This window comes from Symsagittifera roscoffensis, chromosome 1 (genome assembly GCF_963678635.1).
Source record: "Symsagittifera roscoffensis chromosome 1, txSymRosc1.1, whole genome shotgun sequence".
In the NCBI taxonomy this organism is placed as follows: Eukaryota; Metazoa; Xenacoelomorpha; order Acoela; family Convolutidae; genus Symsagittifera; species Symsagittifera roscoffensis.
This window is the reverse complement of record NC_087062.1, coordinates 11,361,122-11,433,210: the sequence shown is the minus strand read 5'-3', so window position 1 is coordinate 11,433,210 and position 72,089 is coordinate 11,361,122. Positions and strand designations below refer to the sequence as shown.

Genomic DNA, 72,089 nt, shown 5'->3' with positions numbered 1-72,089 from the left:
GACTTTTAAAGCTAAACGTGATTTTTTGTATTGCAACAGACGCAAAAATTATGCTGAATTATCAGCACCGACAGATTTTTATTTTTATCTCATCTTGGATTTTATTTGGGGTGTTTTTGACTTGGTCTCAACTCAAAAGAGGCCCAACTCTTATCAACAATACAATTCGATTTCCAGAAGAATTCAATTTTGCCCCCAAAAAGTCCCCCTGCAGTGGCAACTGGGATGCTACTAAAAATGTGTGGGTTATTGAGACTCAGGAAAAAGACAAGATAGCCCCACTAATACAATGTACATTAGAGAGCTTCGCGGAAAAAATGCCCCAATCTTGTATCAGGTTGGTGAAATCCACAATTTTTCGGAAGCTTGAAAAAATTCATTCAGCTGTTGGGTTAGTAAATTAGGTCAGAGTAAGATACACCATGATCCTTCCACGTTGCTTGAGCGTAAGTCAATATTTCCAAAAACATTTATTAGCCAAAAAATGTCATCTAGGCTTTCATAGGGGATAAAAGGGCTATTCTTCGCAAAGAAAATGAGGAGTTTGTATGTGCTTGTATAGGGGTTATTAATTTTTCTGGAGCGGGTAAAAAAATTTCTAGTTCAAGTTCAGTTTGAGTCTATTTCCCTCGTGAATCAACTGTCTCGAAAAAACTCACTGGGGAGCATTAATTGAAGGAATTTCAAACGATAGTTAATAATTGCAACATCAGTCAAAATATAGATTTTTAGGTTACTGTACCTCAACAGCGGGACTAATTTGGAGAAAATAAGAAGCGATTCATCTCAAATTATGACCAAAAAAATTCCGAATATCGATTTTGTTCAGATGAGCCCCGAAGATCTTTTCAAAGGCACTCCAGTGTCCAACTTGATTCCCAAAATCCAATCAGCGCGTTTTAAATACGTTCATTTAAGTGATATTGCAAGATTAGTTGTTATTTACAAATTCGGAGGCATCTATTCAGATTGGGACGTTATTTTGAGACGAAAAGTTGACTTCGGGCCAAAGTTCATCACCCAAGGGGCGGGATCTCCTATGATTATTAACTCAGTCTTTGCGAACACAAAACATGACGCAGTGCTATACGAAACAATGGAAGCGCTGAGGGAAACCTACGAACCGAAAGGTTATACCGTTATGTACGAATATGAAACAGTAGCGAAGCACAATTGCAAAGCGCATTGCGGATTGAATCAGGAGTTTTTTCAGAACAAAACCAGCTTCATGTGCTGTGATCTACGCATAGTAGGCAAGTTTTTACCAATTTCTTTTTAGCTAGAACATGATTTTGTCGACTTTTTTTAGGTCTACCAAACTGATTTTCTGAGCTCTCCCAAATCACGATAAAAACCCTCTTTTGACCAAATTTTTTGACCCGCATGCTCCTTTTTTCAAAAACGCCAAAAAAGGGTTTTTAGGCACTTTTTGGATTTTTTTTTACAATTAATTGCGTTTTAACGGCGCGCACTGCCTATAAAAAACTTTTAGGATCGGTCAGCCAAAAATGGATGTCATAAAATAGTACCAAAAGGGGACCCTCTGGGTTGTCAGGGAATCGAACCAGCTACTGCTGTTCTTTCTGAAGTGACGAACACATGTTTTAGCCAGTGGTGAAGGTCAATGCGGAAGAAATTGGTCAATTGAACAGCTGAAAAAGCGGAATTGCACTTTTTACCATTACGGGCGCTCCTACAGATGTATGCTGAAAACCAAAATCGAGCACAGCATTGACTTGCATACATCGCAAGATGACGTTGCAACAGTAGCCAGAGAAAACTGTCCCTTTGTAGTGAAGAACTTCCAATTTTTCAACATTACATGCAATGAAACGTAGCTAGCATGCAAATAATGCAGAGAAGGAAAACTCTCTTTCATATTCAAAATATTAACACTATTTAGACTTTGAAAATTTCTTGACAGAAAATCTCTAAATATTTTTTAATTTTAGAAAACTGAACGAATAGACATATGATTCAAACTCTCCTAAGAACTAAAAAGTTAACCCATTTTCATCATTGGTTGTTCCTAATAAGAAGTGGTTAGGATCATTGTATACATCAAATGGGTTCGACGATGTATAATATTATAGACCTTTCGCTCACAGTGCAATCCATAAGAATGTTACTACTTATAACTGAGCAAGTTTTTTGAATTTTTTTTCAATTACTTCAATAAATTTTTTTCAATAACTAATCAAGCTGTAGAGATTACAGTAGTAAAATAAAGTCATTACTTAAAGTCTTTGGTTCTGCTCGCCACACCAACCAACAAAAAAGCAATTGGAAAATAAATCAACCAAAAAAATTTTAACCAAAAGGTTTTAAGGTTTTCACCAAAAATAATCTCAGTCTTAACAAAAAATTATTGACCAAAACTGAATTTCTTAGGGCAGCCCACAATTGACGTTTTATATGACGTTTCCTAGATTCCTAAACACTACACACTGAGGCAAAGCAAAGCTTCGTAACAGTTGCTATACAGTTAAATCACTGCATTACAAAATATTGAAAAAAGAATACAAAAGGGAAGTTTTTTTTTCAATCAGCAGAAAAAAATGCAAAAAACTTTTTCTATAAAATTTTCTAACTTTTGTCGCGGACAATGTTCATAAACAGTCTTAACAAGCCTTGAGAATCAATGCTTGAGTGGCAACTAAAGCGAAAAAATTTGGGTCGACACTCGTTATGCCGACCTAAATCTCCTGAAACAAGCAAAAGCATTGAAAACAATTCATCCTTGAAACTGCGCAACTTAAATTAACTTGCGACACAATTAAAACCTTTTATTACAAGATACTGACCAAGAGGCGAAGCTTCCCTTTGCAAAGTTTGGTGAGAGAACACGCAAAAAAAGCAGCTCCGTAAACTGCAATAAGAAAAAGTAGAAATAAGCCTCCAGTAAGCGAAAAACTCGGCTACGTTTGAGAATCAAACCTCTGATCTAAAGATAAAGTGTCTCACACCATAACCACTCAGTCACAGAACCTTAAAAGATTATAGTCCAACACTAGTCACAAACGAAACAGAGAACAGATGCTATTCAATTTCCAATGGTACAATGAAATTTGAAAATAAGTGAACACTTTTAATGAATACTTTTTTTTCGCATGTTAGGTTAGAAAAAAAAAGGTTTTTAACAAAACACTAAGCTGACGCTAGTGTAAATGAAAAAAAATATTAAGTATTCTTTTTCAAAAAAAAATAAAATGAAAAAATGACTTGAAAAAAGTCCAAAGAACTATCTACAAAAGTTTCATACCTTTGTCTCGGACGACGTTGATAAACAGCTTTAACAAGCATTAAAAATAACTAACCACAGCTGCAACTAAGGTGAAAAAAGTTTAATCGAACCTTGCTAAGATGAAAACGAAACTGTAGACAAACATGTTCTTTAAGTTGTTTCTTTACGACCAATCCCTCCTGAAAGGCGAAAGCCTTAAAAACACTTCGCCCTTAAAACTCCGCAATATAAATTGAAAAATGATACAATTAAAACATTGTATTGAAAGGTACTGAATAGAAAAAGGAAGGGAGTTTTTTTTCAAAGAAAGGCTGAAAAAAAAACCTGAAAAAAGTCCAAAACACTATCTAAAAAAATTTCAAACATTTGTCTCGGACGATGCTCATAAACAACCTTAACAAGCAATGAGAAACAATGACCGAGAGGCAGCTAGTGCGCAAAAACTCGAGTAGATCCTCGCTAGGCCAAAAACGAAGTTGCAGGCACATAAAAAACTTTTAAATGGCAAATCCTCCCGGAACAGGCAACAACATAAAATCAACTCACCTTTAAAACTGGGAAATAGAAAACGACTAGAAATAAAATCGAAACTTTGCATTAAGCAGTGGCGAAGCGGAGCCTCGCATCATTTGCGGTACATCACAAAAATAAGAAACAGATATCGACGTTTTTTTGAAGTTAAAAAAAAAGGTCTACCAAAATTTAAATTTTCCCATGTCCTCTTGGAAATTGACTCTAGACAAACAAGCCAGATGTTTGAGTATTGAATTAGCAACCGAAAAAAAGCTTATGAAGAGGAAACAAAGGTGTGATCATTGCACCGACACAAGTTGAGCTAGTTGAGCTGAAAACAAAATCTTTGAAAATGTAAGTCCCACCTGAAACTGAAATGAACAACACTTGAAGTTGAAACTACAATTACAATAAAATTTGCTTCCAGCAAAAACACATCCGTGATGTGGCTACTAAGTCGACAAATTTTGAGCAAACACTAGCTAAGCCTAAAAAAATGATATGAAAATTTTTAACGTTTAAAGTCCCCGCGTGAAACTACAATGAACGAGACTTCCACTTGCAACTTCAACGAAAGTTACTCACAGCTCAGAACATCATTTTTTTAAAAGAAATTTGAAGTCCCCTTGAAACTACAAAAAACAACACTTACACTAGCAAGTACAATGAAAGTTTTTTACAGCACAAGAAAACTCCGCGATGTGGCAATAAAGTCGTCAGAACTTAAGAAGACAAATGACACTTCAATTTTACTGGAAAAAAATTGAATAAATACTGAAAAAAACAGAGTCTAACCGGAACTCAAACCCTGACCTTAGAGTACAGAGGAGACAGCGTTTCCTCTAGGCAAAGTGCAAACAGATATGAAAGTTCTTAAGCTTCAGTAAACAAGCAAGTAGAAAAATCGAGTAAAATTTGTTTAAAAAAATGTTGTTTAAGGGGGAAAAAATTCAGTTCCCGATTAGAAGACACCTGCTCTCGCAATTGGCTCGCTCTAAATTAGCAGCAAAAATTATCAAAGCCGGCCATCCTTGTGCAGACAAAACTTTAAAAAAAAACTATATAAAGATATTATTTTTGGTTCAACTTAAGTCCCTCCTGAAGCTACAAGGAACAATACTTGCGCTTATAATTTCAATTAATTGCTCACAGAACCAGAAAAAAAAACTGGATAGTCAATTGAGCCGATTATATTTGAGCAGACACAAGTGGAGCCCAAAAAATACGATTTTTAAAAATTTCGAGTTCCCATGAAACTACCTTGAGGAGCACTTGCATTTGCAACCACAAAGAAAATTGCTTTCAGCACAAGCGAATCTTGTTATGTGGCAACTAAACCAACCAAACTTGAGCAGAAAAACGAAAGAGTGGCAATTCAAACTTAACCAAAATAATTTTGTCAATGGAAAAATTTGAAAAAAAATTGTCATAAAAAATTTCGGAGCAATAAATTTTTTTAGCATTTCTTACTTCAACCGACATGGTTTATTCAAGTTAAAAATAATCAGTTTCTGCCGTAAGCCGATGAAAAGTAATTTCACTAAACTGACATACATAAATCGAAGTCATTTAAGCCGAATAAGTTTTCCAAGCGTTAAAAAAAAGAAAAATTCCAAGAGTAGCAAAGTTCTAAACTCCAGGATTAAAAAAACAATAGATGTGTAACAGTCAGACTGTTCAATTCTTCCCGGAATTTTATACACTGAGAAGGTCCGAGCGTGACTCAAACCCTAGAACATAGGGTGAAAAGGAGTGCATTACCTCCAGACTAAGTGGGAAAGGACCTGGAAATTGCAACGTATCGACAATAAAGCAAGATCGATTTCTTACGATTGTGTGAAAAAAACGTTGTTTACGGGAAAAAATTCTAGTTCCTGACTACAAGCCACTTGCCTTCGCAAGTGTAGCAAGATATTGGATAGAAAAAAAGGCTGAAAAAGTAATCTGCGAAAAGTCCAAAACACTAGCTACAAAAATATCATATCTTTGTCACGCACGATATTCATAAACAGCCAGAACAAGCATTGAGAAACACTGACCCATCGGCAGTTAAATTAAATTGCATTTGAAAAAAAAACTGAAAATCAACAGACTGTAAGTAGGACAAAGTCCAAAAAAAAATCGACATTTTTCAATGTTTGTATTTGAAAAAACTCAATTACAACCCCACATTAGGTAAGCAGAAGTTTTATTCAAATTTTCATATTATTGAGCATGTCAGCTTTTAAGCAACTCAAAATGTCGACAAACGAGGTACGAAAAGTTGTTCTCTATTAGAAGTCACTTGCTCTCGCAAGTGAAAAAACTTATTTGATGTTTTTTTTCTAGCGCTAAGCCAAGTTTTTTTTACTTGGCTTAGCAGAATGAGAATTTAAAATAGAGAATGAGTGGAAAAACGACAAAATCAAAATAAGTCAACATTTTTTCAATCTTTAATTTTGAAAAACTCAATTACAACCCCACATTAGCTAAGCAGAAGTTTTATTCAAGTTTTCAAATTATTGAGCATGTCAGCTTTTCAGCATGTCAAAATGTCGACAGAAAGTGTAAGGAAAAGTTGTTCCCTTTTACAAGTCACTTGCTCTTGCTAAAGTAATGAAAAAAAATCACAAAAACAGCTAGAACGTCGTAGCTTCAAAAGATATATTTCGAGCTATCACAAGTTTCTATTCATTATTTGCTTATTACTAGAAGAAAAATCAAAGAAAAAAATGAATGAAATTGGGAAGTTTCAAATACTCAAAAAATTACCTGTGGCTCTGCAAGTAACACGGAACATAAGTGTTGCTGTGCAAGCGGCACAAAAATTTCCAACCACAATTTTTTTGAAAATTGTTATAGTGCTTGGTCGTTCGGCTACGAGCTGACCCGAACTAAAGCCTAGAAAACAAACACATTCGATAGTAAGTTAGTCAAAAAACCAGAAAAAATTTGAAATCAAGTATTTTTATTTTCGATTTTTTTCTGAATATTTTCGTTTTTAAGAAGACGCCAAGAAAGATTCACTAACTAATATTCCTGGAATAATACTAACTTTTGTCTTATTTTCGTATTATGAGCCTGTACGATCGCTTCAGTTGTTTTATCAAAAATTTTAAACCGTTTTTTTTGAGATAGGGAGATTTCTTGGAATTCCAAATAACGACTGAACTGGCTTTGATATGATTTGTCATTCGACTCCTTCCGAAGATTATTTGTTGTACTTGATTTTGCGTGGAAGTAAAAGAAGTATAAAAACTAAAACTTAATCGAAAACAAAGTTCCTCCCCACTTTCAGTGGTTCGAAAAAACTCTTCAGCAATTTGAAAAATAAAAAATTATACAATTTACAACATAGCCAACTGACAGTTAGAAAAGAAGAATGAACGCAAGGAAACAGAAAAAAATGACTTATTTTTGAAAAACTTCAACTTTCGAAATTTCTTGAAAAAGTATATACCCTTAAAACTTTTGAATTTCACGGACAATTTATGATTGGTGCTTTTTGATACACTTATTCCAATAATGTTTATATTTTGCTGTGAATTTTGATAATTAAGTTCGTTCTTCGAAATTAGAGGTCGATGACATTTACCAAAAAATTTTATTTCTGCTGTTCGAAACTGAAGTTGCTTTCCTTTTAACAAACGACATGAAGTGAAGCTCAGATGCAACTGAAAGTAATACCGCGAAAAATTAAAATTGAGCGTAAACACATTTTAATCTCTTTCATGAAAAAAAAACAAAAAAAGTCACCAAGACCTATGAAAGATTACTCGAAACGTTCATTACTCTTAAAAATATCTCTGGAGATTTTTGCATCCTATTATTCCAAACAAAATTCAATTCAAATTGAACAAGAATACCTGGTTGCTGTGCACGTAGCACCGAGTGTTCCGACATATTCTTAAAAAACTACTATAGTTTGTTTCAAATTATAGTAGTTTTTTTCTGCGTGGTGTGATAAAAGAATCTGAACCAAAAACTAGAGCTTGAGCATATTCGACAGTCATACTAAAACAAAAAAATGGAAAACGACTAAAAATAAAATCAAAACTTTCCATTAAGCAGTGGCGAAGCGGAGCCTCGCATCATTTGCGGTACATCACAAAAATAAGAAACAGATATCGACGTTTTTGTGAAGTTAAAAAAATAGGTCTACCAAAATTTAGATTTTCCCATGTCCTCTTGGAAATTAACTCTAGACAAACAAGCCAGATGTTTGAGTATTGAATTAGCAACCGAAAAAAGCTTATGAAGAGGAAACAAAGGTGATAATCATTGCACCGACACAAGTTGAGCTGAAAACAAAATCTTTGAAGTTTTAAGTCCCACCTGAAACTACAATGAACAACACTTGAACTTGAAACTACAACTACAGTGAAATTTGCTTCCAGCAAAAACACATCCGTGATGTGGCAACTAAGTCGACAAATTTTGGGCAGACACTAGCTAAGCCGAAAAAAATGATATGAAAATTTTTTCACGTTTAAAGTCCCCGCGTGAAACTACAATGAACGAGATTTCCACTTGCAACTTCAACGAAAGTTACTCACAGCTCAGAACATCATTTTTTTAAAAAAGAAACTTGAAGTCCCCTTGAAACTACAATAAACAACACTTACACTAGCAAGTACAATGAAAGTTTTTTACAGCACAAGGAAACTCCGCGATGTGGCAATAAAGTCGTCAGAACTTGAGAAGACAAATGACACTTCAATTTTTACTGGAAAAAATTTGAATAAACCCTGAAAAAAAACAGAGTCTAACCGGAACTCAAACCCTGAACTTAGAGTACAAAGGAGACAGCGTTACCACTAGGCCAAGTGCAAACAGATATGAAAGTTCTTAAGCTTCAATAAACAAGCAAGTCGAAAAATCGAGTAAAAATTGTAAAAAAAAATGTTGTTTACGGGGAAAAAATTCAGTTCCCGATTAGAGGACACCTGCTCTCGCAACTGGCTCGCTCTAAATTAGCAGCAAGAATTAACAATGCCGACCATCCTTTGTGCAGACAAAACTTTTTAAAAAACTATAGAAGGATATTATTTTTTGGTTCAACTTTAGTCCCTCCTGAAGCTACAAGGAACAATACTTGAGCTTATAATTTCAATTAATTGCTCACAGAACCAGAAAAAAAAACCTGGATAGACAACTGAGCCGATTATCTTTGAGCAGACATAAGTGGAGCCCAAAAAAAACGCTTTTCAAAAAATTCAAGTTCCCATGAAACTAACTTGATGAGCACTTGCATTTGCAACCACAAAGAAAATTGCTTTCAGCACATGCAAATCTTGTTTTGTGGCAACTAAGCCAACCAAACTTGAGCAGAAAAACGAAAGAGTGGCAATTCAAACTTAACCAATATAATTTTGTCAAGGGAAAAATTTGAAAAAAAAAAATTGGCATAAAAAATTTCGGAGCAATAAATTTTTGTAGCATTTCTTACTTCAACCGACATGGTTTATTCAAGTTAAAACAATCAGTTTCTGCCGTAAGCCGATGAAAAATAATTTCACTAAACTGACATACATAAATCGAAGTCATTTAAGCTGAATAAGTTTTCCAAGCGTTAAAAAAAAGAAAAATTCGAAGAGTAGCAAAGTTCTAAGCTCCAGGATTAAAAAAAAACAAGAGATGTGTAACAGTCAGACTGTTCAATTCTTCCCGGAATTTTATACGCTGAGAAAGTCTGAGCGTGACTCAAACCCTAGAACACAGGGTGAAAAGGAGTGCATTACCTCCAGACTAAGTGGGAAAGGACCTGGAAATTGCAACGTATCGACAATAAAGCAAGATCGATTTCTTACGATTGTGTGAAAAAAACTTTGTTTACGGGAAAAAATTCTAGTGCCTGACTACAAGCCACTTGCCTTCGGAAGTGTAGCAAGATATTGGATAGAAAAAAAGGCTGAAAAAATAATCTGCGAAAAGTCCAAAACACTAGCTACAAAAATTTCATACCTTTGTCACGCACGATATTCATAAACAGCCAGAACAAGCATTGAGAAACACTGACCCAGCGGCAGTTAAATTAAATTGCATTTGAAAAAAAAACTGAAAATCAACAGACTGTAAGTAGGACAAAGTCCAAAAAAAATCGACATTTTTCAATGTTTGTATTTGAAAAAACTCAATTACAACCCCACATTAGGTAAGCAGAATTTTTATTCAAATTTTCATATTATTGAGCATGTCAGCTTTTAAGCAACTCAAAATGTTTAAGCAACCTATATAAATTCATAAACAGCCAGAACAAGCATTGAGAAACACTGACCCAGCGGCAGTTAAATTAAATTGCATTTGAAAAAAAAAACTGAAAATCAACAGACTGTAAGTAGGACAAAGTCCAAAAAAAATCGACATTTTTTAATATTTGTATTTGAAAAAACTCAATTACAACCCCACATTAGGTAAGCAGAAGTTTTATTCAAATTTTCATATTATTGAGCATGTCAGCTTTTAAGCAACTCAAAATGTCGACAAACGAGGTACGAAAAGTTGTTCTCTATTAGAAGTCACTTGCTCTCGCTTGTGAAAAAACTTATTTGATGTTTTTTTTCTAGCGCTAAGCCAAGTTTTTTTACTTGGCTTAGCAGAATGAGAATTTAAAATAGAGAATGAGTGGAAAAACGACAAAATCAAAATAAGTCAACATTTTTTCAATCTTTAATTTTGAAAAACTCAATTACAACCCCACATTAGCTAAGCAGAAGTTTTATTCAAGTTTTCAAATTATTGAGCATGTCAGCTTTTCAGCATGTCAAAATGTCGACAGAAAGCGTAAGGAAAAGTTGTTCCCTTTTACAAGTCACTTGCTCTTGCAAGTGAAAAAACTTATTACAAGTTATCTTCTAGAGCTAAGCCAAGTAATCTTTACTTCGAAACTATCAGAATGAGAGCCTAAAATCGAAAATGACAGTGGAAAAACGAAAAAACAATTTTAAAACGCAAAATTAGGCAAAATATCATACAATCAAATCTAGAGATGCACAAAAACTTGCCATACGAAAAAATATATGCTTTAATAAAGAAAAAAAATCACAAAAAAAGCTAAAACGTCGTAGCTTCAAAAAATATATTTTGAGCTATCACAAGTTTCCATTCATTATTTGCTTATTACTAGAAGAAAAATCAAAGAAAAAAATGAATGAAATTGGGAAGTTTCAAATACTCACAAATTACCTGTTGCTCTGCAAGTAACACGGAACATAACTGTTGCTGTGCAAGCGGCACAAAAATTGCCAACCACATTTTTTTTTGAAAATTGTTATAGTGCTTGGTCGTTCGGCTACGAGCTGACCCAAACTAAAGCCTAGAAAACTAACACATTTGATAGTAAGTTAATCAAAAAACAAGAAAAGATTTGAAACCAAGTATTTTTATTTTCGAATTTTTTTTTTGGATATTTTGGTTTCTAAGAAGACGCCAAGAAAGATTCAACAACTAATATTAGTAGTATAGATATACGACACTGGGATCGGGGGGGGGGGGGGGGGGGGGGGGTGATCCCTACAGGGATCATTGGGTATAGATTATACCTAATGATCCCTATGTAAAAATTTATACCTAATGATCCCTATGTTAAATACTTATACCTAATGATCCCTATGTAAAATATTTATACCTAATGATCCCTATGTAAAATATTTATTCCTAATGATCCCTATGTAAAATATTTATACCTAATGATCCCTATGTAAAATATTTATACCTAATGATCCCTATGTTTAATTTTTATACCTAATGATCCCTATGTATAATTTTTATACTTAATGATCCTTATGTGTAAGTTGTGTTGGTTAAAACAAAATCGTACTGGCGATATATTATTTCTTTCCGCCACCTATAGCTCGGCAAGCTATGTTGTATTCCAATTGAACTAAAACTTTTCATTGTGTTTTGCTGTTGAAGGTCTTTGCGAATTGGTTCTTTCAATGTTTCTACAAACGCTTTGGTCTTGGTGAAAAGAGATATGAACTGAAATGGTTGAATTATACACACAATCTTCTGAAGTAAGTGTCGGTTAAACGCACCAAAAGCAGTTTGGGGTCAATTCCAATATGAAAACTCTCAAAACCACTCCAGATAAAATAGTAACACAAAACCAAAAGTGGATTTAAAGTAGCCCGCCATTACCTAACAGTGAACAAACGTGGAAAGTAAGTATAATACAGTACACTAATTTACAACATTAAATTTTGTATTCAACTTGAATCAAACACACAACATTAGAGTTTTTTGTTTGTTTTACGTCTTTTTGATTGCGGTGCTGAATCTTCAACTGCTTCGCGGTCGAGGTAACATTCATCATCCGACGACGAAGAAGAAGTAACTGCATTTGGATCAACCAAATCATCGCTTTCGATATCACTCTCAACAATTTCTGTGACACGAACTCTACCTGGATCTGGAGCTTCATAGCTGGTGATACTATTCAACAGGTCTCTCAACGAACGGCTCGGTTGAGTATCTAACACAAGAAAGCTATCTTCTGACACATAATTCGTATCCTGCGTAAAGATTTCTTCTTGGTTCGAGCTCTCGTGATCCCAGTCGACTATCTCATCTTCTTCCTCGAAAAATTTCAGCCAATCGTCTAAATCTTGATCTTTGTGGTGACTGGTGCTATTAGTTTCACTCACGTTCCTTTCGCTATCATCATCATCATCATCCTGATTGCTATCGGGAAAGATAGAAGCATTTACTGTTCTATAGTGACCGTATGGCAATGTAGAGATACCATCGCTGAGGATGTATCGCTTATCATCATAGGCTGATAATGCGATTTTGTTTGCTCGAACAGTGTTCAGAATATGCCTCTCGGAGATGATGCGAGTATTTTCGGCTCGTACAAGGTTTCCAGACGCGAGAGTTTTGATGTATTTTTCAAGAGTTAGCAACCGTTGAGTCACCTTAGTGATTCCTTTTGCTGAGTGCTTCCGTGTATCTATTAAAAAAATGATGCTCACTAATCATTATATATCTAAATGTTTTGTAAACTAATACTTGAAATTGAAGAAAAAAAAAGTATGAACGCATCCTTTTCAGAAGATCCACACCCCCCCCTCTCATTTAAAAAAAGGTGATAACCATTTAACCTATACCTCCCCCCTTACCCCCACCCACAGAAGCACCAAAAAACCTAAGTCATCTCAAAAATTTCACTCAGTAAAAAATTTTTTCACAAAAAATTTTTTTCATAAAATTTTTTTTTCCAAAATTTTTTTTTTCAAAAATTTTTTTCAAAAATTTTTTTTCAAAAAAATTTTTTTTCAATTTTTTTTCCAAATTTTTTTTTTGATGACAAAATTTTTTTTTCATAAATTTTTTTTTTTTCCAAAATTTTTTTCAAAAATTTTTTTTTTCCAAATTTTTTTTTGATGACAAAAAAATTTTTTTACAAAACTTTTTTTATCACATTTTTTTTTACCAAATTTTTTTTGACAAAATTTTTTTTAATTTTTTTTCCAACAAAAACTTTTGACAATTTTTTTTTTAAAATTTTTTCAAAAAATTTTTTCGAAATTTTTTAATTTTTGAAAATAAAAAGCGCTGTTTGAACAATTTTGAGCCGGTATTATTGAAGGAAATGTACTTACTTTGCGATAGTATTGAATAAAGCTTTGGCTTCAATGCAACGAATTCTGTAATTATATCACCCGGGAATTCGTCTTTAAACTTTAAAACTGTAAGTTTGTTTTCTGCATTGTAGAGGAAGTGGTCCGATGGGTAATTGGAGAAGTCAAAGTTGTCCAAAATTTCACGTTTCTCGTACAGTTTCTCATAAAAATTCGAGTTTTTTTCCGTTTTTATTTCGTACATTAGGCTGTCAGTGTCTGAGTACAAGAGGTGACAGTTGAAGTTGGGCTTCATAACCTCGTAGTGAAATTTGTACATCTCAAACTTTGCTAGCTCTAGTATACACGCTCCTACAATTGTGGGTACATCCCATCTGATTTTCGTTGGTGCTAATGTCAATGCAACCATGTCTTCGCCAAAAATTTTGTAGGTTTCAAATTCAAACTTACTTATATTTCGCATTGTTTCTTCAGCATCTCGTAAAATCTTGATTTTCATTCTTTTTCTTTTTGACTCACACATTTTTCCATAAATTGAATTGATCAATAGTTTGTACAGGGCTTCTTCAAACTTGTTTTTTGCCGCTTTTCGTTTGTTTGTATTTAGAGTTATGTACGGTTCGAGCCACAATTCTTGTTTGAACTTTACGATGCGATACAGTTTTGTAACGATAAGACCAAGCTTCACGTAGAGTTTCAGGAGTTTATAATGAATTATATAATGAGTTTTATCATGTAAAGTTTGTAGAAGTTTTTTCACTTTACCTATTGTGGGTCCACAGTTTTCATTGTTTTTCATTTGTTCTGAGATATTTGTTTGGTATCTGCTCAACCAATCTTTTTGAACAACTTCCTTAGTGGGTGCCAGTGGATAGTCACGGTGACTTTCATGCAACATTTGAGGGTATTTTAAATCAATTTCAACAATATAACCGTAGTCTGAATCGTCAGGGGTTGCTAAAATTTCTTCTATTGACATGGAATTCTCATCTTCGTTTTCTTGATTATTTCTTTCATTTCTAACTCCGATTGTCTCGAAATGACGTGCAGGCAGTTTGTGAGTTTGCATTACTCCACCGTATAAGTTGTTGGCATCAACCATGAAGCCATAGGTAGTATCTTCGCTCGATTTAAATGTTTCGTTCATTTGCCGGTTGTTTGCAGTGAACTGTCGTTTTTCAAAGATTGATGCAGTACCACCTCGCATCATTTTTTCAACCATGTCTAAATGATCTCGATCCGTTAGCAATTCAACATCAGCTTTACATACCCGCTTGAAAGCGTCACCAGCTAAATTGGAAGCGGTGAAATGATGAGCACAATCAAGGCTGTATGTTTCATAGCTGATAGAGCGGAATTCCTCAAAGACACAGGCTAGGAGCAATGTGTCACATGACAAATATAAGTCATGATAGTCGCGCAGGTTCTGACAATTAAATTGATTGAAAACTTCTTTTGCTTCAACCAAGTTATCAGCACTAATAGCAATTTTATCTCCGTCTAAACTATTCACCCACTTTTCGAGAGGCGGTAACTCTTTTTCGTCAAACTTTTTACGGTCGGTCATGTAATTATAAGGATAGAATCCTTTTCTACGTATGAGAGTTCTACAAGTTTGGCTTACGTTTTGAAAGTGGTTTTCCAGAATTGTAAATTTGTTGTCAGGCAAGTTGTCAACTAACTTTTGTAGTGATGAGTTTAGAAACTTGAAAGAATCTATAAAACGAAGATACTCATAAATGTTTTGTGTTGTTTGATCTTTTCGTGTAATGGTTTTAACCACTACTCCGATAATTAGTGAAATATATTTCTCATCGGTGGATGGAATGACTTGTATTGTACTACGCGAGTCACATTCGTTCAACGCTAGACATATATGATGCATGTCATAATTCTGCAAATTGTGTCCCACGACTGGAATGTAATTTATGTTTCTTCGCGCTAAATTACATTTGTCGTGGGTCCATCCTAGAAATTTTCCCGAAGAGTGACAGTGATCCAGGCACATTTCTTCGCTTTCACTGAAGTTTTCTTGACAAATCCAACAGGTTAAAGTTTCTTCTTTACGCAGTTGGCTGCGATCTCCCAAATAATGTGGTACTTTCCGTTTATAGATGTAAACGTCTCGGGCTAATAGATGTAACTCTTTGATAAAGTTTTCTAAACAATTTTCAGAGCTGTCAAGACTAAAGAAAAAAGGTTCTGAGGACTCATGGTCAATAGCAACCATTGAATACCCGGAGGGTTCATGTTTTTCTAGAACGCGAGATGAGGAAATTTGTGGGTTGTTCATACATGTTGTAACGGGATTCAGGAACGATTCGAAATCAAAATAAACAACAATAGGTGCATACCAGAGAGCTTGAAAGTTTTTAAATTTATACTTGTGGCAGCCATTTTCAGCTGTTGGCATTATCACTACAGCTGGTTCATGATCTTTACATAATCGCTCATGCGTTTTATGATCAATTTCATTGTAATGAATTTGAAAACAGTTACGACACAACTGCAGGAAACTTCGGAATTTTTGCTTTCGAACTTCACAAACAAATCGGAGCAGGTCTTTTATCAAAACAAAGTGGTGCATTCCGGGTTCATATAACAAAAGCAGATCCATGATAAAATTATCTGAACTTTCAAACTTTGAGACAATCATTGGAATGAGATCTCCTTTTTGATATTGAAACACGTTTACTTGAACGTTATTAAGTCGCTCGAATTGAGGAATCATGTTCAAGCTCATAGGCATAACGAAATCATCAGAAGCCTGATGCGTTCCGGGCTTTGTATAGGTGTGTGGATCTGTCTGTTCAAGTTTAGGATCAACTAACCTACCGACAATTAGATCAGGCTTATATCTAAGATGATAGGCGGCAGTGTAGCATAACAAAAAGCAATTGTGGTCGTTGTGATTACGAATATTAATTAATTGTTGCGAATTTGCTATTTTTGCAGGGAGAGGTATAAACGAAGAGCCTCTGATTGGTAACATTTTTCCGATTTTAATGTAAAGCTCATTTACACGCTGCAGAACCCAGCCGCTACCATGGGCTGAAAAATTCTGGAACACAGCTTCCATTTTTCCAAGCATTTCGAGAAATAATTCATCAGACAAACCGTTTGCATATAAGGGAGTCATCATAGAATTAGCGAAAATTTCAACGCGTTCGTCTTCAGGTTGTTGCACGCTTTGGTCCGAAACAACAGTAGCATGCTTGATTAAAGTAAGTTTAGCCGAAAATTGTACTTTGCAGGGTCCATTACAGGTTCTATCTAATATCAAACTTTGAATCTCATTTTTTTTCAAGGTCATAAATTCGATAAGATCATGTTCAATATTTTGGTTGGGAATAATAAAAGTCATTAACGTATTTTTCATGGCTGATTCATGAACTTCAATTGAAGCGGGAAAGTTATCAATATCGCTTGCTTGTGTGATTGAGCTAGAGGGGTTGCTGAGTGATGTTAGTTGTTGATCCAAAACAGGTAACCCATGCTCTGATTGCATGTGATCCTTGAAATCTTTAAGTTCACAAAAACCAAGCCGACAATACCGACATAAATTGTTAAATTTTTGATGATCTGATTCAATATGCTGCTGTAATTTTGATAGCAGTAAAGTGCTAAAATTACAATGGTAGCAAGTAAAAACGGGTAATTCTTTTTCAACAGCGTGAAAGTTTCGTTCATGACGAGATCTATTAGTTTTTATTGTAAAAACTTTGGGACAATAGTTACACTTGAAACCCATTTCGCTCTGGAACTGTTTTAAAGCGAAGCAGGAAAGGGAATGAATCCCAACCAAACACCAAAAGGTTTAAATTACTGCGCTTCGATTCCTTTTTCCCCTTCTCGGTTTGAATTTGAATAGCTTTTCCCGCTTAACTTTGAATTTGAACTCTTTTCCCGCCGAAATTTGAATTACATTTGAATTTCCCGCCATAACTGTCAAACTCAAATTCGATTGGGATAAACAGATTAATTGTTGTTTGAATTGTTAAAATTACTACAAACGATAAAAATTAATCGAAGCAAACCAAGTTTGAGCTAAATTTTTATCCAAAATGATTTTAGAGCCAAGAGATAAAAGTTTTATTTTTATATTTTATTAATTCAAATTATAAGTTGATAAAATTTTCGAAATTGCGAATAAAAGTTGAGCATGTCACAACACATGATAAATCCTAAATATCCCAATTATCATAGGGACAGAATACTCTATAAAAATGTCAAAATTTGAATCAAAAACAGTTGAAATGATGAATAAGTAAAACAAAAACTGAAAAACTGTCAGTTTTTCAACTTTCCAGGCGCATTGTTATCAATGATGTCAATCACGGAGCGGTTGCACGGTTCATGTCATCATGAATTTGTCTCAATTGTCTTTCGATATGAAAAAAAACTCAGAAAAAATACTTTTCTGTAAAGAAAAATGAGTTTGTTGTTTTAGGGGGGGATTAAGGGGATTAGCGTTTTTCTCGAAGACTATTGAAAAAACATCTACTCCCACATCTGAAAAAAAATCTCTGAAAAAAAATCTCATTAGTCGTGCCCCTCATTGCACTTTCAAAACAACACTACTTGCTCATAATAAAAAATTGCGTCTTCTGGTTGAAAATCGCATTTTTTCGGAAAAATGAAAAAACGATGAGTCATCAATTAAAAAATTTGATTTTTTTTATTTTTCTCAAATATTTAGCATGATGATGAATACTTGTATTTTTTTTTATAAAGATCATTTTTGGAGACAACAGTATCAATGATCATATGGTAACTCCAATTTGAAGAAAAAGAAAAATTATTGCGTTTTTTTTTCCTTTTTGTAATTAAAAAATCAAATTTTTAACTGAAAAACATTAAAAAAATATTTATTTTTAACAAAAAGTTGGTTTTAAACATCTTTTATACTATTTCTTATTATATTCAATTTGTATGATAATTAAATGAATAAACAAATGACAATAAAGGTTTACATCCAAAATTATTTTTTTACAGTTTTTTGACGTTAATTATCTTTTTTTATCAAAAAAACGAAATGGATATTTTTTTATCTTGTTTTCAAAAAATTAGCATAAATATGGATGCTTTTCAATTTTTTTCTCAAGATCAATCATGTAAATAAGAACATCAATGTTAATATGTTAACTCCTATTTGTGAAAAAAATGAAAATTTTACGGACTTTTTTTGTTTTTAATTGAAAAAAAAAAAAGTCAATTAATTGAAAAAGAACTGATTTTTTTAACTTCAAATTTTAAAGGCTTTTATACTAAATTTTTAATCAGAACACAATTGTGTGATAAATAATGAACAAACACAAGATATAAACTCAAACTCAATTTTAAAGTTAATTTATTATACACAATAAAAACAAACAAAATCAATAAAACTCAACCTCAGTTTCAAAGTTATATAAGGTCTAAATACTCTTGCGCTTTCTCTAGTGTTGTTAGCTTCCGTTTTTTCTTTGGTGCAAGGCATAGAGAAGGAGTCAAATTTTCCATATGATTACTCACTGTCGCTTCGGGGGTGCGCGTTGGAGTTGAAGAATCTGGTTCATCAAGCCATGGTGACACTGTAGGAGAAGGATCAGCTTTCGGGGTAACTAATGATGGTGATTCAATCTGTTCCATTCCCCATAAACGATCAAAAAATTCAATTTCTTCAAAGTATTCTAACTGGTTTTCACACATCGGAGTAACATCACAATCGTATTTATACAAAAAATTTTTTACTGGTTTTGATAAAGTTGAAATATCAACCTGAAGAGCAAGAGGCTCGTCAGGATCCGTATATTTACCAGAATTTGTAAGGTAACTCAAATACTTTATATTCAGTTCTTCGTCTTTCTTTGAATTTTTTAAGGAAAGTTTACTGAATAAATGTAAAGAATTTTTGGGAATCATAACGTGATGAGTACAAGTCCACTCATCAGAATTGAAACTTTTTTCTTCGTTAATTATTGCTACAAAATTACCGTGAACGGTTTCATAAAAAACGGTTCTTTCGTGATTGGAATATCCGGCAATAATATAACAAGGCATTTTTGAAGAAAAGTTGGAAGAAAAGGACAAACGTAACGCGGAGAGAAATGAAACTGAAATGAATTGTGAAAACGCCTCAAGAGATTAAAATAGGGATTGGTTCTTCTAAAATTAGAAATTTCAAGACCTCCTATGTAGTTTTTGATCAGTTTAATAAAGGAGGGCGTGTAAAATATTTATGTTACCTTGCGTGGTATTCTATGTTTATCTAAATTGCATTCAAACAAATAGCTTGTATCGAAAATAACGTTTAAACATTGTGACCTTTAACACCCATTAAAATTCTTATCAGTTGTACATGCACAAAATACTTATCCATTTGAACTGAATTGCAATCCAATATCTTTGCGATATAAAGTACATGTGTATATAAATTAAAATAGATACAACGCTTTCTTTTGCAGACATATACATTCAATCGAAACCATTCATTTCTTTCTATTCAGTTTTGAATCAAGTTACTTTGAAAATTTACTCGTTACAATGAATAAAACCAAAACAAGCACCACAGCAAATGCAGATAAAGATTTTGGCGATTGCTATTTTGATATTTCGGAAAACAGTAAAAGATTAGTGCGTGCTACATTGAAAACATATGACCAAACTGGAACTTATGTATTCCTGAAAGTTTTCAAAAAAGCAACTGAAGGCGCTGAATTTGAATGTGTACAAAGACTTTCCTTAAGCAGCGAAGAATTTTCAAAATTACTAAAGTCGGGAAAGTCAATCCGAGCGCAAACAAGTGAAATTTCTGATACTGTTGAAAACAAAGACAAACCACAGTCTAACTGTAAACGAGCCAGGAAATCTCAACTTTCCTCAAACACAAACGATTTCAAGCACGACTCGAATTAATTTTCTTTTACAAAATGGCAGAAGCTATGTTCGAAGTTGTGTTACCTAATTATTTCAAAAAATTTCAACCAAATTTCAAATTTGTTATCACTGAAAAAATTCCTAATTTATCTACTTTTAAAAATTATGCTTTTGGAAGCCACTTCAAATCTGAATATTGCCCTTTTTCAGTCGAGAAGGAAAAAAAAACTCATTACCATATATTGATTCAAGTAGATTCAGAGGAACAATTAAACCAATTTTTTCCTTCCCAAAAATGTTTCAGTGTTCCTTGTATTTTCACTTGCTTCAAATACTTAGTTTCTCCTGCTAAAGATGTCAAAGGAAACGGTGAGTTATTTGACAAGCTTAAACTAGCTCTCACTTATTCAGCACAACCTGTTGCAGCCAATCCCGATTTGTTAGATTTCACTGCAATCAAAAAACGTTTACCCAATTTATTGCTTTCTGCAACATCATCTAACAAACAAACTTCACCAAATCAAAACGTTTGCAAGAATTCTCCGGCCGTTGGGGGACAGAAACGAATTGATAATACAGTTACGCATGCTGCATCGTCGACGTCAAACAAATCCGTAAGAGTTTCGACTTCAGTTTCAAAGAAACATACAGAAAGCAGACATGTTCAAACAGAAGAGATGAATACAGAAACTTTGAAAAGATTTGAAAGTTTAATTAATGGACCCCATTCTGCCGCATTTTGTAAAATAATGGATATTTTGACAAGTGGATATGGAAAACTTGATGTAGATACTGATGTGCTATTTGTGAAATTTATCGTTGAAGAGAAAGTTGAATTTTAATTGATACTTTTCATTATTCCTTTTTATTATATTGAGTTCAGTAAACATGATTTCAACTTTCGATTTAAAACTCATTCATGAAATTTTTATAGACTTAAAATCACAATATCCAGACAAATCAGTCAGATTTCAGTATTTTTTAGCCACTTGTTTGTATTTGGATGCTGATATTAATTTGGATTTTGTTTTGAAAAACAGACCATATGGTGGTTTAATTGGAATAGACAATTCGTCGCTCGACAAACACTTGAAACATTTCAAATTTCTTAGAATACATGCTATTTTGCATGACGCAGCAGGATATTTGCAAGAAAAAAATCATATCGGTCCTGGGTACACATATGTTTTGCCTTGTCCAATAAAAAACTGTTACCTGGGTCACGTGACAGGTATTGCGTTTTGCTTATTCCTTAAAACATTCAAACCAAAGTTATTTCGTTTGTTGGAATGTTGAGTGAAAGTCATGTTAACCCAAAGAAAGAAAACTAAAAATCTGTTTTTCAACCATCTCATTATTTTAGATATTGAAGGATTTAAATGTGGCAGGAAACCTTTGATCATAAAGGAACTTTCCGTTTGCTCTGCTAATACAATTGATACAATTCATTTTCTGCCACCAGTTCAATTCAACAATTTATCAAAAGAAGAGAAAAAAGCTTATAATTGGGTATCTAAATTTCTACACGGGCTCCGTTGGGACGAAGGTGAATACCCTTACTCATATTTGGATCAAATTTTTGACAGCATTCGTTTGAGGAACCCAAATTCCCATTTTTTTTGCTAAAGGTACACAAAAATCTGTTTTATTAGCTGAATACTTGAAATTACCCGTGACCAATTTGGAAGATATTGGCTGCCCAAAGATTGAACAGTTATTGGGTCAAGAAAAACATATTTGCAAACGACATTCTCATTTACTTCTCTCGCATCAATTATTAAAGCATTGTACCCGTAGAAAATCTAAAGTTTTTTTCGATTGGTTACAAAATGAACTGTCCAATGATGCAAACAACCTTATCTTCAAATTTGGTGGTTTACGCTTCAATGACTAATCAGAGTCCTGAAAACAGTTTAACACCAAGAATTAAAGTTACTCTTACGCGGACAGGCATATTAGATTGTCGAGGAAATTCTCTCCTGCAAAAACTCGAACAAATTACACTGAACGATATCGAAATCGATAATTTACGGAAATTTTTTACAGTTCTTGACTACTTTCACCTGTACAATGTCCAGACTCCAGGAACTTCGCCAGTCAATTCCGTTGTTCAATCTCAACCTGGAAGGGCTCCAAGCTCAGCTGGGAGAGAGAAGACAAATCCATTTGCATGACCATCAGCTTCCAGCTGAACTGAAAGAATTAGTCAAAACTGATAACGTTGAGGAAATACATTTAGTTCAAGCCACTATCAGAGTTGCTGCTCATTTTGTTGTAAAGTTCAAATCTAATTGTAACCATGACAAATTCACAAAATATGAGTTTTTCTTCATTGAACGAGGAGTTGATTTGCCTGTTGAACCGAAATGACGAATCACATATATATGCCAAGTTTTGTGAATCATAATAAATATACTTTTTGCTTGTTTTCATTTTCTTTTGATCTTGTGTGATTACTAGTTGCTAACATGTCGTGTTTGAAAATTCAAAATTTCAAAAAAATATTTTTGCCAAAAGAAAACACACAAAATGTGAGTTTAACAGGTGAGAATTTACCAAAAGAGTTATTAGACGAAATCAGTACCGGAAACGTAGAAAAAATTGTTCGGATACTTCTGACAGACAAAAACATAGCAAGATATATAATAAAATACAAACCAAACGGCAATAGATCAGAGAGAAAAAAAGGCGATTGGTATGCAGTTGTAACTATCAACCTTGATACAAATAAGCAAAAAAAGTCTTCCAGTAAACATGGAAATTGAAGAAACCACCACTGTCGAGAACAATGATTGCGACTTTGTAGACATTGGTGGTGCCGAACAGTCTTTATCTCACGAAAACAGATCTTGGAAATTTTGTAATTCTGTTTCTCTTCCGTCTGCAGAAGTTGTCTTTTTCACACAAGTCTGTTTCATTTTCATTTTGTTCTCTTTATCGATTTCAAAACTGTCTTTTTACAACCTTAGTTGTGATGAGACTGCCATTTGGCTTTCAATACTATCCAGTACAGTTGGTTACATGTTACCCAATCCCAAGTTATAATAATGAATAAAATCATTTCAACAAAAGATCGTCTGTTTATGTCCGTTTCAGGTCCCTCGGGATCTGGCAAAACTGATTTAATTTTTCAAATGCTTCTCAAAGGTACATTCTATCCATCGTATAACAAGATATTTTATTTTTATCTTCACGATCAACCCAAATACCGTTCCTTTGTTTCTCACAACAAATTTGATATTGAATTTATAAAATTGTCCAGCTTTGAAATTGTTAATAACTTACGGGATTGTATGATTGTCTTTGATGATACCTGTGAAGAAATTTTTAATGAAAAAGATTTTGTTAAATTAGCTACAGCAGGTCGACATAAAAATGTTCATGTTATTTATGTCAAGCACAATTTATTTCAGCAAAGTAAGCAATCACGTACAATAGATTTGAATACAACTCACTTAATTTTGTTCAAATCACCACGAGACATTCAACAAATTGATTATTTAGGCAGACAGTTGAATAATGCAAAATTCCTCCGTCATGCGTATCAGTTAGCAACGAAAGAAGATTTCGGTCATCTGTTGATAGACTTGGATCCCAAAACTTCAGAATGTCTTCGTTATTCGTCAAACATAGTTCCACCATCACCAACCATTTTCTATTTGCCATCCTCAAAAGCAGTTATCACATCTCTCGAAAATGAAAGAGAAAGAATTATGTATATTGAAGCAAATGCTCAATAGTCGCCATTGTAGATCAATTTTGACAGGAGCTGATTCAAACTTTATTAGATGTCTTTGCGATTGTTTTGTAAATGTTTTTCTGGGACATGTTCCAGCTAACAAGAGTTTCATCGAGAGTAAGAAAATACCATTTGGAAAAATTGTTGACCCTAAGTTTAGTATCCGAGAAAAACGAAAAGTTTTGGCAAACAATATTTCACTGGTTAAATCAATCGGAGAATCGTGTTACATTTACCTGAAAAACTAGAACCTTAAGCATGTATGCTGAAGAATTCATCCTCATTCCTCGAAAAACATATGCTCCAGATGAAAAACTGCACCACAATCTCAAATCCTTCATAATCCATTAATTAACGACAAATCATCTCAACTCAATTACATACAACGATTTCGAGAACGAAATATCAGCCGTGACTCTCCACCACCATTAAACCCAACATCTCCTATTCCTTTATCCCCTAGTAATGTAGTACCAAATCTTCGAAAAAGAAATTTATCTGCACTTACTAATTTCAGTGGTGATGGTGATGATGAAACAGAAGAAAATATTGAATCATACAATTCTCAGCAGCAGACAAGTTCAAAGAGATTAGAAAAAAAGGATGAAAAAAGTTATGGAAAAACCGCTGAAGTGTTTCGAAAGGTTATGGAATCCATTCAAGAGCTATTGGAAGCTAGTAAATTGGAAAGGGCAAACATAGTGCTGAAGCAGTTGTTCAAAGTTGAATCCTTGACATTAGACGTTGACGGATATGTTCTTATTCAAGGAAAACCAACACTCGTTAAAATTGAATCCTTTTTGTACGATACACAGCAAAACACAAAAAAACTTGAGGGTGTTTTTTATCCTCAAATTTTGAAAGAACTGAATCTTGATCCTAGCTTAGTGTCTAACACTTATGCCAAACAGATTCTCCGCTCGCTTAAGAGCGAAGCAGCTAAGCCCTCAACTTCTTCCTCCTTCGTCTCCGACAACCCGACAACTGAGGACTCGAAGAGATCGAAACCCTCCTCTTCGAAGACTCGATCGACAACTTTCAAACCCAAAACCAAGCAATCCGACAAAAGAAAAACCCAGAAAAAAGAATTTTTCCCCAACACCAACGACGACGATGACGACGATGATAAAAACTATGAAAGCAGTAAAGAATCGTTTGCGACGACGTCAACAAAAGAATGGAAATCCTACTATCAGTGAAGAAAAGAAACTCAAATTACTCTACACGAAAGGTCCAGCTGCATTTGGTAGCGTTAAAAATTTAACAACTGCTAGTCAACTCTCACCAAAAAAAAATTTAAAAATTTTCTGAGATCTCAATCATCACATACAAAGTATGGATTGTTTCGTAAAACATATCCTCGGCTAAAAATGATTGTTAACGATATCAACGAAATTTGGTCTCTTGACTTGGCTTATGTTGATAAATTGGCTAAATATAACCGAGGGGTACGATATTTATTAGTTGCTGTCGATTGTCTCTCTCGCTACTTACGAGTGGAACCCCTGAAGACCAAATATGCTAAAGAAACAACCGAAGCTTTCAAAAAAATGATCAAAACAAAACAACCAAAAAAAGTTTGGGTTGACAAAGGCACCGAGTTTAAAGGAGAGTTCAAAAAGTTATGTACTAAACGAGAAATCATCAAATACAATACTCACAGTGAAAAAAAATCAGCGTTTGCCGAAAGAAACATTCGATCGCTGAAAAGTATTATCTACAAATACTTGGAGTTTGAATGGACTTACAGTTATATTGAAAAATTACAAAGTTTTGTTCAAACGATTAACTCACGCGTTAATAGAGTAACAAAATTGGCTCCAAACAAGGTCACAAGAAAACATGTACCTGCTTTAGTTTCATTAATTGCAAACAGTTCATCGAAGTTGGTACAGAAACCAAAATTTTATGTTGGTGACTATGTGCGAATAGCGAAGACTGACTTGCCTTTTAGAATAGGTTACAAGCAGATTTTTACAGACGAAGTTTTTGAAATAGTTGCCATTCCTACTGTAAACCCTCCAACATACAGTCTCATTGATGCGGAAAAAGAAGAAATCAGCGGAAAATTTTATGAAAAAGAACTTAGTTTAATTGGAAACAAAGCTGATTATAACGAAAATGGGCAGTGATGAGTTTACTGTACATTTGATTTCAACAGCATCAATGGATTATTTCCCAGACAACACTTTGGCCAGTTTTAGAAATTTTTGTAAAGAAGAAATAGCTTTAGACGGAGATTGGAGAGTTGCTCTCTCAGAAATAATTTTCCCCACAAAATTAAACAATGTTACTGATGAGGAATTTACGTACTTCAGAGCATCCGAAGTACTAGCCAGTAAATCCAACGCTGGCAATCGGAATACAATTTCCAGACCCTACTATGGCGAAAAAGTTTTTATCAAATCAGGAGAGTACACTTTTATAGAACAATTGATTAATGAGATAAAAACAAAACTCAAAGACAAAATTCATTTTGATGCGAGTCCTCAAAAAATCACGAATAGCATGAGCATTTGGATGAACGCAAATGAAGGAATCTCATTCCCAAGTCCCCAAATACCCAGTCTGTTAGGCTACAATGCAAAGCTTGATGAGAACGGTGAATATCACATTGGTTACAAAATGATACCCTCCTTCGATGCATCTTATGAGGGAAACGAACTGTACGAATCTCATTTCCCATATGACTTATCAAGTGGGACAAGTCTAATTTTTGTCTATATTGACATTATTCAATACCAAACTGTTGGTGATGCAAAGGCCCCATTGTTACGCGTCATTGATTCAAATAGACGCATCAAAAACGGTAGTGCCTGCAGCATTGAACCTAATCATCGAAAAAACTTCACTAATTTAGACTACAAAAAATTATTCACTTCATCTGTACAATCAATATCGGTACAGTTGCGCACAGAAACTGGAAGACTAGTGCCCTTTGCAGGAACTGGTAAAGTTGTGTTGACTCTAAAATTCAAGCGCTTTGATTGAAAACCAATGGAACAATATTATGCAAAGCAAGCTTCACTTCCTCATTTCTCTGGACACTACCGACAACGCGGCAGTGGATTTGGCGCTTTGGCTGCTGGTATTGGTCGTGTTGCTATACCGTTTGCACGACGGGTTATTCTACCGGCTGCGAAAAAACTGGGCAGAGAACTTTTGATGAGTGCAGCGCCAGAACTAATTGATGTCGCTATGAAAAAGAAGTCTCCTAAACAAGCATTGAAAAACACTGTCACAAAAACTGCAAGAAAACAACTCGGTGGTGGTAGACGACGTCGTCGAAAGACACCAATAAATGGATTACGAAGAAGAAGGTCAGTAGGGGCTCGAAAAAGAAAAACAACCATTCGAAGAAAAACCAGACCAGTGAGAAGTCGAGCAGATTTTTTCTCAAACATCAAAAATGATCGCTAATTTGTTACCCAATGAAGCTACCCATAGCTCTCTGGATTTGTTTGAAAAACAACCTCTTTTGATTACTTTTGAAAACGCTTTTGATCAAAAAATTGGACCTGTCTATTCACCCAATGGACCAATGCTTGAATTCGAAATCACCGGTGACCGTAATAATTTTGTTGACCTGCAAAAAATTTATTTGGAAATACGATGCAAAGTAACGCAATCAAATGGAGCTGATCTGCGATACGACAACACTGATCCTACTGTGTCTGATTCACCGTTCCTCGTAAACAACTCCCTGTACTCCCTTTTCTCTGACTGTACCCTCTCTGCTAATGGACTCAAAATCTCAAATGCCAATAGTAATTTTGCGCATAAAAGCTTTATTGGAACAGAATTTTCTAACAGCAAAGGAGCCAAGGATTCATGGCTTAAGTGTCAGGGATATCGTTTTGAAAACAATCCCGCTGCAATAGATGCAGCTGATTTCACATCTCAACGAGAACTGGTCCGTGAATCGAGGGAAATTTGGTTCTATGGACCCGCTGGAGTTGATTTTTTCACATGTGACAAGCATTTGTTGAGCGGTGTTACCCTCAGACTTTCCTACAGACGTTCTCATGAAGACTTTCTCATTATTTCTGAAGATGCTGCCAAGCATTACAAGCTGCAAATACTCGAAGTGAACCTATATGTTAGAAAAATGACTGTGACCGACCATGTGCTCTCTGCCATTGAATCAACTTTGCTCAAAACTCCTGCGAACTACCCATATCAAGAAGAAATTACAAAAACATTTCTTGCAACAGCTGGTCAGCGCAGCTGGCAACAGGAAGACATTTTTGCTCGTGAACCGGTGAGACAAATTATAATAGCATTGAACACAAATAATGCATTTCTAGGAACAAACCGAACGAATCCTTTTCATTATCAAAAGTTTGGATTGGAGCAAGTTACCTTGAGACGGAACGGTTTACCAATAGCAAGTACACCAATCAGTACACAAGATCATAAACGTCTCTTCTTCAACACACTATCAGCGCTAGGTTTGTTGCACTGCGGGCTGGGAATCACTCTGGATAACTACCAACAGCACTTTATTATGTGTTTTGATCTCACTAGCACACAGCAGGCAGCTCATGACTTCTTGCATCCAGAACTTACTAACTGCTCAGTTTCACTCGATCTTCAATTCTCAAACGCGTTGACAGCAAACCTTGAAATTTTTGTTTGGGGTATACGCTCATCCAATGTATTTATTACCTCCGACCGCAAAGTTACAAAGAACGTCCTTCCAATTTCGACCGTCTAAAAATGGATGAAATTCAGTTGCAGGATCTCATTCAGAACTGTAAACATCTGAAATATAAGTTTCTTGGAGTATTTGCAGCGGACAATTTTCCACCTCACATCCCAAACAATATCTTTATGATTGTGAACACTTCAAAATCAGATTCTCCGGGGACACATTGGATTGTAATTTGCAACAGAAGAAATGTTTTATATTTTGCTGATCCTCTCGGTCTTCCTCTTTGGCAGTACACCAATCTGTATAAACGATTGAACGAGAATTTTCATCAGGTGACTGAATTGATGACAAACTTTCCCATGCAAGACTCAAATTCTACCATGTGCGGTTCTTTTTGCATTTATATTGCACATTTGATTTATGATAAAAACTTTAATGGTGATGCTTCTGATTTTGCTTACATAAATGATCATGTTTTGAAACGTTTCCTAACTCACATGCTTACCCATTAACTAACAATTTAATATGGCTGTTTTGTACACTTTTCAATTTCATTTTAAACACTACATTTTTTAGTAATTGACATTTTTACCAAATTTTTAACTGAAAGTAATCCGAGAAGTTAGATTACTATAGAAAAAATACAAAATCGATCTATGGGGGGGATATCACCATACCAGCTACTGTTGCCTCCTTTCAGTACAATTTCCGGACGGGTTTCGAAACGCCGCCTTTCGGCTGAGAGTCGAGCGCCATGCGTTTTCCTCTACTCGGACCCCAAGAAATTTTGTTCCACTTCAATTTTATAGTAACAAGTTAGGTACAAGTTTTGATAATATTTCTGGGCACTTTTGGCTTTCATCAGTGTTCTCGTTTTTCAAGATCTTAACCCACTACAACTTATTAGCTCTTTCAACCTTTCTATAAAATCAAAGCTTTTGTCATAGATTTCAGACGTTTATTTTTCAGTCTTCTGTAGACACGGAAAATGGAAATGTCGAAATTTTCAAGCCAATTTCATTATTTTAGAGTTTTCAGTGTTGCAAAATTTTTCCTTATTTTTTAGCTTCATTTGGCTTAAAGAAACTTTTCATTCTTATTTCGGTCAAATTGATCATTAGCTTTTACCTAAATAGAGGTGGCGGCCGCCGCAATTGAAGAATTTTCCTTTCTTTGAGATTCAGCAATAAAACATGCATTTTTGAAGGAAATCGTTCACCGCAGCCAACAGTTAAGCTACGCTGCCAAAATCTGGTGCTTTCCTATTACATATAATAGGTATATAACGTCCTTTTACATGTAAACAAGCCAATACCCCCAAACTTTAGAAGGGAAAATATGCACCGACCAAAACTTAATTCCATTCCCGTTTCCACAACGTTCAGTGGGAATACTCAATAATTTACCGAAGTTTTACATAGGGATCATTAAGTATAAAAATTATACATTGGGATCATTAGGTATAAAAATTATACATAGGGATCATTAGGTATAAATATTTTACATAGGGATCATTAGGTATAAATATTTTACATAGGGATCATTAGGAATAAATATTTTACATAGGGATCATTAGGTATAAATATTTTACATAGGGATCATTAGGTATAAATATTTACATAGGGATCATTAGGTATAATCTATACCCAATGATCCCTGTAGGGATCACCCCCCCCCCCCCCCCCCCGATCCCAGTGTCGTATATCTATACTACTAATATTCCTGGAATAATACTAATTTTTTGTCTTATTTTTGTATTATGAGCCTGTACGATCGCTTCAGTTGTTTTATCAAAAAGTTTAAACCATACTTTTTGAGATAGGGAGATTTCTTGGAATTTCAAATACTGACTGAACGAGCTTTGATATGATTTATCATTCGACTCCTTGCGAAGATTATTTGTTGTACTTGGTTTTGCGTGGAAAATAAAAGAAGTATAAAAACTAAAACTTAACCGAAAACAAAGTTCCTCCCCACTTTCAGTGGTTCGAAAAAACTCTTCAGCAATTTGAAAAACAAAAAATTATACAATTTATAACATAGCCAACTGACAGTTGGAAAAGAAGAATGAACGCAAGGAAACAGAAAAAAAACGACTTATTTTTGAAAAACTTCAACTTTCGAAATTTCTTGAAAAAGTATATACCCTTAAAACTTTTGAATTTCACGTACAATTTATGATTGGTGCTTTTTGATACACTTATTCCAATAATGTTTATATTTTGCTGTGAATTTTGATGATTAAGTTCGTTTTTCGAAATTAGAGGTCGATGACATTTTCCAAAAAATTTTATTTCTGCTGTTCGAAACTGAAGTTGCTTTCCTTTTAACAAACGACATGAAGTGAAGCTCAGATGCAACTGAAAGTAATACCGCGAAAAATTAAAATTGAGCGTTTTTAATCTCTTTCATGAAAAAAAAACAAAAAAAAGTCACCAAGACCTATGAAAGATTACTCGAAACGTTCATTACTCTTAAAAACTCTGACTATAAGAAAAACCAAAACAGCATGAAAAAAAATCCAATCCGTAGACGAAAAAAAAAGGAAAATGACAAAATTTACGACCCTAGCAAAATATAAATAACAAAGCAAATATCGGAAAAATCTCATGAGATTTTTGCATCCTATTATTCGAAACAAAATTCAATTCAAATTGAACAAGAATACCTGGTTGCTGTGCACGTAGCACCGAATGTTCCGACATATTCTTAAAAAACTACTATAGTTTGTTTCAAATTATAGTAGTTTTTTTCTGCGTGGTGTGATAAAAGGGTCTGAAACAAAAACTAGAGCCTGAGCATATTCGACAGTCATACTAAAATAAGAAAAATGGAAAACATTTAAAAAAAAACTACTAAATTACAAAAATATCAAAAACAATTTCAAAAATTTATTCAACTTTTTTTTTGCAGTTTTTTTGAATTTTTGACGTTTTTGTTTCCAAAAAGGTGCCAAAATAATCAAAAAAACTACTTTCAGAAAAATTAAATTTTTACGGCTTAAATTAAGCTTTTGTAAGCTTTTAAGCTATTATAATTGACGATTGTAAGCTTTTAAGCTATTATAATTGACGACTGTAAGCCTGCTCGCTCACTCGAAAAAAAAAAGACTTCATTTAATCAATTACAAAAATCCATGCAACAAAGAGCAACAAAATAACAACATCAATTTTGAGACAATTCAAAACATCTGAGATTTTGAAAAAATCGTTTGCTTCCTGATTATTGATGCGCGTAAAGGCTTTGAATTGTCTGCACAGTTTTATAACTTAACAAAAAAAGTTCAAATCAACACAACCGTTTGAGACTTCTCCGAAAACTTCGAGGATAATTTATTCAAAACAGTTTGAGCCTCGTGTTGTTCCAATGGAGTCGTGAGCCAATTAGCACTCTTTTCGTTCTCAGGAGAAGCGATCTGAGAAACGAGTGAACCATTCCTTCGTTCACGCTGCAGAAATATTTCATCGACTACTTCCGCCACCAAATCTGTGCTGAGGAACAAAATGGCCTCCATTGCATGCGGATGAATTTTGGAGGGCGTGTCTTTTCCTTTGTTAGCGTCTTGCTCCTTCAGTCTACATATCATAACACAACAATCGCAACCTCTCTGGTGTAAAAATACGAAATGGATAACAGTTTATTAAATATATATATATATATATATATATATATATATATATATATATATATATTTATTCTTCAAGTTCAAGTTATTAAGGTTCCAATTTGTAAGAAATTGTTTCCAATGATTGCAATGGTTAGTGTTTTGTTAGTTTAAACAGAAAAATTTGTGAAAGTTTATAATATCGAAAGCTAAAAAAAATCATGCTTGCATGGCAAAAATGTTATCTTCATAAATAAGAGCCTTCTGGTTTTTAAAAAATATGACATCTCTGAACAAAACGAATTTGACCCATGATTAAAAAGGAAGCTCAACTCGAGCAGCATGTGTCAAAGATTCCTCGAAATTCCCTGTTTACTGCAGAGCAAAGAATCATTTTGGTAGGGTGAAGTTTAGAACGTACCGTTTCTCGGAGAAAATCTTCACTTTGCTTCTGAACTGAGCGTGCACTGGGACTTTGGACTGGTTCCACTGGACATACTGAGCTGCACTCATACAGCTACTAAGACGCTCCTCTCGCTGCAGTCTCATGTTCAGCAATAGATTACAATAGACGCTCCCACCAGTTATTTAGTGACAATCATAGATTTTGTGTGATGGCAAAAGAAAGTCAGAAACTTTTATTTTATCACTCCGAAAATTGTTACGTTATTCAAAAATTAAGAAACTATTCGTTGCATGCTATTAAAACATTTCTGCAATCGGAGTGAACGCCATTATATGACATGGTTTTCGGCGTATGTATTTTTCGACAAGCGAACCTCTGAAGTCTGACTTGTTTTACTGTTTTAACTGATGGCAGGATGCTTCTATTGTAACATAGCGTCTACCTAATCTTCTTGACGGCGTCTAATTGCGTGGAGAAACATGCGGCTCTTATGTTCTGTGGGATTTGAAAAGTGTCTAGGAACCTCTTAATGCAGTTCACCCGGTTCGAGTTGTTGCTTTGGTTGCCTAAACAGAGAAAATCTCTCAAGAATTAATTTAAAACCCTGCTAAACACTATGCGGTTCTTATTCGCATGGTATCATTACACTTGATAACTATCTATTCTGACTCGCTAAGAAACAATCACTAAGTAGAAAAATTTGGAGACTTTTTCGATACTGTAGCATTTTTACCGGAGCTGGCTGGAGATGCGAACCCCGAGGTCTCGGCCGGGTTTCCCAGATCTGATGCATCACCAACTGAGAAGTTGGAGGGAACTTTCAGCTTGGCCTGCTTGTCTTTGAAAATGAGGTGTTTCACTATCCTTGGGAATTTGAGCTCATCTTTCACTAGCAAGAATAGAATGTCTTCCAGTTCCAGATTCTTGCCTTCCAGTTTCAGAGATGTATTATTTATTTTTCTAACAAGTGGAATGTGAACTTAGGCAATAGAATAATTAAGTATTTCAATTCATCTAGTTTTCAAGTGCACTATTTCTTAATTTTAGGCGAGCTGCAGTTTCTGTTTAAGACGCTGGAAAGTGATCGATCACACAACTAGTTCAATGCACACGACTTCTCTATATTTAAAACTATTAATTTCTGGCAATTTAACATAACTGGGGGGTTTCTAAATAAGTCATAACACATCGCTGCCTTTTCTGATGTCGCAAAAGTGTCCACACTTGGATATGACGTGGACGAGTTGTATCTTCACTAGGTGTGCAACTATGAGCACAGTGTCGTAGTCTGCCACACTCACTCCGGAGTTTGACTTCAGCAAAGCCTCCACTTCGGGTCCGAATTTGATGTCTGCACTTGGGTTGGACTCACTCATGATGCTTTTAGCAGAGAGAATCAGGTTTTACCTGAAAGTCAAGATGATTGCCGAACTTTGCGTCAATCACGGTTAATAACTTGTTGGGGTAACTTACCAATATCTTTCACCTAGTCCAAGTAACATGAAACACCAAGTCTGAGAAACAAAAAATTGTGTTCATGAAGACTAATTTAAATAGCTACAATGTTTTGGTTATTCAAAGAATACCCGTTTGTAACCCTAGGTGAAAATCCGAAGTTCAAATCAATAACTGATAAATTGGTCTCATTTCATTCATTTAACATTTGATTTATTTTTACAACCGAGCTCTTCAGGGGCGGATTTGGGGGGGGGGGGGGGGGGGGGGTTAGCTTTCTTTCAGGGATTCGACCCCCTGCCGACTCAAAGGGTCCCCCTTTGGTGCTTTTTAAGAAATCCATTTTTGGCCAACCGACCCTTAAATTTTTCTTAAGGCGCCAATATATACTAATTTTGACGGAGGAACGCGCGCCGAAAAAACGCGATTTTTTTGTTAAAATTTTCCAAAAAGTGCCTAAAAACGCCTTTTTTGGAATATTTTTCAAAATTTTGCCTGCAGCGCAGAAAATTTGGCCAAAACAGGGACTAAACCGGGCTTAGGGAGAGCTCGAAAAATCATTTCGGTCGAGGTAACAAAAAAGGTCGACAAAATTTTCGAAAATTTTGTCGAGATAAACCGGTTTCGATTTTTAGTCTAATTTCAAGCAAAAAACGAGAGAGAGAGGGAGAGAAAGAATCAGCGAGCGAGCAAGCAGACTTATAGTTGGCTCATAAGAATAGGCTTGTACACAGCGATACAAAAAAGGAAGCCGCTAAATCAAAAAAACATTAGGAAATGTCGAGAAAACTAAATCTATGAATATGAATAAAGCTAATTTTGGAACAAAAAAATGCCATGACACTTATAAATCGACACTAGCATCGGAAGAAAACTTACCAAGCGCTAACAAAGCCAGAATGACCTTCGCAGAAAACGTTTAAGCCGAAAAAAAATCAACTGGACTTATAACAAGCTATAAGGTCCCCCTGACCCTCAAAACACACCCCCCCCCCACACACACACATACACACACACACACACACACACACATTCATTCGCTTATCAAATGAATTAATATGAGGCCGCTAAGCTGATATAATATAGGCCGCGAAATCAATTGAGCCAAAAAAAAGAAAGTAACACAAGCTGAAAAACAATTTCAAAAAATGAAAAATTATTAATTCCCCCTTCACCCTCAAAAAACACACACACACACACAAACATTTTTCGCTCGTCAGATGCAATATGAGGCCACTAGGTCAAAATAACATAGGAAGAAAACTATCAATCCCAAAAATAGAAATTTTAACCGAGTTGGTAAATTAACGAATTACAGAAGTTTCAACACAGAGGCGAAGCTGAGTTTCGCACCAATTGCAATACAAAACAATAAAGCCCCTAAGTCGGAAAAAATAACAAAAATGTCAAAAAAAACTAGATCTATCAAAATGAATAGGGCTAGTTTTGTTTGAAAAAAACGCCAAGACAATAGAATGAGAAATTGGTATTGGAAAAAACTACCAAGCGGTAACAAAGCCGAAAAACACCTTAGCAGAAACACTTTAAGCCTGAAAAAAGCAAACAGACTTAAGAATTGCAAAAAATTGATAAAGCCCGTTTGCCCTCAAAACATCAAAACACACACACATATTTAACTTTATTTGCTCATCATATGAAACAAAATGAGGTCACTAAGCCGATATGATCTAGGCCGAAGCCTATTCAGCAAAAGACGATTTTTTTTGAAAAATCCATTGAGCCCAACACACACTCAAAACACACACACACACACACATACAAACATTTTTCGCTCGTCGAAAGACGCGATATCTAGAATGTAAGCCGACTTAATTTAAGCCGAAACCTATCAAGCGGAAAAAGGAAAAGAAACCAAACAAAAATTTTGTCATGAAAATCTATAATTTATATTAAAATTTTTGTAGCATTTTGTGCAAACTAGAAAGGAGCATAGAAAATACATTTCCACTAAAACAACTAATAATTAGGAATCTAAGCCGAAATAATTTGGGCACAACAAAATTTTAAAGCGATAATAAACAAAAAAACATACGAAATCAATTTAAGTAAGGGTACAAGCAGCAGGAAAAAAAACAAAACACTTAAGGCAACTGCAGTGTACCTTGCGTACAACAAAAAAATCAATTCTACGATGTGGCACCTAAGCCGACAAAACATAAGCAGGCAAGTAATAGGCCTTCATTTTTTTTAAACGGAAGAATATTAAAAAATCCATTAAAAAAATAGGTCCTATTAGATGCAAACCTAGGGCCTTTACGGTCCCAGGCGTTTTCGTTACCTCCCGACCAAGTGCTCCGCAGACGCAAAACCAGTTCTAATTTTGACCATTCTGTGAACAAAGTTATTTAAACAAAAACAGTATAGTACCCGATTGCAATACCCTTGCTTATCGCAAGGGCAATTACAAGTTAAGCCGCGAAAAATTAGTTTAGCTCATGTTAAGTTTTTTTTCGAAGTTTCTTTTAGCGCCGTCAGCAACAAAATATTTGAGCAAAAAACATAAATAAATTGAGAGAATTTTTTAAAAATTTTTCTTTTCAATGTTCGAAGAAAACTGTTGTCCGTCCAATATACCTAATTTGGTACTAATATCGATTACACCTAAGCTTTTTCCTTTCGTTCAGGTCCTCCTATCGCACCACAAAAAAATCATTTTTCAAAAAAAAAACTTTTGAAATATTTCTACTATTGTGGTCGGAGATTTCTGTAATACTTGGCTCAATTATGTCTCCAAAAAATTGCGATTATGGCGCAACCGCTGTTCAATACAGATCAATATCAAAAGATCAGGATGTATCTTGTTGATTCACTAATTAGGTAATTCAAAGTCTAGCTGGAGCTTCACGATTTATTCTCGACAGAGAAAGTCTAATGAGATTTCTGAAACAAAAAATATTTTAGTGGGCAAGTGTGAAATTTTTAAGAACAGTTTTGTGGAATTGCAAAACTCAAATAATCAAGATACAATGTCGCATCAAATTGCAATTAAAACATTATAGCTAATTTCAAGTTGACTGTTAGTTTGTTTATATTTGCATTTCGTCTGTTATTCTCCGGGCTAATCCGTCATCTAAAGTATACAACTATCACTTCTATATCGTCCCTGTTATTTCTCGTCTCCTCTGGGGCAATTTTAATCATATCGTTCAATTGGCCGAACAAAGGCAATGTTTTACTATTCATGCATTGTCCGACTGCGTGACACATTAGCCGAGTGGCTCCATTGGCCGATAATCTGTGCACTGTTTGGTGGTGCTGCTCTTCAACTGTTGAGCCGAATTGGGGTTTGGGGTCATTCGCTGAGTCCAGATGTTGACCTATGACCTCGACTGCCACCTGGGAAGTAACGAAGTCCCATAGACCGTCTGTACCCACAATCAGGAATTTGTCTCTTTTAGGGTCTATCTGTCTTCTAGTTATTTCCGGCGAGGCACTAGAACACAAATTAGTTCACAGCTCACTATCGCAAACCCTCAACAAAGTGACGGTTTTCCGTATTCGGATCCCAGCTCCTTTTAGAACGTGTCGATGCTTTAATTTACAAAGAAGATTGCAATATTCAAAATGTGGATTAAATTTTTTATTGCAAGCTCACTTCATAGAGGTACGATTGACTATTATAAAACGAGTTGTTTTTAGCAAAAGATGAATCAACAAAATTGTGCAAAATAGAATTTGTGCTCAAGATGGTGATCGGTGACAAGATTTTCGACGATATGTTTAAAAATTATATTTAAAACCAGGGGCGGATCTAGGATTTTCTCGAGGGGGGGGGGGCGGATTTTCAAAAAAGCTTCGAAAATTTTGTCGACCTTTTTTTTAGGTCGACCAAATTGATTTTTTGAGCCCTCCCAAAGCACTGCTTTGCCTCTATTTTGGCCAAATTGTCTGCGCCGCAGGCAAAATTTTGAAAAAAAAACAGGCCAAAAAAGGCGTTTTTAGGCACTTATTGGAAAATTTTGACAAAAAAAAAATCGCGTTTTTTTTTGGCGCGCGCTCCCCCTCAAAGTTAGTATATTGGCGCCAAAGGCGCCTTTAGAAAAATTTTAGGGTCGGTCGGCCAAAAATGGATTTCTGAAAAAGTATCAAAGGCCCCATACCCCCCCCCCCCCCCCTTAAATCCGCCCCTGTTTAAAACCATTTTTTAAAATTCGGGTATCTTTGCAAACGAAGCATCAATAGACAAGCGTCATTAAAGGTCTTCTCGTAGGCACGTCAGATTAAAAATGCAATGTCACTTATTCATTATAGATTTTTAAATTCTAATTGCAATCCAATTTAGCTTATACCGCCCTCATAAATCGCCACTTCTGAAATAATAATAAAACATAGCCAACAGACAGTTGGAAAAGTGTAAAAGAACAAGGAAACCGAAAGAATATTGACTGAACGTTTTGAAACATTTTCAAATTTCGAAGAAAAAATATATCACACTGAAGCTCTTCGAATTTCAAATACTGTTTCTGACCGGCACCTTTTTCGTTAAACTATCTCAATTAGAGAATACTGGTTCAATAGGTGTTTTTTTATTCCACTGGAAATTTTAAAAAATAAATAGTGACCTTTTCACTTTTGCTATTTGATAGTGGATTTAGCCGTCATTTAACAAAGGAAATGAAGTGAAATTGAAATAAATCATAAATCAAATCGGAAAAACTAACTTTCAGCGTGCACAAAATATTTTAAGAATTTTTCCTGAAAAAATTTGACAAGACCTATATAAGTAAAATCACTCCGTTCTTTTACACTTAAAAACACAGATGTGTCTGCTGACCTTAAGTATGGCGGCGTGATGCTCTTAGCGAGGAAGTTTCTGACATCGAACACTTGCTTAAGTTTGTTCAGCTTACTCCCGTCTAGTTTGAACAGCATGTCTCCGAATGCTCGGAGGGGCAGCAGGGAACCGAACAGTCTTCCGCCCTGTATTATGGTCGGATGTTCCGACTCAGGATGGGCGTCAAATATCCTGGAACAAATTTAATTGTGTAGTTCAGTTCAAGCCCGTCTACTACAAAGAAGACAAACACGACTAGCCGATCGATGTGCAGGTAGCACAGAGTGTTCTGACTACAGATATCATTAAAAAGAAATCGAATAAAAATTCAGTTTTATTTTCAAATTGTATAAGTCTGCAGCCGGTAGACCAGCAAAATATAATAAATACAATTTCCAATAAAAAGTGATTTTTGTGCAATAACTCATCGTAAAAATTAACAAGATTATCTTTGAGTAGCAAAAAATTGAGAAGTTTTCTCGAACCTGAGAACCTTTGTTTGAAATTTCTTTTCAGAATCTGTATCCCGAATAGAATTATATTAACAAGATAACTCGCATGACATGCCCTCTTCGCGCGTTCTATGAGTAAGTGAAAATCTACTAGAAAAAAGTAACCCACGCACGCTATCCCATAATTCCTTCCTACTCTACGAGACTCGAACAAAGTTTCCAGCGGGGAAAAAGTCTAATATTTGATTTCATTACCTTTCCTACTTGATTTCATTACCCTTCCTAAGGGTAAGATTCGCATGGGGAAAGATTCAAAAAATTATTATTATTTTTTTCTGAATGGCAAGGCAAATATCTTTCGCATCTACTTCTACATTATTCAGACCAAGAAGCATGGCTCAATGTTTTCGCCGCTCAAGCTATGCGCTAATAAAAATGAGAAATATCGCGTAATTCATTATCCCAATTTAGCAATTTTCAAACTCCCCATCTATTCAAAAGAAAAAAGATCTCAGAAAAATATAGAGGTCAAAAAGTAGCCCCATAAAGGCAAAAAAAGCAAACATATACAATTAAAAGTTGACTTTGAAAAAACCTGGCGTTCGGTAGTAAAAAAAAAGTTGTCTATAAGTGAAATAACACTATGATCTCGTGTATAAACATAACTTCAGTGAACTAGTACCTCTGTATCTCAGTAGAGTTTTCTGCGTTGTGTTCGTTGGTGAGTGGGATTGCATGCCAAGAGTGTCCGTCTTCGGACAGCTGGCCTAACACTGCTTTGCAGTCCCCACTGTTCGCACACACTACTTCTTCATCATCCACCGCCACAGTCAACACACACGCGCCACTCAAAGCACTCTCGATCACTGAAACAGTAGTTGGGAGTATTTTATCGAGCAAGTAAAAGTGCACCAGACGAATAGGGCGACAGACAGCACAATAGAATATCGGACTTGAAAAAAAACATCAACAAATAGATGAAGATCATTTTAATACACAGATGCGAAGCGGAGCATCGCAACACTTGCGATACAACTAAAACATTGCAAAACAAGATAGTGAATAGAAAAAGAGACGGAAAGAAACTTTTTTGAAATCGAGTTCTGAAATCGTGGTTTTTTGATTGTTATCTTGTTTGGAACAAGTAGCTTTTTTCGGTTCATTCGATGAATTAAAAGTGCATCAACTGTGTTAACTCATTATTATTCGAATGTCAAAGCACATGCTATCAAAAAGCTGTAAAGGTGCCACAAAAGTGGCACCAATATGTGCTTCTTAGATTTAAAAAAAGAAGGTTCTTAATAATACACTAAGCTGACGCTAGTGTATAAACAGTCTTAGCTTCGAGAAAAGATTACCAGCGATAAAGATTTCTAGAAAAAAGAGTAATAAACGCAAGAAAAAATCTTTCAAAAAAAACAATGGCCTTAAAGCTCTTTGATTTTCTAGAACAATGATCGACAATTTTTTGCATAAACTTGACCCAATTTTAGAAAACTTGATCAATAAATAAAGTTTTTGGAAACTCGAATTCGATCACGCTTCTCGTGGCCTTTACAATTTTGCTGTTCGATAGAGGAGTTTTTCTTTCTTTTAATAATGGAAATGAACTGAGCTTAAAAAGAAATGACAAGTCAAACTGCGAAAAACTAAAATTAAGTGTGAACAAATTATAAGACTTTTTCTTTAAAACTAAACAAAAAAATCACCATGACTCTTATTAAAAAAATTCACTACCTTCATTACTCTTAATTAACTGTTAAACACGAAAAATTGAACTCATCTCATTCCTGCTGAACAAAAACTAGGATAGAAAACGACTAACCTTGATGATATGCAATTTCTGGATTGAAAAAATAATTACTTTTAGTAAAACCAAAAGGTTCCAAAGATGGTGTTTTCTTATTAAAGGAAACCTTATTTCAGCTCTCAATTTCATATTTTCTCAAAAATCCATTTGCTATTCTTTTAAGGCATCCATCGTATGTTTTCTGAAATCCCATATTAATATTTTAAGTGGAAACACTCGCCGAAAAAGCGTTATTTGGTGTCAAAACTCAGCAAAATTGCTTCTAATGGCCATAGACTTATCCCGAAAAAATTCCCACAAGGTCCACATACCTTGGTTTACCCAAAATTGTTCAATTCAAGCTTATTTTGGACTCACCATCTACATCGTATCTGTTCATGGATGAAGATATCACACCCATCGCATCTTCAATCAAGTGGTGGTCTAGGGCCTCAAAGGCAGAAGAAAAAATCCTCTCGTCCAATCCCCCATCATCACTGGTTGCACTCGAGGGTTTATTTTCACTCGATGAAGTGACCCAACTACGTAAAGACTGCCGATGTCTGTCTCTGATAAGGCTGGATTCTTGATAATCCCCAGGAAGGTCCCAACGCGTGCCTATGCAAAAAAATAATACTTCAAATTACAAATCTAAGAATCTACAAATCTGAAACTGGAATCAAATGGCTTGATTGTGATATCGTTGTTGTTTTTGGCGCCTCATAAAATAGTATCGACAAAACTAGGTTCATCTATAGCGCGTTTCCATGAATGGAGATGAGCGGAAGAAACTGAAGTGCAACTCTTCCTTGAATTACCAATCATTTTTCAATACAGGATAAACAGCTCAGCTGGATTTGAAAAAATTTAACTACCTTTTCAAAAACACAACTCTCATTAAGTTCGACAACGGTCTATGAGATCTCATCAGAGACGCAACGCAACACCTTGAGCATAATTTTGAATTCTACAAAGGTCGTCTATATGATTTGACTAGAGCTGCAATAGCCACAACCTACGATGTGATTCCCAGTCGCCATTGGCCTCATTGCTGCACTGGGCGAGAGTAGAGGCTGAGAGGTAGTCTAGCAGTCTGCCACTGACAGCCTGGGCACACTTGTGTCCCGCGTGACCGTCCACTACCCCGAAACACACTCTTCCCTCCTTCTGGATTATTCCACCTCCCCCACTAGTAGTGCGAGAGTGGGAGGGTATGGTACCGAGGAATCGTCTGTCTTCTGTGGGACTAAAACCAAATCAATTTTCTAATTGCCCTTGAAATTTTCGAAGCTTTTTTGTTAACTCCAACTGAGTACCTGATCCTGAAACTGCAAATCTCCAAAACTTCAGTCATGTAGTGCCAAAATGAGCTTCGAAAAGTCAACAAACAAAACATACTGAAAATCCTCATTATTTTTCATTGAAATAGATTTTTCTTCAATATTCACTTGACTTCTACAATTGTCTTTTCTTGGTTAAACAATGTTTTGGCGAAAACAGCATCAATACGGATTTGATTCAATTCGCAAATTATAAATTTGATCAAACCTGTTAGATGGCAAGTGATTTGATTCGAAGCGGGAAATGTTGCTTCTGTTAAGATCAATCGCCACTTCGTGAGTCGTGTACACTTTGTGAAGGTATTTGCACTCTGAGTAAATGCGAGAGGAGAGGTTGCGACTCCAAGTCAATCTTCCATCTCTATGACAGACCAAAAGACATCGAGTATGCCTTGATAGTCCCATCTTAAAGAAGCTGACTACCAATGAGACTGACAACGGAACCCGTTAGGTTTGAGAAGCGAAAATAGAGTCTGCTAGAGCTTCTCATATTCAATAGTTCCGCAAACACCAAAGATGCTAAACATTCCGACCCTGCAATTGAAATGATTTAGTAAGCTTTGCTCAGATTTTCTTCTTACAAATGGGATTGTTTTTGGAGCCTTCCGTTTCGTTTTGTAGACTCGATTCTGAATACTTTTTTCAGTGCAAAACAGTGCAAAACAACATCATTATGCTGAATTTTTTCAAAAAAAAAAATCAGTTTGATAGAAATTGAATTGCTTGTTTCGAATTTGAACTAACAACTGGTAAAAATATAAATATATGCGTTCAAAGTTAGCAGAAAACAATATATGTTTTCTAATTTAAATACACATCATTGAAGCCTACACTCAGAAGACATGTATGCAGATCAAATCAAGTAAGGCTAGAACCAAATCACTCCAACCAACATTACCAATAACGAAATTAACAAGTATGATTGGTTGGGTCCCTGGAAAAGCAATGCGTCGTACCATTTTCATAAAAACACGATAATTACACAGCTGCTACTGAAAACTTTAAGGCCCAAAAATTTGTCTTCCCGGACCCATCAAAACTTTAGGTACCCAACTATTATACTTGTACCAAGTTGGATATATGAGAAATTTTGTGAATGAGAATTGAACACCAAATGACAATAAAGTAGTTAAATTAAAGAACTCTGTACTTGAATCTAGACAGCTTCAGATATGTCGGAATTTCGTTCAAAGCTTGAAACTTTGCAATTCAAGCAGCTGAAAGGGAGAAAAAAAACAGTTGCCGTTTTTCGTCTGTCAAACTGCATCTGAGTTGGTCAAATGCGCAACTTTTTCCGATTCAATTTAGTTTCGACCGAAAAGGAGATTTAGTATTACAAAAGTGGGATTGCTACGGACTGAAATCCTACAAACCGAAAAACAGATAATCTTTTGCCCCTCTCAAGCTGATTTTTACATGAAATTTTACCATGCTTTTGAACGCCATGTTTAACGCAACTTTCATCCAACATTCGCGCGGAAAGTACATATCGATGAAGAGCAAAACTAATAATATAACGGTAAGCTAGCATCAGATAAAATGATCTACGTGTTTTTTACGCCTAAACCTGTTATTTTGCCGTGTTATAATCATACCCTAAATGTAAAATCGTATTTACAATAAGGATTCCGTATCTAATTGCTTTACCGTTTTTACACAGTTAATAAGATGCAAATGAACAATAGCTGATAATTATTTGAAACTTTATATGTGCAAAAACAAAATCAAGTTTTTCTATATCAGTTTGTTAAAACACTTATCATTCAATCAATACTTTTAAAACTCTTTTAGAACACCAAAAACCATTCTACACTGGCTTTCTTAACGCAAATGTTCAAAAATCAAATATGAGAGACGGTGTAAATGAGCTTTATAATTTTTGCTTTTAAAATTGTTATTAAAAAAGGCCAAAACGATTATATACTTGAAAATCAAATTATATCTAAGTTTTAAAAAATTCGCTTATTAGCCGCGAGGACATTACTTCTGGATTACAAAAACAATGTTATCAAATTAAGAAAAAGCATCAAAAAACCAATTTTCATTTTGAATTTGAATGTTTATTCGACTTCGCATCTAGTTTATAAAAAAGACAACGAGCTTTTGACGCTCATTCCAGGTCTAATTTGAACAACTTGATGACATCAAACAAAAAAATTGTAATTCACTTCAAAAAGCTCTTTTGGAAAGCCGATTTTTTCAGTTATGTTGTAACATTCAAGATAGATATCTCTGATTGTGCAAAGATCAGGTCCAATCTCACTTCAAATCCAAGTTAAGTTCATTTAACCAACTTCCTAAGGACTTTATTTACTCATCTTGTTAACGCCTGGGCTTCCTGAGGCTAGATTGAGGTTCTCTTATAAGGTAGCAACTTGATTCTAATCCTCTTAATTTCCCATCAACGCTATAATTTAATCCTGACCTTCCAGTTAACTGTCGTAGAGTCTTATTGTGCCAATTAACTACCTCCAGGTAGCTAAGTAACTATTCTTTCCATCCAAATAAACCACGAGATATAAATCCTGTGTCGTACTACAATGCTCACCTGTTTTCCCTAAGAATACTTTTCTTTGGTCTAGTTATGTTTGCTTTATGAAACCAATTGTTAAAGCTAAGTTTAATCCAATTTTTGTCTAGTTTCACTCTTTTTTAATCCGCTACTTGAAGCGACACTGATAAGACATCTTGAAACCAATTAGATAGCACGAATTAGAAAGCATGAACATCAATCTTGGCGATGATGATGATTTATGGTTCTCGTGATCCTTATTTATAGTTCTAGTAATTTCAAGAGCAAAAAAGCACTTTAATGTTTAGTTTGCCATTATGTCCTGAAACTTTAGGTCAGTTTCAAAAAATAGGTCAATTTTTTCAAAAATAAGGTCATGTATTTCAAATAATTTATCATGATTCATGTATTTCAAATAATTTATCATGATTCATGATTCAGAAGGTCATGTATTTCAAATAATTTATCATGATTAATTTATCATGATTCAATTTATCATGCTTTTCAGATTATTTTTGTTCACTTTTCACTATGCTCTTTATAAGTGTTTTTAAGCTTCACCGTTCAAGTTTGAAAAATAGTCTGCGATTTTTCAATTTTTAAAAATCGTCTATGGGACGATTGTTAACCTATTAATTAAACATTGTTTATTCGTTAATATTTTTTTGAACCTCGTCAGCGAACTTTAATTGGTCTGATTATGATGAGGTGTAAGTATTAAGTTTGTACGTATGTATGTGTCAATGTATGTACAATGTATGTATGGCTGGGTGTATATATGTATGTATATATGTATGGGCAGTGTATGTATGTATGTATGTATGTATGTATGTATGTATGGAAGGGTTTAGGTATGTATGGCCGATTGTATGTATGTTTGTTTTGAAATATGAATGTGTATATATCACAGTCGTATTTTAAAACAAATATACAAATGTGTATATATCACATATTTATTTTTTTCATTTTGAATTGTGATTATGACTGATTTGCAGAACAAACAACATTAATTAAATATATAAAACTCTAAATTAGGTGTTTTGTGTTATTCTGATTATTATCAAAGTTTTGATTTTTACTAACGTTATGACTTTCAACTTATGACGGATTCTAATGATTAGCCTAATGATTTCACTTTTTCTTATAATTTTGTTGATTGATTTTCATGATATTTCTTCTTTTTAATCAAAGAAATACCCAAGGTGAATAACCTTGTTTATTTACAAGGCGTGCAAATTTACAAAAAATTGCCTACCAGCTAATTTGGGTAATGTTTAAACATTAAACAATACCCAAATTACTTAAATTGTAAGGATACAGCGAAATTTCAAATGACTAGTTTTTAAATTAATTTCTAAAAAAGGTTGAAAATAAGATATTGAATAATGAGTATTTTGTGGTCGATAATTTGATCTGAAGCTTTTGTTTTGTCAATTTAATTTTTGCAAGTACCAGTTCGTAATTAAAACATATACTTTGGAATTTTTAAGGGTGCCTTCTGTCGGCGGAATGGAAAATCTGAGAGAGTAGGTTCATAAATACGCAAATTACATTTGATTTCTAGTGAGAACAGTGTTCATCAATATTCATGTTCAGGGTGATGAAAATTGGTGATTCCCATGTGAAACACATGGAGCTAGCAGTGAATGGCAGAATCAACAAATTGTACGTTCTTTGGCCACTCAGCTTAAAGATAACCATCTTCAGTCTATCTCGTAAAGACAACAATGTCTAGTTGTACTAGTGCTGGGTGGAAATGATGATTCGTTTTTTCATGAGAAGTCCTACTTGAAGCTTAAAAGTATGGTGGAAACATGGCAACATAATGTTATTTCGAAAGTGCCTATTTCAGTGCCAATTTCCCGCGATGATTGCACGGTAACAACGCGGCCACTAGGCCAGGCCGAAATTCAAAATGTCAACAAATAGTTCCATACTTTGGACAACCTGTTTATTTAGTTTGGCAGGCGTTTGACGAAAAACTTGTCCTATTTGCAACCTCAAAATCTCCGAAAGTACATTTGAATGCAGTATCGTACCGGAAAGTGTTTCTCAGTACAAAGAAACTTATATCTTCTGAGAAAATTGAAAAAACCTGGGTTAAACGACGTAACGTTTCAAAAACAAACCTGGTTGCAACTTTTTACTACGTTTCAACGAAGAAAAAACATTAAATATCAGCTGTAGTTTGAACATTTTTGCTGCTATTTAAGAAAAAAACATTTTACTTTATTGAAAAATATTCATTTTACTTTTATTTTAGCGCATTAGGGAGATTCAAAACCCAAATTTGTTTCTATCTTCATTATTCATTTTGAAACTTTATTTAGTGGCGAGCCGCACACTAGTAATATAAAAATGTAAAAACTATTGGCATTTAATTTTTTGTTAGGCAAGCACCACTTCTAATTATTTTATTTGTCATCTGAAACAAAATGAAAAGTGATATGGTATCTGAATTTTCTATTCATGGGCGTAACTTTTGCATTTAGAAAAACGCTGTTTTACATGAATTAACCACTTGTTCAATACAATGAAATGATCTGGGTGGAGGATGAAACAGGCCCTTACTTTTGTAAACAATTTCTTTTTTACATAGCGACTATATAACAGGCAGAAGGGAAAAATCTATACTTCACAAATTAGAAAATTTTAGGAATTTTCCGACAGCATTCGTGACGTTGAGGAAATCCCAATCCAAATAAAAACAATAAGAAAAGAAAATTCCCGCATTCTAAATAAAAATTTGACATAAAAAGAAAACGATATTCGAGTGCCACTTCTGCTTCGAACGAAAAGGAAAATCGAAGATGAGAAATCTTCATGAAAATGACCAAAACCAGCCTTTTTCACAAAATCTGCATCCATTGCTACCAAAAAATGAAGTCCCAATCAAGGTTGGACAAATCTCCTTATCCACTACGGTTGGACAAATCTCCTTATCCACTACGGTTGGACAAATCTCCATGTCCACTATGGCGTCAACATTTCCACGTGATAAATGCGCAATTACTATATTGCCATCAAGGCAATGATTCATTTTATTATAATAATTGCCATTCTGAGCCCAAATCTTCTTTTGGGCCAACATCTGATCAAAGGATCCCTCTTTATCTTTTTCTCAAAATAGACATCCTCCTTTGTCGATGAACTTATCAAAAATTTATGGCTCTTATTGTATCATTTGCTTCATGCTGTTTGCAAGATTTATCTAAAACCGAGTTATTCGACCCAAGATTATGTAATACACAAAACAGCTTTCAAGAAACAACTTAAAAACATGGCACACCAGCATCTCCATCTTGTTTCTAAAGACTGCGACGAAGTAGTAGAGGAAACCATCGGCCAATACGGGAAAACTCTCGACCCCATCTGACGTACACTAGTCTACACATTGTCGTTTTCCTATTACTCACCTTGCGATGTATGCCACGAAATGGCAAAAGAGACAAGGCGGTTCCCGAACTACTTATATAACAAATAATCGGCACTTAACAGATAATCACCCGTTTCATAAACTTCGCAGTATATGCTTGCCGCCATTAACAGCAAATTATCACTTTTGCAAAATAAAATATGACTTCTCTAACCCTCGGAAGTAAATTTTCCAATAGCTAAGATCCAACTTTTTTGCCTACGTTTCTACTTTTAAACTTATATATATCTAATTACGTGTCACACTGGTTTCTTTTTTTTCTGAAAACCTTTTTACAATGAGAAACAACGCAAAACCCACAGAGGAAAACTCTGTAAACTATGGCTTATCAAACGCCATAAATCGTCCGTTCTTGTGGTGGGACTCAGTAAAACACAAACAATACCACTTAATTTGATTCAAAACTATATCAAAAAGGTTGGAAAAAGTATAATTCCCCCGGTTTTTTCTAGTGCCTTTTACCAAAAGAAGGGGACCCCATGATGAGTCAGTGGATATTTAACTAAATTTAGGAGTTAATTATTGCCCAATATTCCAATATTTTATAACTTATTACATATCTTTTTTAAAACTCCTTTGTATAAATGGTGTTGCCTAATTAGTGCATTAAATCAACCTTACCAAAACGGTGTAAAACAAAGAAAATCATTTTATATATTAGGAAATGAAGTATGACCCAGTTTCAAACTGGAATTGCTTGGGTGCTGACCCGTTACCAGAACCGGCAGAATGATTCAGGTCTTTGCACAAAAGCCAAATCAAAAATGGAAAAAGGCGCATGAACCCAACCTCTCTGTCACTGGAAGTTGGGTTACCTAAAGGAGGAGGAAAATTTCCGTAGGTTGTGGAGAGGCTACCCACCCAGAAAGATAATGAAATCAACTTATCTCTCGATGAACCGAGGATTTTAATATTTATCCACAACGCCAATCAGGCGGAGTGTGCCTATTGTTTTGACTTCGACAACAGATGAATCCCCCGCCGCTCTGAATATTAAAGTAAATAAGGCAGGTGAAAATATTCCGAGTTCCAATTTAAACTAAAAATTGGTTTTTCAATATCAAAAACCAATAAAAATGCAAATGTCTGCCTCCTGGTAGAAAGGAAGATAAAAGATTAAAAGAAGTCTGAAGTCTAATAGCAAGCGCAGAGAAAACCAAACTAAAATTGTTTCGGATGAGCCGTTCTGCATTTTTCAGATTCTCTAAATTCTTCGCCCAAACAGACTGTTCAATTTTCTCTGACTTTATCTGCTCTTTCTCTTAAACGAATACTTCTTTTCTTGAAAATAATTCTAAGAAAGTCTAATAAATAAACTCCAAGAAATTATCTGGATAAAAAAATAATTCTTCCTCTCCAGGTCTTTTTTTATTATACGATCTGTGGAAAGGTAATATTAATTTTCTTCACTGTGAGAAAGAAATCGGTAAACTGAGGCCCATACTATTTTCAAAAAGGAAAGTCAGCATAGGCTCGTCTTACTCTGTCTCCCATTTCGCATGTACGTTCAGGTTTAAGGATTTTCTCATTGTAAAAACCTGTTAAGTGTTTGATTACAATTATTGCGGGGTTGGACTTCTGGTTGTGTTTAAGTTTGAGCTTAGGGTTTGACAAACCTTGGTATAGCTGAAACGTTCACTAAAGTATGCTCATCTTCCATTTACCTATACTTGGTAACCTGTATATCTGTTATCCTGCTCGAGTCAATTTCTAAGACGCTATTATCAAACTCGATTATGATATGCCCTCTACTCAGAAAATACCCTAAATAGGCCCCCAAACTGGTCCCGTTGTTTGGAGGAAGTTCCCGAAGTTATTCCGGAGAGGGGCAAAAATCGAATATTTTCTCCACCTATTTTTGGAGGTCTACCCAAAATTAACCGGGAAAAGGCAACACCCCTAATTTAACCCTTTTGTTGCTTCTGGTATTTTTGGAAGTTTGACATCAATCTATCTGTAAGTGGTTTTTCATTTTACTGTTTTTGACATAACTCAATGTTGATATTTATGAGTTAACCCCCATCCATCACTTTAGGCTTATTATTGGAAATAAAAACATGAAAAATTTCGGTGGCGTAAATTGGTTCTATGGTCTTTTCTGCTGGAACAGAGTAGCTATATTAGTTAAGTACCAAACTTGCCATGCTGTCCGAACTAAAATTAATCTAACCATCAGTTTTTTTGCCAAATTTGAACTGGATAAGAAAACTAGCACTAAGCAGAGCACCACTGCGGAATTTAATCGCAAGTTATGAAAGTTCCTTATAATAGCAATTAGAATCCTGTCCAAGCTGCGATTATGATTACCCAAATCGACTAATCTTATAAAAAAGAAGAATTGCAGCTAAAAATTGAGTTTTCACAGCAAATATAAGTAATAAATATGGGTAACCAGAAAAACAACTAAAGGCGATTACAGTCAATTTGAATACACAAGCGAAGGAAAACTTACGGAAGCCTTCAGTGATTTCTGCACCTTCATCTACATATTAAAGAGAAGACTAAACCAAATCTGGAAAATATTTTACTCGATTTTTTTCTATGCCGCAATAATTATTCTTTGCCCATTGCATTGAAATCTTATTCCGAGGAGATCCCCATAAGATTTCAATGCAATGGGCTCTCCTCGGTGGGCTCTCCTCTACCCCTTCCTAATCGGGCGCAAAAAGCGATTAGGAAGGGGTAGGGGCCCCTTCCGGGCAAAAATTTTTTTTCAATATATACCCTGTCCTTTTCGGAAAATAAATTGAGTTCTCAAAAACGTCAGGTTCAATCTTTCCAATTTTTTGCATGCGGCCCTGAATTGACGAGATAAGGACAATTTGTTAGTGCCACTTTTCCATGGTTTTGTTTTTAAGTCCATTTTTCCCACTTTTTCCACTTTTTCGCGTTAACCAAAAACGTGTTTTTTTGACTTTTCTCAAAATGGGTAAATTTTACGTCTTTGGTCATGAAAAGCATTCTAAACAGGTTTGTAAAGTGTAGATTAGTGAAATGTATCGATTGGACCAACTTTTTTTGACTTTTTGAAAAAAATTGATTTTTAACGTTTCTGACTCAACATTTTTTATCAAAAAAATTAAATTGTTCCAAAGTGAGAAAAAGTGAGTTTCGATGGCTTATTTGAGCTTGCCATAGTCGATTTAGTTGGTATAGAGTTTTAAAATATCAAAATTGGGTAAAAATTGTGGTTTTTACGAATTTTTTCCTATTGTCAGTTACTTTTATATTACTACAAATACTAATAGTCAAATTCCTAAAAAAAAGTCTCGTTCTCGGAAACGGCTCGTTTAATCTTTCCAATTTTTTGCATGCGGCCAGGAATTGACAAGATAATGGCAGTTTATTTGTGTCACTTTTCCATGGTTTTATTTTTAAGAACATTTTCCCACTTTTTCCACTTTTTAGCGTTAACCAAAAAGGTGTTTTTTCGACTTTTCTCAAAATGGGTAAATTTTACGTCTTTGGTCATGAAAACCATTCTAAACGGGTTCATAAAGTTCGGCTTAGTGACATGTTTTGATTGGACCAACTTTTTTTGACTTTTTGGAAAAAAGTGATTTTTAACGTTTCTGACTCAACATTTTTTATCAAAAAAATAAAATTGTTCAAAAGTGAGAAAAAGTGAGGTTTGATGGCAGATTTGAGCTTGCCATAGTCGATTTAGTAGGTATAGAGTAATAATTTATCAAAATTGGCTAAAAATTGTGGTTTTTACAAGTTTTTTTTCTGTGGCCATTTACTACTATATTACTACAAATACTATTAGCCAAATTCCGAAAAAAAACCTCTTTCTCATAGTTGGCTCGCAAAAACGTTCTATAATTTTGCATGCGACCCTTAATTGACACTGCAATCATACCTTATTGAGGTCACGTTTTGATCCTAAGGGATTGAAGACCACTTTATCCGGTTTTTCCTTTTTTTTATTTAACCAAAAAGGTGTTATTTCGCCTTTTCTCTAAATATGGGAATTTTACGGCTATGGTAATGAAAACCATTCTGAAGAGGTTGATAAAGTGTGGCTCAGTGAAATAAAATGGTTGGAACAACTTTTTTTGTCTTTTTGGAAAAAATTGATTTTAAGCGTTTCTGACTCAACATTTTTTATCAAAAATGTACAAAAAAGTTCAAAAGTGAGAAAAAGTGAGTTTTGATGGCATATTTGAATTCCCCGTTGACAATTTATTGAGTTTACAGTAGTAAATTGTCAAAATTGGATAAAAATTGTAGGTTTTATCTGTTTTCTGAATGGATTTTACGTTAAAGGCTCCTACACATACTGAATATTTTTACTCTCAATAAAGTAATTTCAGGAACCCGTGCGTGAGATTGTTCTTATTTTTTGCATGCCGCCCTGAACTGTTCTTTGAATCATTTTTTTTTCAAATACAGATTGTTGAACCGCAAGAGTGACCCTAATTGGCGGGTAAATAATTGTTGCACGTTTGTTTTAATCCTTATGGGATGCTCCCTGGGACCCATGTGGTCCCATGTGGGGAGCATCCAGAACAACCAAAGACAAAAAAAATAGATTCTAGCTGTTCATTTTTCTTACACTACTTTGGGCAGAGCTGTTGTGTTGGCACTCTCCTTTTGTTGGCACTCTTAAAAATATTTGATTGTAGAAAAAATGTCTTGGAAGATTATAAGTTAAACAACGTCATGACCAGAGCCAGATCAAAAATGTGGCCAGCAAACACAGAAAAAATGGGGTAAATTTTCGCTTTATTGGGGTTTTTGCGAGAGGGGTTTTCAGATATAAAAGGCACTTTACCCATATTGGATATGTAGCTCAGTGAAAACCTGCTTCATCAGTTTTTAAAGAAATTTGGTTGTCTTAAATCGCTTTCCGTTACTACTCAACGGAAAAAAAAAGTGATTGAAGCCCGATTGATCACGTGAAATGGTCAATAATTATTTCGGTCGGGTGGGTGGGGACGGTTAAGCACCCCTAGATGGTCGCGTGTAGCACAAAAAGCATTTAGGAAGGGGTAGGGGCCCCTTCCGGGCAAAAAATTTCTAAAATTATACATTTACCAAAATGACCATATTTGTCGAGTTCTCAAAAACGTTTCGTTGAATTTTTCTATTTTTTTGCATGCGGCCCTAATTTAACACGGTAATCATATCTTATAAAGGTCACTTTTCGATCCTATCGGTTTGAAGCCCATTTTACCAGATTTTTCCACTTTTTTGAGTTAACTAAAAGGTGATTTTTCGAAGTTTCTCAAATTGGGTACTTTTTACGGCTTTGGTCATGAAAACCATTATGAACAGGTTCATAGAGTGTGGCTTAGTGAGTTTATTTAACTTTTTTAGAACACCAAAAACCATTCTACACTGGCTTTCTTAACGCAAATGTTCAAAAATCAAATATGAGAGACGGTGTAAATGAGCTTTATAATTTTTGCTTTTAAAATTGTTATTAAAAAAGGCCAAAACGATTATATACTTGAAAATCAAATTATATCTAAGTTTTAAAAAATTCGCTTATTAGCCGCGAGGACATTACTTCTGGATTACAAAAACAATGTTATCAAATTAAGAAAAAGCATCAAAAAACCAATTTTCATTTTGAATTTGAATGTTTATTCGACTTCGCATCTAGTTTATAAAAAAGACAACGAGCTTTTGACGCTCATTCCAGGTCTAATTTGAACAACTTGATGACATCAAACAAAAAAATTGTAATTCACTTCAAAAAGCTCTTTTGGAAAGCCGATTTTTTCAGTTATGTTGTAACATTCAAGATAGATATCTCTGATTGTGCAAAGATCAGGTCCAATCTCACTTCAAATCCAAGTTAAGTTCATTTAACCAACTTCCTAAGGACTTTATTTACTCATCTTGTTAACGCCTGGGCTTCCTGAGGCTAGATTGAGGTTCTCTTATAAGGTAGCAACTTGATTCTAATCCTCTTAATTTCCCATCAACGCTATAATTTAATCCTGACCTTCCAGTTAACTGTCGTAGAGTCTTATTGTGCCAATTAACTACCTCCAGGTAGCTAAGTAACTATTCTTTCCATCCAAATAAACCACGAGATATAAATCCTGTGTCGTACTACAATGCTCACCTGTTTTCCCTAAGAATACTTTTCTTTGGTCTAGTTATGTTTGCTTTATGAAACCAATTGTTAAAGCTAAGTTTAATCCAATTTTTGTCTAGTTTCACTCTTTTTTAATCCGCTACTTGAAGCGACACTGATAAGACATCTTGAAACCAATTAGATAGCACGAATTAGAAAGCATGAACATCAATCTTGGCGATGATGATGATTTATGGTTCTCGTGATCCTTATTTATAGTTCTAGTAATTTCAAGAGCAAAAAAGCACTTTAATGTTTAGTTTGCCATTATGTCCTGAAACTTTAGGTCAGTTTCAAAAAATAGGTCAATTTTTTCAAAAATAAGGTCATGTATTTCAAATAATTTATCATGATTCATGTATTTCAAATAATTTATCATGATTCATGATTCAGAAGGTCATGTATTTCAAATAATTTATCATGATTAATTTATCATGATTCAATTTATCATGCTTTTCAGATTATTTTTGTTCACTTTTCACTATGCTCTTTATAAGTGTTTTTAAGCTTCACCGTTCAAGTTTGAAAAATAGTCTGCGATTTTTCAATTTTTAAAAATCGTCTATGGGACGATTGTTAACCTATTAATTAAACATTGTTTATTCGTTAATATTTTTTTGAACCTCGTCAGCGAACTTTAATTGGTCTGATTATGATGAGGTGTAAGTATTAAGTTTGTACGTATGTATGTGTCAATGTATGTACAATGTATGTATGGCTGGGTGTATATATGTATGTATATATGTATGGGCAGTGTATGTATGTATGTATGTATGTATGTATGTATGTATGGAAGGGTTTAGGTATGTATGGCCGATTGTATGTATGTTTGTTTTGAAATATGAATGTGTATATATCACAGTCGTATTTTAAAACAAATATACAAATGTGTATATATCACATATTTATTTTTTTCATTTTGAATTGTGATTATGACTGATTTGCAGAACAAACAACATTAATTAAATATATAAAACTCTAAATTAGGTGTTTTGTGTTATTCTGATTATTATCAAAGTTTTGATTTTTACTAACGTTATGACTTTCAACTTATGACGGATTCTAATGATTAGCCTAATGATTTCACTTTTTCTTATAATTTTGTTGATTGATTTTCATGATATTTCTTCTTTTTAATCAAAGAAATACCCAAGGTGAATAACCTTGTTTATTTACAAGGCGTGCAAATTTACAAAAAATTGCCTACCAGCTAATTTGGGTAATGTTTAAACATTAAACAATACCCAAATTACTTAAATTGTAAGGATACAGCGAAATTTCAAATGACTAGTTTTTAAATTAATTTCTAAAAAAGGTTGAAAATAAGATATTGAATAATGAGTATTTTGTGGTCGATAATTTGATCTGAAGCTTTTGTTTTGTCAATTTAATTTTTGCAAGTACCAGTTCGTAATTAAAACATATACTTTGGAATTTTTAAGGGTGCCTTCTGTCGGCGGAATGGAAAATCTGAGAGAGTAGGTTCATAAATACGCAAATTACATTTGATTTCTAGTGAGAACAGTGTTCATCAATATTCATGTTCAGGGTGATGAAAATTGGTGATTCCCATGTGAAACACATGGAGCTAGCAGTGAATGGCAGAATCAACAAATTGTACGTTCTTTGGCCACTCAGCTTAAAGATAACCATCTTCAGTCTATCTCGTAAAGACAACAATGTCTAGTTGTACTAGTGCTGGGTGGAAATGATGATTCGTTTTTTCATGAGAAGTCCTACTTGAAGCTTAAAAGTATGGTGGAAACATGGCAACATAATGTTATTTCGAAAGTGCCTATTTCAGTGCCAATTTCCCGCGATGATTGCACGGTAACAACGCGGCCACTAGGCCAGGCCGAAATTCAAAATGTCAACAAATAGTTCCATACTTTGGACAACCTGTTTATTTAGTTTGGCAGGCGTTTGACGAAAAACTTGTCCTATTTGCAACCTCAAAATCTCCGAAAGTACATTTGAATGCAGTATCGTACCGGAAAGTGTTTCTCAGTACAAAGAAACTTATATCTTCTGAGAAAATTGAAAAAACCTGGGTTAAACGACGTAACGTTTCAAAAACAAACCTGGTTGCAACTTTTTACTACGTTTCAACGAAGAAAAAACATTAAATATCAGCTGTAGTTTGAACATTTTTGCTGCTATTTAAGAAAAAAACATTTTACTTTATTGAAAAATATTCATTTTACTTTTATTTTAGCGCATTAGGGAGATTCAAAACCCAAATTTGTTTCTATCTTCATTATTCATTTTGAAACTTTATTTAGTGGCGAGCCGCACACTAGTAATATAAAAATGTAAAAACTATTGGCATTTAATTTTTTGTTAGGCAAGCACCACTTCTAATTATTTTATTTGTCATCTGAAACAAAATGAAAAGTGATATGGTATCTGAATTTTCTATTCATGGGCGTAACTTTTGCATTTAGAAAAACGCTGTTTTACATGAATTAACCACTTGTTCAATACAATGAAATGATCTGGGTGGAGGATGAAACAGGCCCTTACTTTTGTAAACAATTTCTTTTTTACATAGCGACTATATAACAGGCAGAAGGGAAAAATCTATACTTCACAAATTAGAAAATTTTAGGAATTTTCCGACAGCATTCGTGACGTTGAGGAAATCCCAATCCAAATAAAAACAATAAGAAAAGAAAATTCCCGCATTCTAAATAAAAATTTGACATAAAAAGAAAACGATATTCGAGTGCCACTTCTGCTTCGAACGAAAAGGAAAATCGAAGATGAGAAATCTTCATGAAAATGACCAAAACCAGCCTTTTTCACAAAATCTGCATCCATTGCTACCAAAAAATGAAGTCCCAATCAAGGTTGGACAAATCTCCTTATCCACTACGGTTGGACAAATCTCCTTATCCACTACGGTTGGACAAATCTCCATGTCCACTATGGCGTCAACATTTCCACGTGATAAATGCGCAATTACTATATTGCCATCAAGGCAATGATTCATTTTATTATAATAATTGCCATTCTGAGCCCAAATCTTCTTTTGGGCCAACATCTGATCAAAGGATCCCTCTTTATCTTTTTCTCAAAATAGACATCCTCCTTTGTCGATGAACTTATCAAAAATTTATGGCTCTTATTGTATCATTTGCTTCATGCTGTTTGCAAGATTTATCTAAAACCGAGTTATTCGACCCAAGATTATGTAATACACAAAACAGCTTTCAAGAAACAACTTAAAAACATGGCACACCAGCATCTCCATCTTGTTTCTAAAGACTGCGACGAAGTAGTAGAGGAAACCATCGGCCAATACGGGAAAACTCTCGACCCCATCTGACGTACACTAGTCTACACATTGTCGTTTTCCTATTACTCACCTTGCGATGTATGCCACGAAATGGCAAAAGAGACAAGGCGGTTCCCGAACTACTTATATAACAAATAATCGGCACTTAACAGATAATCACCCGTTTCATAAACTTCGCAGTATATGCTTGCCGCCATTAACAGCAAATTATCACTTTTGCAAAATAAAATATGACTTCTCTAACCCTCGGAAGTAAATTTTCCAATAGCTAAGATCCAACTTTTTTGCCTACGTTTCTACTTTTAAACTTATATATATCTAATTACGTGTCACACTGGTTTCTTTTTTTTCTGAAAACCTTTTTACAATGAGAAACAACGCAAAACCCACAGAGGAAAACTCTGTAAACTATGGCTTATCAAACGCCATAAATCGTCCGTTCTTGTGGTGGGACTCAGTAAAACACAAACAATACCACTTAATTTGATTCAAAACTATATCAAAAAGGTTGGAAAAAGTATAATTCCCCCGGTTTTTTCTAGTGCCTTTTACCAAAAGAAGGGGACCCCATGATGAGTCAGTGGATATTTAACTAAATTTAGGAGTTAATTATTGCCCAATATTCCAATATTTTATAACTTATTACATATCTTTTTTAAAACTCCTTTGTATAAATGGTGTTGCCTAATTAGTGCATTAAATCAACCTTACCAAAACGGTGTAAAACAAAGAAAATCATTTTATATATTAGGAAATGAAGTATGACCCAGTTTCAAACTGGAATTGCTTGGGTGCTGACCCGTTACCAGAACCGGCAGAATGATTCAGGTCTTTGCACAAAAGCCAAATCAAAAATGGAAAAAGGCGCATGAACCCAACCTCTCTGTCACTGGAAGTTGGGTTACCTAAAGGAGGAGGAAAATTTCCGTAGGTTGTGGAGAGGCTACCCACCCAGAAAGATAATGAAATCAACTTATCTCTCGATGAACCGAGGATTTTAATATTTATCCACAACGCCAATCAGGCGGAGTGTGCCTATTGTTTTGACTTCGACAACAGATGAATCCCCCGCCGCTCTGAATATTAAAGTAAATAAGGCAGGTGAAAATATTCCGAGTTCCAATTTAAACTAAAAATTGGTTTTTCAATATCAAAAACCAATAAAAATGCAAATGTCTGCCTCCTGGTAGAAAGGAAGATAAAAGATTAAAAGAAGTCTGAAGTCTAATAGCAAGCGCAGAGAAAACCAAACTAAAATTGTTTCGGATGAGCCGTTCTGCATTTTTCAGATTCTCTAAATTCTTCGCCCAAACAGACTGTTCAATTTTCTCTGACTTTATCTGCTCTTTCTCTTAAACGAATACTTCTTTTCTTGAAAATAATTCTAAGAAAGTCTAATAAATAAACTCCAAGAAATTATCTGGATAAAAAAATAATTCTTCCTCTCCAGGTCTTTTTTTATTATACGATCTGTGGAAAGGTAATATTAATTTTCTTCACTGTGAGAAAGAAATCGGTAAACTGAGGCCCATACTATTTTCAAAAAGGAAAGTCAGCATAGGCTCGTCTTACTCTGTCTCCCATTTCGCATGTACGTTCAGGTTTAAGGATTTTCTCATTGTAAAAACCTGTTAAGTGTTTGATTACAATTATTGCGGGGTTGGACTTCTGGTTGTGTTTAAGTTTGAGCTTAGGGTTTGACAAACCTTGGTATAGCTGAAACGTTCACTAAAGTATGCTCATCTTCCATTTACCTATACTTGGTAACCTGTATATCTGTTATCCTGCTCGAGTCAATTTCTAAGACGCTATTATCAAACTCGATTATGATATGCCCTCTACTCAGAAAATACCCTAAATAGGCCCCCAAACTGGTCCCGTTGTTTGGAGGAAGTTCCCGAAGTTATTCCGGAGAGGGGCAAAAATCGAATATTTTCTCCACCTATTTTTGGAGGTCTACCCAAAATTAACCGGGAAAAGGCAACACCCCTAATTTAACCCTTTTGTTGCTTCTGGTATTTTTGGAAGTTTGACATCAATCTATCTGTAAGTGGTTTTTCATTTTACTGTTTTTGACATAACTCAATGTTGATATTTATGAGTTAACCCCCATCCATCACTTTAGGCTTATTATTGGAAATAAAAACATGAAAAATTTCGGTGGCGTAAATTGGTTCTATGGTCTTTTCTGCTGGAACAGAGTAGCTATATTAGTTAAGTACCAAACTTGCCATGCTGTCCGAACTAAAATTAATCTAACCATCAGTTTTTTTGCCAAATTTGAACTGGATAAGAAAACTAGCACTAAGCAGAGCACCACTGCGGAATTTAATCGCAAGTTATGAAAGTTCCTTATAATAGCAATTAGAATCCTGTCCAAGCTGCGATTATGATTACCCAAATCGACTAATCTTATAAAAAAGAAGAATTGCAGCTAAAAATTGAGTTTTCACAGCAAATATAAGTAATAAATATGGGTAACCAGAAAAACAACTAAAGGCGATTACAGTCAATTTGAATACACAAGCGAAGGAAAACTTACGGAAGCCTTCAGTGATTTCTGCACCTTCATCTACATATTAAAGAGAAGACTAAACCAAATCTGGAAAATATTTTACTCGATTTTTTTCTATGCCGCAATAATTATTCTTTGCCCATTGCATTGAAATCTTATTCCGAGGAGATCCCCATAAGATTTCAATGCAATGGGCTCTCCTCGGTGGGCTCTCCTCTACCCCTTCCTAATCGGGCGCAAAAAGCGATTAGGAAGGGGTAGGGGCCCCTTCCGGGCAAAAATTTTTTTTCAATATATACCCTGTCCTTTTCGGAAAATAAATTGAGTTCTCAAAAACGTCAGGTTCAATCTTTCCAATTTTTTGCATGCGGCCCTGAATTGACGAGATAAGGACAATTTGTTAGTGCCACTTTTCCATGGTTTTGTTTTTAAGTCCATTTTTCCCACTTTTTCCACTTTTTCGCGTTAACCAAAAACGTGTTTTTTTGACTTTTCTCAAAATGGGTAAATTTTACGTCTTTGGTCATGAAAAGCATTCTAAACAGGTTTGTAAAGTGTAGATTAGTGAAATGTATCGATTGGACCAACTTTTTTTGACTTTTTGAAAAAAATTGATTTTTAACGTTTCTGACTCAACATTTTTTATCAAAAAAATTAAATTGTTCCAAAGTGAGAAAAAGTGAGTTTCGATGGCTTATTTGAGCTTGCCATAGTCGATTTAGTTGGTATAGAGTTTTAAAATATCAAAATTGGGTAAAAATTGTGGTTTTTACGAATTTTTTCCTATTGTCAGTTACTTTTATATTACTACAAATACTAATAGTCAAATTCCTAAAAAAAAGTCTCGTTCTCGGAAACGGCTCGTTTAATCTTTCCAATTTTTTGCATGCGGCCAGGAATTGACAAGATAATGGCAGTTTATTTGTGTCACTTTTCCATGGTTTTATTTTTAAGAACATTTTCCCACTTTTTCCACTTTTTAGCGTTAACCAAAAAGGTGTTTTTTCGACTTTTCTCAAAATGGGTAAATTTTACGTCTTTGGTCATGAAAACCATTCTAAACGGGTTCATAAAGTTCGGCTTAGTGACATGTTTTGATTGGACCAACTTTTTTTGACTTTTTGGAAAAAAGTGATTTTTAACGTTTCTGACTCAACATTTTTTATCAAAAAAATAAAATTGTTCAAAAGTGAGAAAAAGTGAGGTTTGATGGCAGATTTGAGCTTGCCATAGTCGATTTAGTAGGTATAGAGTAATAATTTATCAAAATTGGCTAAAAATTGTGGTTTTTACAAGTTTTTTTTCTGTGGCCATTTACTACTATATTACTACAAATACTATTAGCCAAATTCCGAAAAAAAACCTCTTTCTCATAGTTGGCTCGCAAAAACGTTCTATAATTTTGCATGCGACCCTTAATTGACACTGCAATCATACCTTATTGAGGTCACGTTTTGATCCTAAGGGATTGAAGACCACTTTATCCGGTTTTTCCTTTTTTTTATTTAACCAAAAAGGTGTTATTTCGCCTTTTCTCTAAATATGGGAATTTTACGGCTATGGTAATGAAAACCATTCTGAAGAGGTTGATAAAGTGTGGCTCAGTGAAATAAAATGGTTGGAACAACTTTTTTTGTCTTTTTGGAAAAAATTGATTTTAAGCGTTTCTGACTCAACATTTTTTATCAAAAATGTACAAAAAAGTTCAAAAGTGAGAAAAAGTGAGTTTTGATGGCATATTTGAATTCCCCGTTGACAATTTATTGAGTTTACAGTAGTAAATTGTCAAAATTGGATAAAAATTGTAGGTTTTATCTGTTTTCTGAATGGATTTTACGTTAAAGGCTCCTACACATACTGAATATTTTTACTCTCAATAAAGTAATTTCAGGAACCCGTGCGTGAGATTGTTCTTATTTTTTGCATGCCGCCCTGAACTGTTCTTTGAATCATTTTTTTTTCAAATACAGATTGTTGAACCGCAAGAGTGACCCTAATTGGCGGGTAAATAATTGTTGCACGTTTGTTTTAATCCTTATGGGATGCTCCCTGGGACCCATGTGGTCCCATGTGGGGAGCATCCAGAACAACCAAAGACAAAAAAAATAGATTCTAGCTGTTCATTTTTCTTACACTACTTTGGGCAGAGCTGTTGTGTTGGCACTCTCCTTTTGTTGGCACTCTTAAAAATATTTGATTGTAGAAAAAATGTCTTGGAAGATTATAAGTTAAACAACGTCATGACCAGAGCCAGATCAAAAATGTGGCCAGCAAACACAGAAAAAATGGGGTAAATTTTCGCTTTATTGGGGTTTTTGCGAGAGGGGTTTTCAGATATAAAAGGCACTTTACCCATATTGGATATGTAGCTCAGTGAAAACCTGCTTCATCAGTTTTTAAAGAAATTTGGTTGTCTTAAATCGCTTTCCGTTACTACTCAACGGAAAAAAAAAGTGATTGAAGCCCGATTGATCACGTGAAATGGTCAATAATTATTTCGGTCGGGTGGGTGGGGACGGTTAAGCACCCCTAGATGGTCGCGTGTAGCACAAAAAGCATTTAGGAAGGGGTAGGGGCCCCTTCCGGGCAAAAAATTTCTAAAATTATACATTTACCAAAATGACCATATTTGTCGAGTTCTCAAAAACGTTTCGTTGAATTTTTCTATTTTTTTGCATGCGGCCCTAATTTAACACGGTAATCATATCTTATAAAGGTCACTTTTCGATCCTATCGGTTTGAAGCCCATTTTACCAGATTTTTCCACTTTTTTGAGTTAACTAAAAGGTGATTTTTCGAAGTTTCTCAAATTGGGTACTTTTTACGGCTTTGGTCATGAAAACCATTATGAACAGGTTCATAGAGTGTGGCTTAGTGAGTTTATTTAACTTTTTTTGACTTTTTGAAAAAAAATTGTTTTTTCCTATTTCTGACTCAACATTTTGATTTAAAAAAATAAAAAATTTTGAAAGTCATTCAAGTTGACATAGAAAAGAGTTGCTACCTTGTTTAGTGATTGCGATAAGCAAAAAATCATGATCTGATTGAACGTAAAGGCGATAGAAGTTATTTCAATGCAAAACCGACATGTCTCCGCACATGTTTCATCCTTAGATTTTAAGAAAGTAGATGCAAGAAAATATGCTTAACTATGTTCTAATGTTGAATGTCAGTGCTTCCTAGTTTATAGGCCGGGGTTAGAATATCAGTGTCTCGGAGAGTTCTATTACACGCGTTAGTTATTTTTTTTTGAAGAAAAAATGATTTGTGTCCGGAGGTCTGCTAAGTTTTTGTTGGACAATTTTTTTTTCATTGACCTATTGGTTGAAACGAAATTTGAAACCTCTAAGTATCTTGTCTATCTGCCAGTTTTTGCTTTGTTTTTCACATTTTGCTTAAAGATCTGCGAGTTGATTTTTTTCTTTAATCAAATTCCTTTTCAAAATTCAAAGCCTAATTTTTTCTGCTGTTTGAATTGCTTATGAGCTAGATTTTGAATCCCGGAGGCGACATGGATTACCCAAATATTTTTTCCCCGAAATTCATTGAAGCTTCTCTAATTCAGAATTTGTAGTTTTCTGGATTATGTATACAGATTGGAAAATCGACGTGGTGTTTTTATGCTATGCCGTTATAATTTAGAAGTTGATTCAAAGGGAAATGATATTTTAAATTTGTTTTATGGATGTTCATTGTTCTCAGAAATCTGATCCAGGAGCAGAGTAAGTTGTGGAACCTCCCAAGAGAGGAAAAGTTGCCTGTGCTTTCATTGGTGCTGCATCAATCAGATGACGGGTCTTACAAAATAACAAAAATATGCGGTGTTACAGTCGTGGTTGCTGTCCTATTATTAATCCTTGTGGTTTCGGCTTGTATACTTGCGTTTGTCAAACTGCGACCGAAATCAAACAGGGGTTCGGATGGTTATCAAAGTAACAGAGGTTGCCGTCGTGGTGTTGTGAATCTGCATAATCAAAACGTAGTCGCGATGCATCGAATTCATCAACCTTCGTCTTCAAATGTGGAAAACACGTATAATGAAATCTGCAAATTCACATCAGTAGATAACAATTACTGTTCGAGGTTGCGTAGTAATGCGGATAGTCACAGGAAAGTTTCAACGTATGCTTGTATGGATTATGGTTTGTTGGGACCGATGTTCGAATTTGCGGCGGATGAAGTATTTTGGCTAAGGCACCTTGACAGTGGCGAATATGGAAAGGTCTTTTTGGCTATTCTCACTACTACAGGTATGGATATCTTATGAAGCTCGCAGATGAAAACCAAAACATAAGACTTTTGGTCTGATTATGATGAGGTGTAAGTATTAAGTTTGTACGTATGTATGTGTCAATGTATGTACAATGTATGTATGGCTGGGTGTATATATGTAAGTATATATGTATGGGCAGTGTATGTATGTATGTATGTATGTATGTATGTATGTATGTATGGAAGGGTTTAGGTATGTATGGCCGATTGTATGTATGTTTGTTTTGAAATATGAATGTGTATATATCACAGTCGTATTTTAAAACAAATATACAAATGTGTATATATCACATATTTATTTTTTTCATTTTGAATTGTGATTATGACTGATTTGCAGAACAAACAACATTAATTAAATATATAAAACTCTAAATTAGGTGTTTTGTGTTATTCTGATTATTATCAAAGTTTTGATTTTTACTAACGTTATGACTTTCAACTTATGACGGATTCTAATGATTAGCCTAATGATTTCACTTTTTCTTATAATTTTGTTGATTGATTTTCATGATATTTCTTCTTTTTAATCAAAGAAATACCCAAGGTGAATAACCTTGTTTATTTACAAGGCGTGCAAATTTACAAAAAATTGCCTACCAGCTAATTTGGGTAATGTTTAAACATTAAACAATACCCAAATTACTTAAATTGTAAGGATACAGCGAAATTTCAAATGACTAGTTTTTAAATTAATTTCTAAAAAAGGTTGAAAATAAGATATTGAATAATGAGTATTTTGTGGTCGATAATTTGATCTGAAGCTTTTGTTTTGTCAATTTAATTTTTGCAAGTACCAGTTCGTAATTAAAACATATACTTTGGAATTTTTAAGGGTGCCTTCTGTCGGCGGAATGGAAAATCTGAGAGAGTAGGTTCATAAATACGCAAATTACATTTGATTTCTAGTGAGAACAGTGTTCATCAATATTCATGTTCAGGGTGATGAAAATTGGTGATTCCCATGTGAAACACATGGAGCTAGCAGTGAATGGCAGAATCAACAAATTGTACGTTCTTTGGCCACTCAGCTTAAAGATAACCATCTTCAGTCTATCTCGTAAAGACAACAATGTCTAGTTGTACTAGTGCTGGGTGGAAATGATGATTCGTTTTTTCATGAGAAGTCCTACTTGAAGCTTAAAAGTATGGTGGAAACATGGCAACATAATGTTATTTCGAAAGTGCCTATTTCAGTGCCAATTTCCCGCGATGATTGCACGGTAACAACGCGGCCACTAGGCCAGGCCGAAATTCAAAATGTCAACAAATAGTTCCATACTTTGGACAACCTGTTTATTTAGTTTGGCAGGCGTTTGACGAAAAACTTGTCCTATGTGCAACCTCAAAATCTCCGAAAGTACATTTGAATGCAGTATCATACCGGAAAGTGTTTCTCAGTACAAAGAAACTTATATCTTCTGAGAAAATTGAAAAAACCTGGGTTAAACGACGTAACGTTTCAAAAACAAACCTGGTTGCAACTTTTTACTACGTTTCAACGAAGAAAAAACATTAAATATCAGCTGTAGTTTGAACATTTTTGCTGCTATTTAAGAAAAAAAAACATTTTACTTTATTGAAAAATATTCATTTTACTTTTATTTTAGCGCATTAGGGAGATTCAAAACCCAAATTTGTTTCTATCTTCATTATTCATTTTGAAACTTTATTTAGTGGCGAGCCGCACACTAGTAATATAAAAATGTAAAAACTATTGGCATTTAATTTTTTGTTAGGCAAGCACCACTTCTAATTATTTTATTTGTCATCTGAAACAAAATGAAAAGTGATATGGTATCTGAATTTTCTATTCATGGGCGTAACTTTTGCATTTAGAAAAACGCTGTTTTACATGAATTAACCACTTGTTCAATACAATGAAATGATCTGGGTGGAGGATGAAACAGGCCCTTACTTTTGTAAACAATTTCTTTTTTACATAGCGACTATATAACAGGCAGAAGGGAAAAATCTATACTTCACAAATTAGAAAATTTTAGGAATTTTCCGACAGCATTCGTGACGTTGAGGAAATCCCAATCCAAATAAAAACAATAAGAAAAGAAAATTCCCGCATTCTAAATAAAAATTTGACATAAAAAGAAAACGATATTCGAGTGCCACTTCTGCTTCGAACGAAAAGGAAAATCGAAGATGAGAAATCTTCATGAAAATGACCAAAACCAGCCTTTTTCACAAAATCTGCATCCATTGCTACCAAAAAATGAAGTCCCAATCAAGGTTGGACAAATCTCCTTATCCACTACGGTTGGACAAATCTCCTTATCCACTACGGTTGGACAAATCTCCATGTCCACTATGGCGTCAACATTTCCACGTGATAAATGCGCAATTACTATATTGCCATCAAGGCAATGATTCATTTTATTATAATAATTGCCATTCTGAGCCCAAATCTTCTTTTGGGCCAACATCTGATCAAAGGATCCCTCTTTATCTTTTTCTCAAAATAGACATCCTCCTTTGTCGATGAACTTATCAAAAATTTATGGCTCTTATTGTATCATTTGCTTCATGCTGTTTGCAAGATTTATCTAAAACCGAGTTATTCGACCCAAGATTATGTAATACACAAAACAGCTTTCAAGAAACAACTTAAAAACATGGCACACCAGCATCTCCATCTTGTTTCTAAAGACTGCGACGAAGTAGTAGAGGAAACCATCGGCCAATACGGGAAAACTCTCGACCCCATCTGACGTACACTAGTCTACACATTGTCGTTTTCCTATTACTCACCTTGCGATGTATGCCACGAAATGGCAAAAGAGACAAGGCGGTTCCCGAACTACTTATATAACAAATAATCGGCACTTAACAGATAATCACCCGTTTCATAAACTTCGCAGTATATGCTTGCCGCCATTAACAGCAAATTATCACTTTTGCAAAATAAAATATGACTTCTCTAACCCTCGGAAGTAAATTTTCCAATAGCTAAGATCCAACTTTTTTGCCTACGTTTCTACTTTTAAACTTATATATATCTAATTACGTGTCACACTGGTTTCTTTTTTTCTGAAAACCTTTTTACAATGAGAAACAACGCAAAACCCACAGAGGAAAACTCTGTAAACTATGGCTTATCAAACGCCATAAATCGTCCGTTCTTGTGGTGGGACTCAGTAAAACACAAACAATACCACTTAATTTGATTCAAAACTATATCAAAAAGGTTGGAAAAAGTATAATTCCCCCGGTTTTTTCTAGTGCCTTTTACCAAAAGAAGGGGACCCCATGATGAGTCAGTGGATATTTAACTAAATTTAGGAGTTAATTATTGCCCAATATTCCAATATTTTATAACTTATTACATATCTTTTTTAAAACTCCTTTGTATAAATGGTGTTGCCTAATTAGTGCATTAAATCAACCTTACCAAAACGGTGTAAAACAAAGAAAATCATTTTATATATTAGGAAATGAAGTATGACCCAGTTTCAAACTGGAATTGCTTGGGTGCTGACCCGTTACCAGAACCGGCAGAATGATTCAGGTCTTTGCACAAAAGCCAAATCAAAAATGGAAAAAGGCGCATGAACCCAACCTCTCTGTCACTGGAAGTTGGGTTACCTAAAGGAGGAGGAAAATTTCCGTAGGTTGTGGAGAGGCTACCCACCCAGAAAGATAATGAAATCAACTTATCTCTCGATGAACCGAGGATTTTAATATTTATCCACAACGCCAATCAGGCGGAGTGTGCCTATTGTTTTGACTTCGACAACAGATGAATCCCCCGCCGCTCTGAATATTAAAGTAAATAAGGCAGGTGAAAATATTCCGAGTTCCAATTTAAACTAAAAATTGGTTTTTCAATATCAAAAACCAATAAAAATGCAAATGTCTGCCTCCTGGTAGAAAGGAAGATAAAAGATTAAAAGAAGTCTGAAGTCTAATAGCAAGTGCAGAGAAAACCAAACTAAAATTGTTTCGGATGAGCCGTTCTGCATTTTTCAGATTCTCTAAATTCTTCGCCCAAACAGACTGTTCAATTTTCTCTGACTTTATCTGCTCTTTCTCTTAAACGAATACTTCTTTTCTTGAAAATAATTCTAAGAAAGTCTAATAAATAAACTCCAAGAAATTATCTGGATAAAAAAATAATTCTTCCTCTCCAGGTCTTTTTTTATTATACGATCTGTGGAAAGGTAATATTAATTTTCTTCACTGTGAGAAAGAAATCGGTAAACTGAGGCCCATACTATTTTCAAAAAGGAAAGTCAGCATAGGCTCGTCTTACTCTGTCTCCCATTTCGCATGTACGTTCAGGTTTAAGGATTTTCTCATTGTAAAAACCTGTTAAGTGTTTGATTACAATTATTGCGGGGTTGGACTTCTGGTTGTGTTTAAGTTTGAGCTTAGGGTTTGACAAACCTTGGTATAGCTGAAACGTTCACTAAAGTATGCTCATCTTCCATTTACCTATACTTGGTAACCTGTATATCTGTTATCCTGCTCGAGTCAATTTCTAAGACGCTATTATCAAACTCGATTATGATATGCCCTCTACTCAGAAAATACCCTAAATAGGCCCCCAAACTGGTCCCGTTTTTTGGAGGAAGTTCCCGAAGTTATTCCGGAGAGGGGCAAAAATCGAATATTTTCTCCACCTATTTTTGGAGGTCTACCCAAAATTAACCGGGAAAAGGCAACACCCCTAATTTAACCCTTTTGTTGCTTCTGGTATTTTTGGAAGTTTGACATCAATCTATCTGTAAGTGGTTTTTCATTTTACTGTTTTTGACATAACTCAATGTTGATATTTATGAGTTAACCCCCATCCATCACTTTAGGCTTATTATTGGAAATAAAAACATGAAAAATTTCGGTGGCGTAAATTGGTTCTATGGTCTTTTCTGCTGGAACAGAGTAGCTATATTAGTTAAGTACCAAACTTGCCATGCTGTCCGAACTAAAATTAATCTAACCATCAGTTTTTTTGCCAAATTTGAACTGGATAAGAAAACTAGCACTAAGCAGAGCACCACTGCGGAATTTAATCGCAAGTTATGAAAGTTCCTTATAATAGCAATTAGAATCCTGTCCAAGCTGCGATTATGATTACCCAAATCGACTAATCTTATAAAAAAGAAGAATTGCAGCTAAAAATTGAGTTTTCACAGCAAATATAAGTAATAAATATGGGTAACCAGAAAAACAACTAAAGGCGATTACAGTCAATTTGAATACACAAGCGAAGGAAAACTTACGGAAACCTTCAGTGATTTCTGCACCTTCATCTACATATTAAAGAGAAGACTAAACCAAATCTGGAAAATATTTTACTAGATTTTTTTCTATGCCGCAATAATTATTCTTTGCCCATTGCATTGAAATCTTATTCCGAGGAGATCCCCATAGACTCTGATAATGACACTACTACCATTCGACCAGAAATTCGTAACTACGCTTCGCTTGTCAAAATATTTTCATTTAATTTAATTGATATTAATTTATTCCAGCGGAAACTGGATGAGGTTTTGAGAGCTGATTGACGCATTCATTAAAGATGACGTAGAACTCTTGTCTCCCCCACTTTGCTCATTGACAGAGATCTCGAAGTTGTTTGGTTCCAGAGTCCTCTGGGAAGCATCAATACATATCCTGCAAATGGGGGCCTTTCTCTGCGAGTAGAGCACTGAGTTCACTTTTCTATACTCTATGCAGGAAAGTTCACCACAAAACACTCTGCCACATGATATGCAATGCACCTACAATCACATGATAAATTAAGCGCAAATAACCAAGACAAGTTTTCATTATGATTATTTTTGAAGGGGATACATATTTTTCTCACATTATAGGCCTTAAATATTCAGTGTCAAAATTGAATTTAAATAATATAAAATAAATTTATTCTGCTTGAGATACAAACATACGCAACATTTTGCATGAAACATTCTTTTCTTCAATTTTCTGAACAGTCGAAAGCATAACGCATCGTAATATCTAAATATTTACTTTCAATATTCATTGAAGTACATTAACCTACTTTGAAAAACCCAGTCAAAATGTATTAAAGCTCAAAGAAGACCGATAACATTCATCGTACATACAAGATACAATATTTCTTACCTTGGAAAAAATGCTTTCGAGAAAATTTCTACACAGTGGACAAAACTTGACATCTGCAAAGTCGTCCCATGAAAGCGAACAACCGAGAGCTGAGGATGCATTCGCGGATGCCTGGTTGAAACATGTCAAATAGTCGGAGTAACTCGAACTGATATCGGCACTGTCTACAATTTCGAAGCCCGAGTCGCATTCAAACTCGATTATGTTCCCATTTTGTATCGGATTTTTGGACACTGGTGTCGAAAGTGGGTCTGTGTTTGTCTTTGGTGGAGACCTTGATTCACCCGTGAAGGTTGAGCAATCATACACGTCTGCAAACAACAATCATTTGATACAGAAATCTTAATTTCCTTTTCAATTTGGAACAATTTTTTTCTACAGTAGATCGTATAGAAAGTGACGCTTTAGTTTGCAGCAATTAATATTTAAACAAGTCTGTCATCCAAACATAAGATATTCCCAAATTTGAAGAGTGCCTAATATCTCACTGACCAGACTGTATGCCGAGGTCTTTGAAGAGCATCTCCGTGGAGTCTGAGAGATCGAAGGGTCCATCCATACTACATACCTTCCCCAGTTCGGTCACTTGCTAAACACAGATAAAAAAAATATCAGAAATTTCAATTAAAAAGATACTAATGAAATTTTAGTGTCAATTCCACTATCAAAATAAGGTGCTTTATAATTTGGCTGCCCGAAATATGTTTTAAGAAAATCCATCCATTCTCCAGCCCATCCATTCTCCAACATAATTTTGAATAACAAAAGCTCATTTAAACAAGGATAGCCGGTTACAGTGCAAATTACTGCGCAACTTTGTTTGAAATTAGTGTAGCTTTTTCTGCGAGGTGTGATAAAAGATCTGATATACAACAAAAAAATAGGCATATTCGACAGTCATAATACTGTACGCAAACCGGACAACAATTTTTGTAGAAAAATTACAAGAATTTTTTCTTTTTTTTTGCAGAAGTTTTTTGAATTTTTGATTACCAAAATGGCATTAAACATCTCCAAAAACTAATTTTACTAGAAAAAAAATTAAAGCTAAGCATAATGAAGCTATTGTAAACGGCCCAAATTAAGCATAAAAAAGCTTGCTCGCTGGCTTTCGTCGCTCGAAATAAGACGAAAAATCAAAAATTACAAACCGGTTTTTCTCGACAAGAAAAAAATTTTGGAGAATTTTTTATGTAGTTTGAATCACGACTAAAAGAGCTTTAATACAATATATCAGTTAGCCCAGTTCGGTGACTATTGACTATTTGCTGTACCTTTCTTTGCGTGGAAAATAGAAAGAAAAAACTAAAACACACCCGAATACAAAGACTTAAATTAGGCATAATTCAGCTGGTAAGCCTGCTCGCTTGCTTTATTCGCTCTTATTAAGACAGAAAATCAAAAATTTGGTTCGACTCACGACTGAAAGAACTTTGATATGATATATCACTAAACATAGT

General features: G+C 34.6%; 3 protein-coding genes across 3 annotated transcripts in view; all 3 read right to left on the bottom strand.

The window, feature by feature from the left end:
* Window positions 1-31,805: 31,805 nt before the first annotated feature.
* Window positions 31,806-33,996, bottom strand: LOC134854514 (uncharacterized). Its single transcript, XM_063870809.1, has 5 exons — window positions 33,774-33,996; window positions 33,312-33,506; window positions 33,021-33,144; window positions 32,594-32,716; window positions 31,806-32,143 (listed from the first exon to the last, which is right to left on the bottom strand). Exons 1-5 carry the CDS (start codon window positions 33,952-33,954, stop codon window positions 31,852-31,854), a joined length of 915 nt encoding a protein of 304 aa, XP_063726879.1. The 5' UTR covers window positions 33,955-33,996; the 3' UTR covers window positions 31,806-31,851.
* A 2,964-nt stretch (window positions 33,997-36,960) lies between these two features.
* Window positions 36,961-44,083, bottom strand: LOC134857262 (pyruvate dehydrogenase [acetyl-transferring]-phosphatase 2, mitochondrial-like). The gene is made up of 6 exons (XM_063873645.1): window positions 42,618-44,083; window positions 42,089-42,315; window positions 41,448-41,687; window positions 39,963-40,146; window positions 38,829-39,020; window positions 36,961-37,487 (listed from the first exon to the last, which is right to left on the bottom strand). The coding sequence occupies exons 1-6, from the start codon at window positions 42,812-42,814 to the stop codon at window positions 37,121-37,123; spliced, it is 1,407 nt and encodes a 468-aa protein (XP_063729715.1). The 5' UTR covers window positions 42,815-44,083; the 3' UTR covers window positions 36,961-37,120.
* Window positions 44,084-69,472: 25,389 nt separating this feature from the next.
* Window positions 69,473-72,089, bottom strand: part of LOC134857260 (myotubularin-related protein 6-like) — a 19,494-nt gene continuing 16,877 nt past the window's right edge. The window contains exons 13-15 of the mRNA XM_063873642.1: window positions 71,122-71,218; window positions 70,630-70,940; window positions 69,473-70,265 (exon numbers count right to left, since the gene is read on the bottom strand). Of these exons, the coding sequence (XP_063729712.1) occupies window positions 70,008-70,265; window positions 70,630-70,940; window positions 71,122-71,218 (666 nt within the window). The 3' untranslated portion in view covers window positions 69,473-70,007. The remainder of the gene's footprint in view (window positions 70,266-70,629; window positions 70,941-71,121; window positions 71,219-72,089) is intronic.

Bases quoted from the DNA above. Each gene is read 5' to 3' on its own strand.
- LOC134854514 (XM_063870809.1), bottom strand. From the start codon at position 33,954: ATGAGTGAGTCCAACCCAAGTGCAGACATCAAATTCGGACCCGAAGTG. The intron at 33,507-33,773 runs GCAGCGATGTGT...TGAAACTGGAAG, and splicing joins CTTTTGCGACATCAGAAAAG to GCAAGAATCTGGAACTGGAA. The intron at 32,144-32,593 runs GTACGTTCTAAA...TATGATATGTAG, and splicing joins AAGATTTTCTCCGAGAAACG to ACTGAAGGAGCAAGACGCTA.
- LOC134857262 (XM_063873645.1), bottom strand. From the start codon at position 42,814: ATGGGACTATCAAGGCATACTCGATGTCTTTTGGTCTGTCATAGAGAT. The intron at 41,688-42,088 runs GTAGGTTGTGGC...TTTTTTGCATAG, and splicing joins TGGCGACTGGGAATCACATC to GCACGCGTTGGGACCTTCCT. The intron at 39,021-39,962 runs GTACTAGTTCAC...AATTTGTTCCAG, and splicing joins AACTCTACTGAGATACAGAG to GATATTTGACGCCCATCCTG.